The 72,089-nt window shown below is 37.1% G+C and overlaps 5 protein-coding genes across 6 annotated transcripts in view; 1 reads left to right on the top strand and 4 right to left on the bottom strand.

Annotated features, from left to right (window-relative positions):
• LOC131684401 (protein kinase C-like) overlaps positions 1-4,620 on the bottom strand; it is a 63,905-nt gene extending 59,285 nt beyond the window's left edge. Inside the window, exon 1 of one of the 2 annotated variants that reach the window (XM_058967246.1) lies at positions 3,604-4,620. In XM_058967246.1, coding sequence (XP_058823229.1) covers positions 3,604-3,754 — 151 coding nt within the window. In that variant the 5' untranslated portion in view covers positions 3,755-4,620. The remainder of the gene's footprint in view (positions 1-3,603) is intronic. The other variant, XM_058967245.1, reaches the window with a different exon arrangement.
• A 16,465-nt stretch (positions 4,621-21,085) lies between these two features.
• LOC131684398 (protein HBS1-like) lies at positions 21,086-38,740 on the bottom strand. The gene is made up of 6 exons (XM_058967242.1): positions 38,501-38,740; positions 38,219-38,445; positions 37,909-38,146; positions 22,328-22,878; positions 21,864-22,269; positions 21,086-21,801 (listed from the first exon to the last, which is right to left on the bottom strand). Exons 1-6 carry the CDS (start codon positions 38,538-38,540, stop codon positions 21,170-21,172), a joined length of 2,094 nt encoding a protein of 697 aa, XP_058823225.1. The 5' UTR covers positions 38,541-38,740; the 3' UTR covers positions 21,086-21,169.
• A 131-nt stretch (positions 38,741-38,871) lies between these two features.
• Positions 38,872-39,512, top strand: LOC131684400 (peptidyl-prolyl cis-trans isomerase NIMA-interacting 4-like). Its single transcript, XM_058967244.1, has 2 exons — positions 38,872-39,106; positions 39,168-39,512. The coding sequence occupies exons 1-2, from the start codon at positions 39,013-39,015 to the stop codon at positions 39,479-39,481; spliced, it is 408 nt and encodes a 135-aa protein (XP_058823227.1). The 5' UTR covers positions 38,872-39,012; the 3' UTR covers positions 39,482-39,512.
• Positions 39,513-39,532: 20 nt separating this feature from the next.
• On the bottom strand, positions 39,533-41,719 carry LOC131684399 (protein-cysteine N-palmitoyltransferase Rasp-like). Its single transcript, XM_058967243.1, has 4 exons — positions 41,209-41,719; positions 40,411-41,153; positions 40,007-40,224; positions 39,533-39,950 (listed from the first exon to the last, which is right to left on the bottom strand). Exons 1-4 carry the CDS (start codon positions 41,306-41,308, stop codon positions 39,536-39,538), a joined length of 1,476 nt encoding a protein of 491 aa, XP_058823226.1. The 5' UTR covers positions 41,309-41,719; the 3' UTR covers positions 39,533-39,535.
• A 10,789-nt stretch (positions 41,720-52,508) lies between these two features.
• On the bottom strand, positions 52,509-54,348 carry LOC131681519 (zinc finger protein 860-like). The gene has a single exon (XM_058962334.1). It carries the CDS (start codon positions 54,169-54,171, stop codon positions 52,846-52,848), a length of 1,326 nt encoding a protein of 441 aa, XP_058818317.1. The 5' UTR covers positions 54,172-54,348; the 3' UTR covers positions 52,509-52,845.
• Between the last annotated feature and the right edge of the window lie 17,741 nt (positions 54,349-72,089).

Genomic DNA, 72,089 nt, shown 5'->3' with positions numbered 1-72,089 from the left:
TTCTTATGTGTAAACCTATCTTAGAAATACAATGGCATAATCATTTTCAAAATAAAAATACACGAATTGTGAGAAAAATGCAGTTTAAGTTTTAAACGGGAAATAAACCATATTTGGCAACACTGTAACTAAAAATAACTATTTTTCTAGATTCCCTAACTCGTTTCCTTCAAAATGCATCTCACCGATTGTTTATAGACAAAATGTAGTCAAAGATATGAATAAAAGTTAATAATTCATGATTTTTTTCTATGGAAAATTTTCCATGCACGTTTATGACACCATACAAATTTTGTCATAAATACACACCTATGACACGTGTGAGTGCGACTTTTGTTCACATTTTAGTAAAAACTCGCAACATAGTCAATCGATCTTCGTAACATTTGAGAAATTAATACAGAATAAATAGAAGAATCAGCAGTCTTCTTTGAATTGTTTATACCATTTATAAGTTTCAAGATAGTCCTATCTCAAACTTTAAAAATCGTTTTTCTCGAAATAAACTAAATAGCGTTTGGCATAAGATAGCACAACAGCGATGATATGATCCGGTAACAATAAATAACAAACTTCTGAGACAATTATAGGAACTTTCATACCTATATTATTATTAACATAGATATTAACATTTATAGATAATGCCATAGTACTGGAACACCACTCCGGAAAATCCGGATTACCAAGAACCAGATACATTCATCCGTTTCAATATCACAGAATCAAAAAGTGGACAAGTTCCTGAATCCAAAACATCTAGTGTCCAAATTAGTGAAAAAATCCATAGATACCCATAGGTACCTGTGTACACTTGTCGACCAGTTAAAGATGTTTTTTGATGGACACACAACAGTTAAAAAACATTCTTTCATCACTCTTGGATATCTACAGCATATTATAGGGAATGCGTCAATAGTTGTCCTATTAAGGGATTTTTTTCCAAGAGTTGTCCTATTGGAGCTGTAGAGTTAGGTTCTCAGAAGGGTTCCCCGTCAGAACTACTCACTACAATTGCTGGCGAGACGGAAAATGTTACTCACTAAAACACTGCTTAAGGTTGCACAGAGAATGGGCAAAAATCGAAAACGACAAAAGCAGTTTATTTCCACGCCGTTTGTTAGAATTTCATGGAAATCAATCATTTTATGTAGAATGTTGTTACAGTATTGCTGATTAATTTTTATGAAGATCTAACACACGGTGTGGAAAAAAAAACTGCTTTTTTCGTTTTCGATTTTTGCCCCTTCTCTATTAAACAAGACCAGTTACAGCGGACCGCTATTCTGAATGTGATTGCACGGTTCAGATATGTAAGTTCGATCGCGTGTGCGTTTGTATGTCGCATCTGCTAACGTGTATGTAACTTCGCGTGTATACATTCTATTTTATAACCGTGTGTCCTTTCGCATATTCACGTGTGTTCTTGGATCATCGCGCGCGAACCGTGAATCTGAAACTTAATTTTCGATGTACTGTTCCGCTGCTAGAAGAAAGTTAGTTCTTCCATATCACTAGAGTACCCGGTTCTCATGTGTTGTCTAGTGGATATGTGCGTTGTTTTTTTATTGGTCCAACTAAATGCATGGACCTAAGATGCTAGGACGGAGGGAAAAGACCTCCGGACGTGACCGCGTTTGTAACATCGTAAGTGCTAAAACGTTCTACTTATTACCGGGGTCTTACTAGGTTTGTGCGATCGCGGACGTAGGTGTGCGTGGATGATCGCAAAGGGATTTAGCGTTCGTATGTTAACGTATTTGTTGCGTGTGCTCGCGTGTATTTGATTCGATGTTGCAACTCTGTGGGCTATTCACATGTATGCGTGCGTTCTTGGATGGTTGCGCGGACGGTCATTCTGCTCATTTTTTTTAATGCGATTTTTTGCGCGGTATTTCTTAAGCGGATTTTTGAATTTACGCGGTACCCATTTAGGAGGTTTCCATTAACGCGAATTCTTAAATTTTCGCGGATTTTGAAATTTACGCGGTTTTCATTTACGCGGATTTTGAAATTTAAGCGGAATTTAAATAAGTGTATTTAGTTTTCAGTTTTGTAGTTTTTTCGCCATGTAATGTGTTGTCCAGTGGATATGAGAGCCTTCTTTTTCTTTTTAATTGGTCCATTTGAAGGCATGGGCCTAGACTAACGGTACCGAGGATAGACTTCCGGAAGTGGCTGTTTCACGATAGCGCGAGCGCACGAATTTGTAGGTTCACGCTTGAGACCCCGTTTGAGAATTTAAAAGCGCTAAAACGTTGAAAGAGGTTGGCTCAAGAAACCCGAAAAACCTTTTTTCATAAAGATGGGTGCTTCCCTCGCAGTGTTAAAAGCTGCTCAATCCTTAACTTCCAATGCTCAATAAAATTCTCCTAGAATATTTACAATAGTCCAATTGCATGGAAAATGTAGCCGAATACAGTCTAAATTGATGGGTTTTATCAGTTTTCAATAATATTGAGAAATAACAACGATATCCCAAAATTTCGTTTTTCGTCGTCAACGTAAATTGTCCCTGGCAGCACTGCTCCGTCGGAATCCAATCGGATAAATTGCAATAACTTCTGTTCTTTAACTAATGCTTGTTATACAATTGGTGCTCAAAAACGGTAATAATCACATTTATTTACCTTACTCGTTTTTGCGCAATTCAAAAGTTATAGCTGTTTGAAAACGTTTGTGTCCCTAAACAATATGAGCAAGAAGGGTTTACATCGGTGTAAACCCAAGCCAGAAACGAAAATGCCATTAGTATTCATGAATAAGAAATTCACTATTGCACTATTAGGTTGATTTTAACAGGTGTTTTCCTACTATTCGAGTAACAAGAGTAGAACATGCGGTCGAACAAAATCAACATGTGATGAAATGATAAAATTATTGGCATAGAAGTTAAAACAGTTATACTCTAGAACCAAGCATGAACTGTCCATCAACCACTGGCAACCATGCCCATACACGACCACCGAGAGTAACAGACTCATAGCAACATATACACTGTCCCCATTTTACTCGCTCTCGCTCTCGTTCCAACATCAACAAACGCTACCATACCATAAGCACTGACTTTTCCAAAAGGGAGAATTTTCTTTCAGCCCCTCGCATTACGAATACTTGGCGCTCTGCTGGGAAAATCCAGGACCATGCGATCCCTTCACAGCTCACAACTGGACGCATTTTTCTTTGCAGATCATTTAGAGCACATTTATAATTCTTATCGATATGAGGTCAGAACTCGTCCTCATACAAGCAGCACTTGATATGTCCGCTTCCGAGGGTGTTCAAACGGAATTCGCGGAATGGAGCGAGTGGCGAGAAAATTCCTCCCCCAATGCATCACAATACATTTTTCCATTTTCCTTCTTGCTGGCAGCCATTTTCATTTTACACTATTGCCGTGATTTTGAAATGTCAATATGAGAGGAAGACATTTTTCCAACCTGCATTTTTCTTTATAGTAGTTGTAGATGATTTTCCAGCGGAAAATTTTATAAATCTCAAGGTCCATCATAAATCGAGAACGGCAAAGGGGATAGTAATTACAAAGGGCTCAATTATGCAATTATGGATCTCCAGTGGTTACTCATAATGTTAAAGATGGTTTACCTATGAATTTTTCGTCAACATCTATCGAGACATACGGATCGATGAGTTGATCGCCCAGTCTGCCAAAAGTCATCGCATGTCGCGTTTGAAAATCCGTCGGTCGCAGACCACAGGCTTCGCAGACTTTCAAACGGAGTGTACCCGTAAACATTTTCCAGTCCTTGCAGTCTTAGTTTCCAGGGCGGAAAGATGCAAATGTTGTTCCTGTATCCTAATGCTCAGCGGAGGTTCTTGTGACGATATACGAAATCGATATTCCACACACGTTTCGTTACTTGCTATCTTCCTTTCTTTTTTACACTCAACACTTTTTTATCACTGTGCAGGCTCACAACTTCCTCACGAGATCTGTATCCCACGTAAATTTCTTCTTGCTGCAAATTTTTATTGCACCGTGCCTACTACAAAATTGATTCACTTTTGCACTAAAGGAAAACCCAAAATATCTAATACCTATCACATGAAATGGATATTTTATCTTCTTTTGTGTGTATATCCTTCTACTTTTTCCCTTTTGATCCCGAGGAGAAAAAGTCGATTTTTTCACTTTTCATACATATTTCTGCACCATCAAACCTTTTTACATCGACTGACTGATGGGCTTTGAAGAAAACGAACTGATGGCTATCTGAGAGCGAGAATAAGAACACTATCTGCTCGGAGAAACGGGATTGGGTTGCTCACTTTTTGCTAAACAGCACACCAGAGATCGTAACATCTGCGTATAAGTTCTACCTGCTACCTACTAATATGACAATGAATGAAACTCGTAAATGTCATGCCACTACGGTGTTAGTCTCTATTGGCATGTGCAATTATGTGTGGATGCGATGATGACAAGAATGTTCACTGCGAGGGCACAAAGTAGTGAGGAATTTCTCTCAGCGAATCATCGCACTTTCTTCTCTTGTTGTGTGTCCAAGTGCTGTGATACTTTCGCGTATATACAATCATGGAATAGCTAACGGCATGATTCTCATCTCCGCGAATACACGCTTGCTCTTTGCAACCTTGGGTTGTTTTACTTACCCACTGACAGTTGCCGTGCCGTAGATGTCTTCGCGTGACAGATTCATTGGGTTACTTGTTAGACAGCACTGTCAAACATGTACTTATATCTTCTTCTTTACCGGCAGTAAATAAATGTAATTTGAAGCGACAGTTATCGGTGGTTGTCTCGTATATGGCACCCCTATCCCATTTGTAGTTCAAATTGTTCTGCTCGTTTTGCTCGAAGCTCGATCTTCACTATAGTCAGGCATGGTACGGAATGATTCAATCTTTAGTTGTTTGTTAAAAAGCGAAAATATAGGACCGCTAATTGATGAAAAATGTTGTTTTGGACATGTCGATGAATAACAAAAACTGTACACCAAATTAAACGAACTCGACTTTCACAAAGTTGTGTCGAACGTAATCGATTCTGTTCATTGTGGATCGACCTTAACGTGACGTTTTAGATGTTGGCTTTCACGCGGAAAAATTAAGCATATTTAACCCAAAAATATGTGTTATTATATCCTATCATTTATTGTTTACTACTTCAAACAACAAACTTATTGGTCTAAAAATATTTTTTATGGCAACAAGAATAAATTTTTGCTTTCAATAAAAACATTTTAATTTCAGTAATTTTGTTTTAATTTCAATAAAATATTTATTAAAAGTTGAACAATTTTTTTTTATTGAAGCGATAAATAAATTTTATTGAATTCAATAAATAAATTTATTGTCTCACGACTATTAATTTCATTTATTGAATTTAATTCATATTTTTATTGAACCTACCAATCTTTTTTCTGCGTGTTGAAATCATGGCGGCGTAGCAGATACCTGGTGATTGTACATTGTACATGTGGCTCGACATATGACATTTTTCAGCACAGCACTTTTTAAGTTCCTTTTGTGGTTCCCAAAGCCTGTGCAAAATTTGGTAGCGGTTGGTTGCTTCCCGGGTTTGCGCATTACGTTTAAAGTTATGGGATTTTATATGGGGAAATCAATTATTTTGCATTTATAATAATAAAGATCGCTATTTCACTCAATATGAAAAACCAGCTTTATAAAACGATAATTCAAGCCTTTGTTAACAACTTTGTCGAAGGCGATAACTAGCTACGAGTTTCCAAAAAATAGTTATAACGATTTTAACACTTATGGTTGAATCCAAATTTTATTATTTCTTCCAACACTGTCAGGATACCACGGACACAGATACTTTAAACTTAAATAAATGAGAATATAGTCATCGCAGAGACTTGGTACCTTTGAATGAAATGTTCAGAATGAATTGCTGAATAACATAGACGCAGCCAAAATTTAAGGGAGGGGTCTTGTGTACCCCCCGTTCCCCTTTTTAGAGAGGTTAATATAACATAAGGAGAACATCTTCAACGCGGGTTTATAGCGCCGAATCAAAAATTAATCTTGCGTGTTTGAATGCTACTATATAAGGGCTCTGTTGTTATCTCATTTAAAATAGTACAACGATTTATAAGTTTCACATATTTGTAACTCCATTTCTTAACCGTTCAGAATCAGCATTTAAAAGAATGCATATCCATAGTGAATTCTTGAAATTGTTTCTATTGACGTTTTCGTTTGAGAATCTAAGAACGAAACAAGTTTTTGATGAAATTGAGTTTGGTTCACGCAAAATAGTGATATTAGAAAACTGAATTATACTTCAGGTTAGAACCCAAGACGATTTCCAAAACTGAGTTAGTTTTAGCCTCAAGCAAAAGCAACACATAAGTTTTTTGGTGTAAATCCTAAATGTTACTTTCTACAGCAACAATTCACGCAGAAAAAAGATTTTTAGTTTCAATAAAAATATGGATTAAATTCAATAAATAAAATTATTGGTCGGGAGACAATAAATTTTTTTACTGAATTCAATAAAATTTATTTATTGTTTCAATAAAAAAAATTATTGTTTCATTTTTCAATAAAATTTTTATTGAAATTAAGACAAAATTATTGAAATTAAAACTGTTTTGATTGAAACCAAAAAAATTATTGTTACTCCAATAAAAAAAAGGGTTTGAGACCAATAAGTTTGTTGTTTGAAGTAATAAACAATTAATGAATGGATTCAATAACATATATTTTTGGTTTAAATATGCTTAATTTTTCTGCGTGTTGTAGTATGATACATATTTGGGTCCATCAAAATATTAAGAAAGTTCAGTCGTTCACATTTACAAGGACGTAATTCTTTGTCTTATATCAAAAGACTCTAAAAAGGGGACTGGGTAGTGCACAAGTCCCACCCCCCTCTTTTTAATTTTCTGACTACGTCTACGTTATTCAACAATTCATTCTGAACATTTCATTCAAAGATACCAAGCCTCTGCGATGAATATATTCTTATTTATTTAAGTTTTAAATGTCGATGTCGGTGGTTCACTGGTTGTGTAGGAAAAAAATAATAAATTTCTGCATTTGAATTGAAATCTAAGTTTTAAAATCGTTATAACTATTTTTTGAAAACTCGTAGATAGTTACCGTCTTTGAGAAAGTTGTTAACAAAGGTTTAAACGTAATGCAAAATAATTGATTTCCCCATATGAAATCCCATACAAACTTTGAATGCAATGCACAAACCCGGGAAGCAACCAACCGCTACCAAATTTTGCACAGGCATTTGGGACCACAAAATGAATTTAAAAAGTACTGTGCCCGCTAGTTTACATCATTTTGAAGTTTTTCCATACAACCGCGAGCTACTCTATTGTACAATCATACCACAGGCTGTTCGTGTAAAAGGGAAGCCGTTGTGACGATCATTTTGGCAGATTACACACTTACTTCATCATATTTCAATGTTAATTATCTAACAAGTGTTGCTTGGGGCATTACAGGTAAGAGTTAAATTAATCCGGCCCATTCGAAAACAAAGTCAACAGCATTTTTTTCTGCGTGTACACGCAGAAAAAACATTTGTAGATTCAATCAAATTATGCATTAAATTCAATAAATTAAATTATTTATTGAATTCAATAAAATTTATTTATTGCTTCAATAAAAATTATCGTTCCGTTTTTCAATAATTATTTTATTGAAATCAAAAGAAAATTATTGATACTAAAAATGTATTTATTGAAAGCAAAAATTTGTTGTTGTTCTAATAAAAAAATATTTTCAAACCAATAAGTTTGTTTGTTAAAGTGATAAACAATAAATGATTGGATTCAATAACACATATTTTTGGTTTAAATATGCTAAATTTTTCTGCGTGTAGTCTTCGTATGTCGCTATGTGGTAGCTCGAAAAGGAAGTGTTTGCGTTTTTTAAATCTTTGCCACTGGTTACCGAAAGTAATCTATGATTTGAAAAAATAGCAATTTGAGCTCCAAACAGCTCGCCCTAATAGTATTACCAAAACAAGTTAACCATATCTGCGTAGTAGGTTCATTGTGTATGTATGTATGCATGTATGTATATATGTATGTTTATTTGCTGCTTCAACCTAGTTGGTCATTCGCCCTTCACTGTTTATTGGTATAGCATTTTGAATTGCTATTTCAACTCTTCGATATTTTTGCGTCTTTTTGAAATGTATTGTCTAATTCGACTGAAAACTTAAATTATGGGAAGAATGAGGGTAAAGCGGGTTAACACGTTCCATGCTGTCATTAGGGTGCATCATTATAAACCACGTAGACCGAAACGTTTGGACTCCTCCCCTACCCACAGTACACTTAAGGTTGGACAGAGAATGCGCAAAATTCGCAAACGAAAAAAGCAGTTTTTTTCCACACCGTATCACAGTGGCTCAAAACAGTTTTTAGAGGTACTTAATTCATTGGAGTCAAAACAGTTCATATTAGCGATTTCACATATTCTACAATGTTTGTGTGTGCAAAAAGCGCCATCTTTTGGCAGCATTGTTGTTTTAAAAAATTGATCATAGTAGGCTTTAAAAAATTTAACTTTTGAACCAAAAGAGATAGCGCTTGGCTGTCTTCGACAAAATTGAAGAGGAGAGTATTTTCATAAATTTTGCAGAAGACATGTTGTCTCTGTCACTCACCGTTATTGAGTTATAAGACATTTTCTATGATGAAGTTCTACAATTCTTATTTTTACTTATAACTTTTTTGTTTCTGATTTTTCGCGTTAACAATGTTCGAAGGTATTTTTTATCATTACAAAACACACAACTTTTTCGAAGAAACAAAATAGCTGTGGATGCTGTGTAAAGACTTATGGCTGATTTTGATTTTATTTTAACCTGTTTTTGAGCCCGTGTAACTTGCCTATCGGCAAAAACTGTAATTATACTATCAATTATTCTAATAGGACTGGGTTTCACCTACAAAACGAAGACAAAACCGTTTGTCCATAATCACTCGTTCAGAAGCTATACCCTGTTGAAAGCTGTATGTCTGGACCTCTTGAAGTCGCGCGTATGGCTCACTGAACGAGTAGGCGCTGGTGTTCAAAGACGCTTTCGCTTGTTTTTCTGAATGGCGCGCACTCTGTGTACTAGCGCGTCTGCTGGAAGGTAAACATCGATATTGCTTGATATTCGTTCGTTTTGTAGGTGAAACCCAGTCCTATTAGAATAATTGATAGTATATTTACAGTTTTTGCCGATAGGAAAGTTACACGAGTTCAAAAACAGGTTAAAATAAAATCAAAATCACCCATAAGTCTTTACACAGCATCCACAGGTATTTTGTTTCTTCGAAAAAGTTGTGTTTTGTAATGATAAAAATACCTTCGAACATTGTTAACGCGAAAAATCAGAAACAAAAAAGTTATAAGTAAAAATAAGAATTGTAGGACTTCATCATAGAAAATGTCTTATAACTCAATAACGGTGAGTGACAGAGACAACATGTCTTCTGCAAAATTTATGAAAATACTCTCCTCTACAACTTTGTTGAATACAGCCAAGCGCTATCTCTTTTGGTTCAAAAGTTAAATTTTTTAAAGCCTACTATGATCAATTTTTTAAAACAACAATGCTGCCAAAAGATGGCGCTTTTTACACACACAAACATTGTAGAATATGTGAAATCGCTAATATGAACAGTTTTGACTCCAATGAATTAAGTACCTCAAAACGCTGTTTTGAGCCACTGTGCGTATGTCAGATCTTCATAAAAACCAATCATCGTATGTAGAATGTTGTTACAGTCCTGCTGATTGATTTTTATGAAGATCTGACATACGGTGTGGAAAAAACTGCTTTTTTCGTTTACGAATTTTACCCTTTCTCTGTCCAACCTTAAGTAGACTTTTACCAACCTACAACCCACTCCCTCCCAAAATCTACGAAGAATTTTCGATTTTTTTCATACGTGGAAAATGTGAAATTAGAAGGAATGAAATGTTTAAATAAAAAATAAACGTGTCAAGTCTCAGATTTATTTCAAGTTTATTTAAATAATAAGGACAAAAACAAACATCGATCAAATATGCTTTTAACATTGACGACTGTTAAAATTAATTATTACTAAATCAAGAGAATTTAAAATCAAAATACGAAACTCGTATTTCAAAAATTATAAATTATGTAATGTTTGTAATGTAATGTTCATTTTTTGTGTGATCAGTTGAACTTAAACGAAATCCGTGTAATACGTAATAACTTACAGGTATAAATTTAATAAATATAATATAAACATCTTTGTATAGCAAAATTGATGCGGAATACTGTTTTTCAAAGTATATTCAAATAGATATATTGCTAAACCCTGGGACGGGACCTGTCGATAGAAGTTTTCTTTTTCTTTTTTTCTGTTCATTCTATCGTTCGTCTCACATAGTTTAAATGGACTGGCGGCATTTGACAGTACACTTTGGCTGCATTTGACGTCCGATTTTTTGCTATTTGCATGCCACGTCTCAGGCTATACCTAGTTCAAGTTTGGCCAAAATGCAACCTACACCAGCAATGCAGAATTGCTAAAATAGCAATCACTTTTGAGTCTCACTGGAGCCTTCAAAATTGATAAATCAGTAGAAACAATTTGAAATAATGCTGTCGATGTTTAGTATTATCTAGACTGCAATATTAAACCAACCATGCACACAAATTTCACTTCTCGTGAACAAATTTCAATATTCCTAAGTTAATTACCTTATTCGATTGAGAGGATGACACTATCCACTAACTATCGTCGTGCGGGGCTACTTTTCACACTTTAGTTATTCAATATTTTTAACCGACACACTTATATAAGTTTTGTTATACGTATGGCATTTTAGAGCCATGTTGCATATATCTTTTGTCAATTATCGTTAACACCGTTTACCAAAGAAACTTCACGCATCGATAATAGTGATTCGAGGCTCATAAAATAAGACAGCTCGACAAAACAAAACATCTTCGGTGTAGTGAAACTACATATTGTTTCTCGGAAAGCAAAAGAAAAATGATGAAAAATTGTGTCTTCCGTTTTTTAAGTACGTCAGCGTCGAAAATTTTCGTGTCTACAAATATCCCTTTTCTAATATCATTCTCAACAACGTCACCAAAGATAGCAAGCCTCTAAATAATGGTTTGAGTTGGTTCATCATAACTATTTCCAGAAGAATTTATCGCCAAAATAATTATGATTATCGGGGAATAGTCCGTAAAAACTGATTTCGAACATTTATTTTAGTAAAAGATAAACGGAAAAGCCATTTTTTATTACTATTTCTTTCCGAAAAATATTATGTGATATCAACGTACTTAAGTTGTTTTTTGTTATGAAGAATGATGTTATGAATTTTTGATTAACATGAATCCTTCTATTTAGAAAATACGATAAATGGATGATGTTTATTGTTGATAATCCTCTGATATGAGTATGAATTAATGATATTTCAATAGAAGTTAGTAAAACTGATGAATTTTTCTATGGAATTCTATAAAATTCAAAAATTCCTGTCTCTAAGATAGTGTCGGATTCCGATGAAACGAAATCGAAGCGCAAATTCCATAACTAATATAGTTATGGGTTTTATGCTCTTCACGCGCAAAGATAATTTTTAACAATTTACTCCTTAATGGAGAAAATATAGTTTTTACCAGAATTGTTCCCCACTGAGGAGAAATATAGGATAGTTAATAAAGCGCCATGGATTCTGGAACAATCATGTATTTACTTTACGAAAACTGGACCATGAACAAAAATCATGCGTTTTATAAATATGTTCAATTTCTCTTCAGTAACGCCCATATAAAGCTTTTATTGGTGCAAATATTTGGTTTTGTTTTGTGAACTTCAGTCACGGTTTCCGCCAACGATTTTCTGTACGTAAACAAGATTATAACTTTATGAACATTATTCAAAATCAAAGGTTTACTCATGATGTAATTCATAGGATCATAAGTTAACAAAATCAAAGCGTTCTGGATATTTTCTCGTGAACCCTTTCCCGAAACTTGGAATTTTATTCAATCCTAGTGAACTAATTCATTATTCCTAATATATTAGTCACGATCCAATATCAGTGCTCGTGGAATAGTTCAGGACCTCAAACATCGTCATTTGATAAGGCTCAGTGTAATGTCTCAACAGAAAACGAAAATTGCGCTGAGCACCACAAATCGCGTTCGTGATATAATATCACAAAGAAAGATACCGCGAATTAGTCACACTTTAATGATCCAGTTGATATTGTCACGTTACACCGAGTAAAAAAACGATGATAATGAAAAAATAACAGATCGCGATAAGGCGAAGAGAAATTACGATTATCATAACAAAACCATTGATATAATGAACATGAGTACTCCACGAGTCAAATTCGAAAGTAAGCCCTAGAATACAATATCATGATAACGTGATCAGAAATTACGAAATTCGCGAGGAGCTTAACCTGTAATTATGAAAATATATCACATCACTCGTGACAAAAATATAAAACATCGTGACGAAGATCCTGATATCATGAATATAAATCCCGATGGTCTATCAGAAAGATCCAATAATAATCAGATGAATAAAATAGCGATGATCATCATTACATTACAGTTATTACAATTACTAAAATTGCGAATAAACTCATGAAACCATAAGCATCGTTTGACTGTTGTCTGTGTATTCCCAAATTAAGGACAAGAATCATAACAAAAACTAAACATGTCCATGGAACAAGGAACAACAAAAGTAACTCAACCAAACATTCTAATGTAAGACCATGTGTATATTCGGGACGAACTAGTATTTTGGAAACACAAATAGTTTCATGAATACGAGGTTGATTATTCATATTTTCAGAAACTTGGTCAAGGTTTTTGTAAATCGTGATCTTTTTTTCATGAATTTATGAACGGTTTTTTCCGTGCACACGTTGACGATATACACGGAAAAATAAAAGAACCGAAAGAATAAGTTCTTTTAACTTAAATTTAGGTACTTTTGAGTTTTGCGTCTCTTTCGCACTTTTTAGTGTTGTCAAAAACAAAACGAGAGATTCGACTCAGTCGAGGTCTTCCGTGGAATAAGGTACTTTTAAGTTGTTTAGGGTATACTCAAAATTAAGTAAATTCAACATAAATTTAAGTATATTAAACTCAAAGTTGAGTATAAAAAAGCCTACCATGAGTTGTGATTTTGCCGTGGTTAAAGGGAAACAACCTTCAACACGGTACTTTGGGTAGTTTTTCGTATCCGTGTACGCTCTGATGGATATAAATATAACACCGGTATCATTTTTGAGGCTACTATTTCCATGAGTATTAGTGTCAGTGCCATAGGTTTATTTCAAGAAACGCACTAGTATATGTATCCAAATAAAGCGAACATATTGATCTATACTTGTGTGTGTGTATGTGTGTGTGTGTGTGTGTGTGAACAAAAGCGCTTGTCTTGTGTATTAAGAGTTGGAAATAATTTTCAGTTTATAAGTTGAGCTGGTTCGCTTGCGCTTTTCGTTGGTATTATTGCAAATAATGGTGAATCAAGTCAATTTAAGGTTATACAAATATTGTACAGAGCTTCTGTACGCTTTAAATCGCGTTATTTTCTGAATTTTCAAGGACCATGCCGAAGGGAACGACGGCATTGACGGAGGAGCATGGAAAAATCGATATTTTTAAGGAGAAAGAAGTTTCTCTCTGCGAGATAGCTTGTAGAATAAGTCGGAGTAGTGAGAAATTTTATTCGGTTGGGTGCTCAATACGATACAAAACGGCGCCCAGGGCATCCATCATCCTTAACAGACAGAAACAAACGGTATATTTAGCATCTCTCTGTTGAATCAAAGCTTTCGTTTGCAAAAATTAAAGCAGAAATGAACATTCCGGTTACTAGTCGGCGTATCTGACGGTTGATTGTTGACGGGGGCTTTAATTCTTTTCACAGAAGACGTGATGGACGATAACGTTGTTTTCAGCAAGATGTTTCATGTCATGCACTTCCCGTGATCGCATGTTTATCCCGTTTTCTATAGGATTTCCTAACGTTATGGGATTGACTTGCGATCATAGGCAGTGCAGCCACTAACAACAAGAACGTTCTGATGGACCATAACATTCCTGTTATAGACTGGCCAGCACGTACTCCAAATTTGAATCCCATCGCAAAGGCGTGGGAATTCTGTCAACGAATGTGTTTGCTCAGGTTAGGATATTTGACATCGCTAAGCAGTTGAAAAAAGCTATCATCAACGAGCGGGCTAAAATTAATCCGAACGCGATAAAATCTCATTCAATCTATGTCAAGGTGGCTGCAAGAAGTTATACTGGAGAAAACTGCCCATAACAGCATAAGAGTCCCATGTTGAAAAACAGCAAGCCGAGAAAAACGCTGTTCAAGATTGTCCCATCCATTGAGCCAAATGGATGGGACAACCATGTTTTGGTATTTTTTTGATATTTTCTGAACACACCCGGTAATCTTATTTGTGCAGTTGATTCAGTAGTGATACAGAATACAATCCATCGGATAACTCATTTCCGACAAAAATCCACATGGGACTCTTATGCGTTTATGGGCAGAAAAGTGATGCTACACACTACCAATATTTGCTACTGCACTGGGTATTTTTTTTTCAAATGTGGCGTTTTACTTATTTCCACCTAAAAATCGGACCAACATGCTATAAAAATATTTTTTCTTCAATTTACCTCAATAAATATTCGATAATCTTACTAAGATTCCAAAGACATTGTCGCAAAATATTTCTATTTAGGAATTACTATAACGGTTCTGTCGTTACGTATAAATATATCTAGCTGAATCGACTAGTATGTTGAATAGAACACTTTTTAAATCTCATTTATAATCAGTAACACGTGAGCTTGTGCGACCACTCCTGGTTGCGCTACTCCGTTATCGATTTGGACTAGCTGAAGTTGCACAGGGAATAAGTAGATAATTATGCTTGGGAGTAGCGGCGAAACATCTTTCAATGTGCAACTCCTGGTAATCCTAAATTGTTTATTGATCAATACCGACGCCGACCAGGCCCGAATGTAGATCGCGGAAGGAAATGGTTAGTCCGATACTTGCTTTTGCTAGAGGCCTAGGGATGTCCGATTAGTTCTCGATTAATCGAACTAATCGATTATTATGGAAACTAATCGATTAATTTTTAATCGATTAACGAATTTGACGATTATCGGATAATCGATTAGTTAACGTCGATTGTTGGTCGATTAATTTTTTTTAATACGCGTAAAATTTTAATTTTAATTTATTTAATTTATTTATTTCACCTTGGCGACAAGCGCCTTCAAACTACAACTTAAACAAAAATACTAATTAGCATTGAAATTCATAGGTCAAAGAGCAACAATATACTGTGCTGTCAATTGTAACTTTGAAATTCACTTCTAGGGTGTTGAAACACCAATAACTTACGTTTTTGGAAGTCTTACATTCACGATCATATCTTTGAATAATTTGAACAGATCAGTTGGAAAGATTAGATCAATCGCGGGTTTACGAATTGAACGTTGTCATTCGTGCCGGATTCGCTCTATAAATACTCTTAGGTTGTCTTGAGTTCAAGCAAGAAAATGCTTAAAACAGTATCGGCCGCAAACGGTCTGAAGAGAAGGAGAGGTTTAGGTACACTATATGCGTCTCTCCAACAGACACTAGATCCTGAGATCCATGAGAAGTTCATTGAATTCTGATAAAGCATGGGCAGACTGGGTCAAGGCCAGGGGCCCCGAGATTTTGGGGGCCCACACTTAGCATGAATATAAAATAATTCCAAAGACTATATTTTAAAAAATTGCTTCACTCAGATCAGTAGCAGCTCGAAATCACGCATTGCACCGTATCCCGTGCGATCAAAATGTTTAAAGAGCATAAGAGCAGCAGGAAACGAAGCATTGCATCACTATTGAACCAATTCAAGTTTTAATTTATTTTTAATAACAGTGCAACGTTTGGTACACCACGTATATAAAGTTTGAAAGTGTGGGTGGGCATAGCGTATTGGTAAATCGATTGCCTTGTACGCAGCGCACCTGGGTTCGAGTCACAACCCCGCACATAGGGTTAGAAATTTTTCATAAGAGATTTTTCTAACCCGAAGAGGCGAATGACCTTAAGGTTAAAACCTCTATAATCTAAATTAAAAAAAAAAGTTTGAGTCTCCGAACCTTAGCCAACCAACCAAAAACCTTGCTTGGCAAGCGAACTGCGGATGTAGCAAAATATTCATTTCTCAATTGCATCTTGCTCTTTCAACGGACAAATCCACCTGGAAGCCTCCAAACGTACGAAGACTCGACAGTTTTTGGCCGGATTTGGCATGTTTCACTCTGCCCGGTCAGTGTTAGACTGGTACAGAACCAATAATGTTATTTTTGTCTACACTCTGCCGTACTAAAAAAAAGTCGTCATGAACGTAAACGTTCGTGAAATCCCAAAAAAGAAGTTAAATAGAGCTATTGTGAAAGTGTCTCCACGTATCTACCCTAGCTTTACCCTAGATTTGACTAAAGAGGTCATGACAAATGTGCGTGCATTTTGAGGATATTTGAAGAACCTCGGCTATTTGGTAGCGTAAATAATTTTATGAATATTCAAAGTATGCTTCACACAAGCAGAATATTCTTGCAGTGCTGAAATAAAATATATTTAATTTTAAAATTCAGTTCTTCCTTTCTTAATTCAAAACTTCCGTTTATGAACACTCGGCATCTCTTATATTCCGACTGTTTTACATTACTGGCATTGAAGGGAATGATACCGATCATACTGATGGATTCGAGTATTGTTGATGTTTCGCTTTAAAAGTAATTTTAAACAAACTTTACGCGACAAATAATTGACAAATAATTGACCTCTTCTAATATCGAATAGCGATCGTGTTATGGCTGTCTTCGACACAACAGTTTGTTCAATAGGGATTCTGTTATTATTATATAAAATTCGGCCATCTGTAAGCAAAGTGGAATACTGGTTGGGTGGTCAGATTACACCATCTGGGAAGACTATAGCGTAGTTGGTAGGTCAGCTACACTGTACGCAGCTCACCTGAGTTCGAACTCCCACTCATCTCGGTCTCAGCATGGCATGAGGTAGAAGTGATTCCTTGATGCTGGGAATCAGTTTTGGATCATACTCATTCTCGACAGCTGTTTATACCTATTCAATTAAAGGAGCCCTTAGCTCAATAGTGCCCAGGTGCCCGAGTAGTCTAAAGACGGCCATGGGTAGAAGATTGTGAAGCCAGCATTAGCCATTCGCCGAAATTCTACTGTATACCGAAGTGAACGATCATCATAATCAGATTGACATGGACGTTTTGTATTTTCTGTTACTGCTCTCAGAAAAACTTTTAAACTAATCGATTACTTCGATTAATCGATTATTTCTTGGTTTTAATCGATTACGATTAATAGCAATGTAAAAAATAATCGATCAGCTACTAATCGATTAATTGGAAAAATCGGACATCCCTATAGAGGCCGTAGATACACTACTACGCACTCCACAGGTATCACAAGAGGAGGATATTTGTTAGTAAGTACATATAGGAAGTTGAATTCTACTTCTTCTTTACCGACGCCAGAGAGGTGAACACTACTACCCAGTAAAGTTCAGCCGGAAACGAACTAGAATTCTGGCTGGTTCCAGCTCGTAGTCCGGCTCCAGTGACACAACCGATTCTAACTAGAATCGGTTGATTCACTGAAGCCGGAATACGAACTGGAACCAGCCAGAATTACGATTCATTCCGGCTAAACTTTACTGGGTATCTGGACTAGATATCGATCCATCAACTACTACTCATGGACCGGGGGGACCAACGGCTTTAACTTCCCTCTTCCGAAGAAAGACGTGATCACGAATTCTTTTCACCTCAGAAAAATTTCAACGACCAAATTGAACCCAGGCCAACTGGAATGAGTAGCGGTCACGCTTACCTCTCAACCACCCATGCTAGACCCCTCTCCACCCATGCGTCTACCTCGTTTATGAACGACCTCTAAATACACTAAAATTATAATTACAACGCGCTCACCTGTATGCTTGTCCAGTCCTATTTAAGCGTTTACGTCTGAAAAACCTATTTTAATCCACCTAGCGGTGCAATTGTGCCTTTCTCAATCATGAATCACGAGAATGTGTGCGTTGTTTATATTCATTAAAAACTTTTAAATGCATATATTACATTTTATTATTATACATCACATGACAACTATATACAGGAAAATATCATTATTCGAGTTCTAAAATTTTGAAAAAGAAAAAACAGCCACGGTAATATTGAACTGAAAAAAGGTGCGAAATCGGCAAAGTCCCAAAAAGTCGATTTTTATAAAAAAAATTTTCGAGATAACATAAAATCTCGACGTTTCATGCATTTTAAAGATGTTTGGCATCAAAAATACGAATTCGATTTCTGAAATTTCATGAGGTCCCCCCCTTTGAAAAAAAATTTGAGTTCCGGCTTATATGGGAATTTCATATGTGACCGGACGATTTAGTCTATATTTCCGAGCCCATATAAGCGATCAGTACGAAATTTTATAGACATCTATGGGGATATTATAGCTATCATTTGGGACTAAGTTTGTAAAAATCGGCCCAACCATTTCCGAGAAACTGATATGAGTTTGCTAGTTATGAAAGATGGCCGCTTTTCCCGGGCACTTCCGGAACCGTCTATGGCGGTCAATGTAGTCAACGAAAGTTTGTTTGGCCGTCGGTGACCTAGAACTGCAAAGTTAAGTTATTTGAGAGACATTTTAGCGAAATTTTTACCTTTTTTACTTCCATCGGGGTATCGGTTTGAATCACAATTTGCTATGTGATCGCACGCCACAACCCGTAACTCCGGAACCGGAAGTCGGTTGGGGATAAAATTTAATAGCCATTTACGGGGACGCAACATCTTTCATTTGAGACTAAGTTTGGTTGATTCGGTCTAGCCACCTCCGAGAAACCGATGTGACTGTTAGTCTGAATTTGGATACTTCCGCCGGGGCTTCCGGAACCGATGATGGTGGCCAATGTGACCAAAGAGACTTTGAATGGCTGTTAATGACCTAGTACTACAAATCGAAGCAGTTGTGGTCACATTTTAGAAAAATTTTCACCATTATACATTCATTGCAGAATTTCTTAAAATCGACGTTTTCTGCGTGATCGTACTCATCACCCTGTAATTCCGGAACCGGAAGTCGGATCCATTAGAAATTCCATAGCAGCCTATGGGAACGTTGCACCTTTCATTTGGGACTAGGTTTGTAAAAATCGGTTCATCCATCTCTGAGAAAAGTGAGTGAGATTGTGTTCGCGTACACACACACAGACGCACATACACACACATACATACACACACATACATACACACACAGACATTTGCCGAACTCGACGAACTGAATCGAATGGTATATGTCACTCGGCCCTCCGGGCCTCCGTTAAAAAGTCGGTTTTCAGAGCAATTGCAATACCTTTCTATTGAGAAAGACAAAAAGGTGCAAAAGGTGCAAAATCGGCAAAGTCCCAAAAAGTCGATTTCCAAAAAAAAAAAAAAAATTCGTGATAACATAAAATCTCGACGTTTCATGCATTTTAAAGATGTTTGGCATCAAAAATACGAATTCGATTTTTGAAATTTCATGGGGTCCCCCCTTTGAAAAAAATTTTGAGTTCCGGCTTATATGGGAATTTCATGTGTGACCGGACCGTTCAGTTTATATTTCCGGAACCATACAAGCGATCCGTGCGAAATTTTACAGACATCTGTGGGGATAATATAGCTATCATTTGGGACTAAGTTTGTGAAAATCTGCCGAACCATTTTCGAGAAACTGATATGAGTTTGCTAGTTATGAAAGATGGCCGCTTTTCCCGGGCACTTCTGGAACCGTCTATGGTGGTCAATGTAGTCAACGAAAGTTTGTTTGGCCGTTGGTGACCTAGAACTGCAAAGTTAAGTTATTTGAGAGACATTTTAGCGAAATTTTTACCTTTTTTGCTTCCATCGGGGTATCGGTTTGAATCACAATTTGCTATGTGATCGCACGCCACAACCCGTAACTCCGGAACCGGAAGTCGGTTGGGGATAAAATTTAATAGCCACTTACGGGGACGCAATACCTTTCATTTGAGGTCAAGTTTAGTCGAATCGGTCTAGCCATCTCCGAGAAACCGATGTGACTGTTACTCTGAATTTGGATACTTCCGCCGGGGCTTCCGGAACCGATGATGGTGGCCAATGTGACCAAAGAGACTTTGAATGGCTGTTAATGACCTAGTACTACAAATCGAAGCAGTTGTGGTCACATTTTGGAAAAATTTTCACCATTATACATTCATTGCAGAATTTCTTAAAATCGACGTTTTCTGCGTGATCGTACTCATCACCCTGTAATTCCGGAACCGGAAGTCGGATCCATTAGAAATTCAATAGCAGCCTATGGGAACGTTGCACCTTTCATTTGGGACTAAGTTTGTAAAAATCGGTTCATCCATCTCTGAGAAAAGTGAGTGAGATTGTGTTCGCGTACACACACACAGACGCACATACACACACACATACATACACACACACATACATACACACACAGACATTTGCCGAACTCGACGAACTGAATCGAATGGTATATGTCACTCGACCCTCCGGGGCTCCGTTAAAAAGTCGGTTTTCAGAGCAATTGCAATACCTTTCTATTGAGAAAGGCAAAAAACAGTGATGAACAAGCTTGATGCTTTCCTCAACAATCCCTTGACAGCTCTTCCCTCTGCTTTGGACTCGTGACGTCAGTACGCAGCTACACTGATTCGCAGAAATATTGAAGGATGTGCCATCCGGCTTTGCAATAACGATGACTCAACCGTGACGACCGGGAAATTCTTGACGCAAATCGATATTTAAACTTATGATTTCTACGTAGCGCGCTGTGGTAGATATGACAACGGCTCTCGAAAAAACTGATTAGGTACCTACATACCTTTTAAAATTTTAAATATTCAGAAGAATGCTGCCAATCCAAAACAAGGAATATTCTTTCAGTTCCTCTATCACTGTCATATCACTGTAACATTAGATACCTGAATGCAAGTTACAGTTGGACTTAACGGTTGTATTTGTCATTTTCATTTTATTGCAAATCTTTGACTGTAAAAACCACCCTTATGAACCTACCTCATTTCACAATGTCAGTAACAAGCCCAGCAGCGATCGTTACTCCACTCACCCTTAGCATAATTCTGCCTAACTCCTTGCAGTCTGCGTATCGTTCCATACCAATAGGTCGTTGGAATTCAATGTCAACAAGAGCACACGAATTATTTCCCAAGCAGCGAGGATTTTTCTTCACTATCTCGCCCGTACCCTTGTGCAGCTGTGCCTTCAGTTTATAAATTATCGCCGGTTCGATGAGCGACTGGTGATGCAGAAGCACTGGATAGCCCATTGTAATCGGAACTTTGATATTAAACACCACAATACGAGCACGGATTCGGGTTGCCAGCGGAATCGGATTGTAAATGTCACCGAGTAAAAACCCAACGGCGATGTTAGCCATGTCAACGTTTGCCAGTGTGATCGAAACCTGATCGCCAGCGAAACAGGTTGTGTATTGCACCTCATCGATTGCGATATTTTTCACAACCGCTTGCTCCTTGCTGGGACAAACCAACACTTTATCATTGACACAAATCACACCGGATACGATACGACCAGAGATACAAAATCCGGAACCAGTACCTTTGAAGATATCCGAAATTGACATACGGAAGGGTTTGTCAATCAAGCGTTCAGGAGTTTTGAATGTATCTAAAAATAAGAGCACCAGAAAATAAGCCTTAACGTAAACAGAATGATCCGATGAAAATTACCAATTACTTTAAGCAGAGTCGATCCTTTATACCATTTCAGTAACTCTGGATCAGTTGGGTCTTTCACTAAATTTTGTCCAGTCAGACCAGAACAAGGGACGTACATCACATCGGTGTCTTTGAATCCGGCTTGCTTGAGGAAAATTTTCAGTTTGCCAACGATCTCATCGAAACGATCCTTCGACCAATTCACGGTGTCCAGTTTGTTGATTACGACTCCTAATTGGTTAACTCCTAATGAACGCACTAGCAAAGCATGCTCACGAGTTTGGCCGCCTTGCTCAAAGCCAGTTTCAAATTCTCCTCTGGTGGCATCTACAACAAGTAGAGCGACGTCTGCTTGATTCGCTCCTGAGATCATGTTCGGTATGAAGTCCTTGTGACCAGGTGCATCCAAAAGAGTTATCTGATGAGCAAAAAGAAAATTGTTTGGTGCAAGTTAAAATAATCTTCATTAAACAAACCTGTTTACTGGCAGTTTCGAACTTTGAGCTTCCCACATCCATAGTTATACCTCGTTCTCGTTCTTCACCTGTTTCATCTAGCACCCATGCATACATAAAACTCTGCTTGCCCATCTTTTTACTTTCTTGTTCATTTTTGTGCATTATCCGCTGGGAAATATAGCCAGTGTCGCACAGTAAGTGTCCCATTAATGTACTTTTACCGGCATCGACATGGCCAATGACAACCATATGTATGTGCTGTTTATCCGCCCCTCGTTCCTTATTGAATAGTTCCTGAGCATTCCGTTGTAATTCCCTGGGAATAGGTTTCTGTGTCTGCTGTTGTTTGCCCTCTTCGCTGATCTCCGGTGTGTTGCGTCCGGATACAGACGGAGACTGTACCCGTGGGCTGTTTATTTCGAACCCCAGAGTAACGCCCACTTTTTTCGCGGATGGTGTTACGAGAATGGTTGGTTTACTTGCTTCAACGACTGGAACTGTGGTTGTTAGTAGTGCAGGATTTTGGGCTAGCAGCTTGTCTGATTTCTCGAATAACCGATCACCAACCCCTAAAAAATAGGTGTTACTTAGGAGGCAGTGAAAGGTAAGCATTATTCGCTATCATCTCAACAGGGTCATTATTTTAAAGTACAATCGATGTTATCAATCCCAATTTTTGAAGTTCAAATATATGCAAAGGGGAATGTTTTCGTTGCGATATTTCCGCGATGTACTTGCTGCGTCGAGGGGTAAATACACCTGATCGAACTAACAATCCGCATAAAATTTCACCAAAAGAGGTCGTAGAACCAGAATAATTTTTATGTTATTTATAGAATGTTATTATCATTTCGTTTTTTTGTAACCGAAAATAATTAAAACTAGCGATAGTCCCTACATTGGGGTAAACCGACTAATTGAATGAATCACAGATTTGCTTGCAAGGGGCCGCCGCTTCGGTGAAAAATATGCCAAATGACTATTATGCCAAAGGACCATTATCCCAAATGACCATTATAATAAAATGATTATTGTGCCGAGAAACCTTATGCCAAACGAACATATAACTTACCACTAAAATGAAACTCGCGATGTCTTAATTTTGGGTGCTGAAGTTGAGGCAAAGTGCCTGAACGCTCATACAGGGGATCCAGCATTCCTATTGTCGAAACACTGACCGACAAAGCAAATTGGTCATCATTAAAGTTTGGAAGCAACGGATTTGTGGACGACATCGACATCTTTGACGTTGATCGCAGATCAGAGGAAGAGGCATTTGTGTTTTTTAAAAGGGAAGCTGCGAGAATTGAACTGACTATAAACTCTGACAAGTAAAAGGACACATGGTAGCTGATGGAGAGCGAAGCAGACTGACCATGGTGATTTACGTAGTGAGCTAAAATTCCGTAGCACACAACACTTTCTCTATACAAATCATTGATACTCGATATGTTTGAGAGAAAATTTCTGTGTACAATACTTGACAGAATAATTGAAAAGGGGAGCTGGGTAATATCAATAATAACTTGCTCTGGACAAGCTCAGTCTAGAGGCCGTGTGGCATCCGGAGAGAGGCCAATAATTTATGCACTAGTTTCGTGCTCCAATATCGTTAATAAAAAGCGACAAAAACAGGACTCTTCTTCATTTTCTGCATCTTTTGGACTTTCTAATTTCGTGTGCTAAACTAGTAAATTAATTCTTGTATTTTTTTCTTAACCATTTGTGACAAACCTGTTTGCTACTAGAACAATAATAAGGAACGCGCGTGTGAAATTGTTAGTCTGTTTGTCATACAAAGTAAAGGGTTAAGTACAGTTAATACTTATTTTGGGCCGCTCAAAATTATTTCATACTCTCGTCGCGAAAGCAATCAGTCGGTGATGTTTTAGCAGCCTGTTCAACCAATACAATGGATATTAATTTGTTGAAAAACTAGATAGCAAACCAGCTAAACAAAATTGAATCAAATGATACCTTAGAATAATATTGACCCCAAAATGGCAATGGAATAAACGAATGTTTTCTGAGGTGTAACTAGTGGGTATGTACAATAGCTTTCGTGCTCACATTTATGAAATGTTTAGTATGATTAATGCGCTGAAAACGTTTCCCTTCAACCAATTTGTAGATGTTTGTCCGTCCAACTGGTGCACCTTTTCGAATAAACCAGTACAATCTAGAAAATTACAAACCACTCTCCTATCTCTCCGGCGCTATAATCTGTACTGCTCTTGCATAGCGCCAGTGAGTTTCGATTACCATGCACTGTAAATAAGTGCATTGGTTTTACAATTTCGGGAAGCTGTAGCAATTGGCGATTCTACGTTGAAACCGCTCGCAGATAGCGCTGGAAGGAGTGTTGCTGATTTTATTGTGTTCTGTCATAGTGCATATATTTTATGTAAACATTGGTAAAAAATGACTTTTAAACACCAAATTACCGATCAATTTGTTGATAATTGTTTATGAAAATGAAGGAAAACCATCATTTTATAAGATGATGAGTAAACATCTTGCGAAAAGAGTGTAAAACATAGTGGTTTCTAACATTATTCGCAGAGCTATATGCGCGCTGTTTTGAAATGTAATTTGTTGAGCACCGTAGCCGCCGCAACAGCATTTCCCGTTCGTCATAAGTTAAGCTAAACCTTCATGAGATGGTGTAAATTCATGAAACTCTCCAGATCAGGCGAGGAAAGAATATATCCGGCTAATAGGAAAGTGTCAGCTTTGTATCATGCACAGCCGATCCTTCTCTCCGATAGTCTTCACTGAATCTCCTACGTAGTTCAAAATATGAAGGAGTTTGACATTGGTATTGATTGGGTCTCGGTTTCGAGTTGGAACTTTATTTATGGAACGATTTTTTATAACCACAATAATACCTCGATTACATTTCGAAGAAATATATGAGTGAAATAGTTGCAAATGGCTGTAATTTCAGAATAATTGCAAATAAAACTAAATTTCTTGCTCGTTTCATTCATATTTTGGCAGTGGTAAGCTTTTTCCGAGAAGATAATGAAGATTTTGTTGTAAGCTACGACTCACTTACGGGTGAAAAAAAGCAAACTGTATCACTTTGCCAGTTCATGAGCTGAATCATAGGTGTCGCATGACTAATTTTGGCTTTGCCGCAAATCGCCAATACATCACTCAGTTTTTTCGTTACTGATATGAAGTGTAAAATGAGTACTCTAATACACCATTCATAAATTCCCATAAACTAGGAAAATTTTCCATTTTGGCAGATCGGCCCATGTGTACATTAAAATGTCCAAACCTATTGATTTTCAACTGAAAATGCTCTTTAATATTACTTATTCCCATAAAGTTGAAAAACTTTCCATTTCGACCTGCGGAGGCCCCTATGCATTAAAATTAGCCAAAACTATTGAATTTCCACTGCCAACAACTTTCCCTTCGATATAAACAACAGATTTGTTTTATTTGGAGGCATTGGCGCCCCCCTGTGCATTGAGAATGTCCAAAACTGTTAATTTTGAACTGCCAACAACTTTCCCTAAACTCTTACCAGAAAAGTTGGAAAATTTGTCAATGTGTCAAATATTGACAGTCCCCTTGTGCACTGAAAATGTCCAAAACTATTGATTTTTCAGGGGCAACCACTTGCCTTTAATAAAAGACAATTTCCCGAAATGTTGAAAAATTTCCCGAAAAGTTGGAAATTTTCCATGTTTGCATATCGGCGACAAAGCCCCCCTGTGCATTGAAAATACCCAAAACCATCGAAGTTCAACTTGCCCTTCATTATAAAACTTTCCAAAAGTTGAAAAATTTTCCATTTAAACACATTGGCGGATGTTCATCCTTCAACATAAAACTTATTCCCTTAAAGTTAAAAAACCGGAGGGTGGGCGCAGCGTAGTTGGTGAATCGATTGCCTTGTGCGCAGCGCACCTGGGTTCGAGTCCCGACCCCGCACATAGGGTTAAAAAAATTTCATAAGAGATTTTTCTAACCCGAAGAGGCGAATGGCCTGAAGGATATAAAAACCTCTATAATCGAAAAAAATCCATTTTGACACATCGGTGGACCCTCATGTGCATTGAAAATGTCCAAAACCATTTAAACTGTTAATAACTTTTTACCCTTGAACGTAAAACTTTTTCTCAAAAAATTGAAAACAATTATTTCAGAGTGCACCTCTTCGATGTAAGATGTCGTTAATAAACATCAACAACAACAACAATTTCCGAGTGCATGAGATAGTACTGGCAAGATCAGTGCGTCGTTGGCATACCGTTTTTAAGCAAAGTGATTCCATATTATTCTATAACACCGCAACTGTTTTTACTCGTATGCGCGAGCGCTGACGGTTTCGATGATTCTATCTTCGGATGGTCAAATGGAGGTCAAATCAGGTTCGTCGATATCTACTCCCCCTCGTCCCCTCTCCGCACCAATCAATATCCCGAACTATCAGCTGGTCCCTTTGTGATCTTCTTTCGGCCCAAGACTAAATGACTGAATCTTCTGCAGATTTCTAAAGATTTGACAGAACAACTCTCGACTGCGAGCGAAATATCAAAGGTCCGACAATGTTAGGGTCGTTTTATTTAACTCAAAGCAGGCATGCGACATTGGTTTCTGAACTCTCGATCGAAGGGAATCGTTTTCCTGTGCCGTGCTAATAAGATACGCATTATAGTGAATGACTTCGACCAGGCAAACCAAATTGCTTGTTGCGAGCTTTATACGAAGCAATTTAGGGTATATGTACCTTGTAGGGCAGTGGAGATCGATGGGGTCGCCGCCGAACCGGGTATGAAGTGCGAAGTCCTGTTGAAGTACGGGATTGGTTGCTTTAAGAATCCCTAACTTCAACATGTGAAGATTCTAGAATGCAAAAACTGCGGGTAATAAAACAACTTATTCTTTACCGGATTCGCTTCGGATGACTTTCTCCGTGTCTTCTCTTCCCAACTATCTCCTCCTGCATAATGTTCGTCTACCTGTTCGCCTGTTTGTACCGCGGGTAATGAACTGCACCAATTGCAAGCTGGGCCACAATAAGCAATAAGAAACGGTTCGGCAAATGCGAGGGAGAACATGAGGATGACGCTTGCGGTAGAGAAACTGAAAAGAGTATTTACTGTGGGGTCCTCCGCATGGTATTAAATCTTGCCCTGCGTACAAGCAGCGCGGGGATAAAATCAAGCGCTCCTTTAAGGATCGCTCGAAGCACTCTTATGTATAAATGCTAAAGAATGCTTCGCCATCTGTCCCTTCCGAAAATTCCTTTGCTCATTTGTCTAGTGCCGAGCAAGAATCTGACGATCCACAAAAAGGACTATCTTTTGTTAATACGGGAGAATCCAGGAAGAGAAGAAATCTAGCCTACCCTATACTGCCTCGTAAGAGTGCCAAGGTGTCCTCCCCTAAAAAGTGCCAACTACATTTAATAAATCAAACGGAAGTGATGCCCTAAAGCCGTAAAATTTCCAAGTTCTTGAGCAAGTTGCTCAAGAACTTGGAAATTTTACTTCTAATAAGTAGTATCCATTACTTCCACGGACACCAAAAAAACCCAAGTGGCCCTTTTTTACAAACAGATACTCAGTTCAGTACTGGAGTAATGAAATTTTTGTGACATTTTTCACAGCTTTTTAAGTCACCGATCCTTAAAAGCAGTGAGTAAAGCCATGTCAAGTGATCCTCGAATTTTTCGCAAAATCACCGATTTTCATGAGATATATTTTATTGTATAGGGATTATGGTAAATAGCTTTTGGTATAAATATTTCGTTAAAACTCCTTTTTTCCTTTGAGATATTAATCCTTAAACTTTATTGCATGATGAAATTGTAAAATTTATATCTCAAAACCTACTGAAGATAATTGAATGAATTTTTGTACACTTATGGAATGATATTTACACTATCTCATAAAAATAATTTTACAATATAATTATGTGAATAACGGTACTTTGCATCTACTTAAAAATTTCAATTGTATTTTTTCTTGTGTTCTTCACGCTAAAAAATTTCAAAAGGTATGTCAAATTACGCGTCAATCTCTCACCTTCAATAATCTGTATTGATAATTTTTCATTTTTGTTTCTATCGAGAGTTATGAATGATTTTGTAATGGTGCGTACCTTCAACGCACGACCCACTTTGATGCAACCCGGTGGAACTTACACATTGGCAACGCTGCATGTCCCAACGTCCTACTGCGCATCGCGTAGGAAACGAGCATCGCATGACTAAATGAAACCACATCTCTAGATTGGTCCAAAAGAACAAACTTTTATATACGGATTATCAAAGGTTAATGTTTTCTGGATATTTTGAGATACTTTTAGATTTTTTTTGACCGAAGTGCACAGCAAATACAATGTTGTTTAATGAATACTTTTTTATTATAATTTAACGTTACTAGGAATTAAACTGTATCGCAAAGAACCGAAACATAACTTATATAATACGCTTATGTTATTGCCATCTTCGAAGACACTTTTGTTATGGCATTTTCGTTTTTGACAGTGTACACCAGTATTGTCGGGGCTATACTCATTCAAACTTCAGTCTATCTCTTTTTTTCACTATACCGGTGTATACCAGGTTAAAAACGAAAAAGTTATTAGTCGATGTTTCGTCCAAATTCATTACTAGTCTACAACATTATACAGGAAAATGGAATGCGATACAGTTTAATTCCTAGTAACGTTAAATTATAATAAAAAAGTATTCATTAAACAAAATTGTTTTTGCTATGCACTTCGGTCAAAAAAAATCTAAAAGTATCTCAAAATATCCAGAAAACATTAACCTTTGATAATCCGTATATAAAAGTTTGTTCTTTTGCACCAATCTAGAGATGTGATTTCATTTAGTCATGCGATGCACGTTTCCTACGCGATGCGCAGTAGGACGTTGGGACATGCGGCGTTGCCAATATGTAAGTTCTCGCGGGCTGCATCAAAGTGAGCCGTGCGTTGAAGGTACGCATCGTTACAAAATCATCCATAACTCTCGATAGAAACAAAAATGAAAAATTATCAATACAGATTATTGAAGGTGAGAGATTGACGCGTAATTTGACATACCTTTTGAAATTTTTTAGCGTGAAGAACACAAGAACAAATACAATTGAAATTTTTAAGTAGATGCAAAGTACCGTTATTCACATAATTATATTGTAAAATTATTTTTATGAGATAGTGTAAATATCATTCCATAAGTGTACAAAAATTCATTCAATTATCTTCAGTAGGTTTTGAGATATAAATTTTACAATTTCATCATGCAATAAAGTTTAAGGGTTAATATCTCAAAGGAAAAAAGGAGTTTTAACGAAATATTTACACCAAAAGCTATTTACCATAATCCCTATACAATAAAATATATCTCATGAAAATCGGTGATTTTGCGAAAAATTCAGTCTGATACGTTTTCTCGCAATAGCGCAAACATTTTTGAAGCAGCTGACTGTTGGATTGCCCTTGCAGCGATCGTATCCTTCGATTCGATATTCAAACGAGGTCACTGATTCGATCACTGTCCTACAAATCGAATCTTTAAAATTTTGACTTAACAGTTAAACATGTGATGCTTTCGCATTATGTGAAACTTGGTTAATTTCCGATATTCATATCTACTTTAATATATTTCGTCTTGATCGAGAAAACCCATATGGAGGAGTACTTTTGGGGATTAAAAAGTGCTATTCTTTCAACTGAACGAACCTCCCTCCGACACAAGGCATTGAAATTGTCGCTTGTCAAGTTCTAATCGAAGGCAAAGAACTTTGCATTGCTTCCATCTACATTCCTGCACTGCGGCTAGTTCTAGGGACTTTAACTCGCGCGGCACGGCATGGGGCCGTCTTTATGATGATAATAAATCAACATTAATCCAAGTTTTTTGCAACGATTTCAACATGACCATCAATGTCTCGTATGACCTCGCATGGAACATTTATTGGAAGAGTTACTCGACCGCGATATCCGATTAAACCGAATCCACTCAAGGACTTTCTCCGGAGGAAGAGTACAAGTTTTTGGCTGGCTTGATTCTAGACAACGCGAATCAAACTCAAAACTAAACCACCGGACGGTTTCCCACCCCGTTGTGCGCGGAAAAGTACACTGCGTATAAGGCCTTCTGGTCGACGGGTTACCTGCTAGCTATCGACAGTACGCGCGTTAGAAACGCGTCATTGGCGCCGGTTCGTCGATGGGTTATCGAGATAAACAGTAGGGCATTGCAAAAAAAAATTTTTTTTGAGTTCTCGAAGGCCCCCCTGTCATATTGTGACAAATGTCAAAATAAGCTCAGATGCCAAATTTCACATCATTTGGACAATTTTAGACCCCCGCCCACCTCGCTTGAAATTTTTTGAAATTGGTACTATGGGAAAATATGGAGGAAAAATACATTAAATGCAATAACTTTTGAAGTAGCATTCAGAAAATTAAAATTTATGCCTCTTTTGGAAGGAAATAATCTTAGTATTTGAATGGAGATATATTTGTTTCTAGAAAAATACGGGAAAGTGGGGTACTGGGTCATTTTGGCCCCAAAATCCCCTATTTTTAATGATTTTTCTGCTCCGTGATGCATGTCATACATATTTTGTAGTTTTTCTAATGTGAAAAAATCTCAGAAATCGAACGGAACCCTTTTGACCTTAGTCCGAATACGAGAAGTTGGGGTTAAATGGCCTTTTGTCATTCATATTAAACTTCATCATTTTCTCGTGAATATATCTCTATTATTCTTCACTCAATTTTCATAAACTATACCTTGTTGAACGTGGAAAATCCTTAGGATTATAACAAAAATAGATTCATTACCGGTAAAATTCAGGAACATCAAATTATCTGACATATAGTGTCGATTTCACATTTTTATCATAAAATCGCACATATTAACTCCATTTAACAACAAAATTCTTATTTAATTTACTACTTTTAGTGTAAAATATGCTTAGGGATCACACGAGAAAAGTTTCACTCCTGGAAAAATAGGGGAAGTTGAGGTATTAGGACAAATAATGAAAAAAATGAGATTTGTAGAGTAAATATCAAAAAGTTTGATGTTTCTGAATTTTACCGGTAATGAATCTATTTTTGTTTTATTCCTCAGAATTTTACACGTTTAATAAGATACATTTTATGAAAATTGATTGAAGAATAATAGAGATATATGCATGAGAAAATGATAAAATTTAATATGACTGACAAAAAGCCCTATCACCCCAACTTCTCGTATTCGGACTAAGGTCAAAAGGATTCCGTTCGATTTCTGAGATTTTTTCACATTAGAAAAACTACAAAATATGTATGATTTGCATCACGGAGCAGAAAAATCATTAAAAATAGGGGATTTTGGGGCCGAAATGACCCAGTACCCCACTTTTCCGTATTTTTCTGGAAACAAATATATCTCCATTCAAATACTAAGATTATTTCCTTCCAAAAGAGGTATAAATTTTAATTTTCTGATTGCTACTTCAAAAGTTATTGCATTTAATGTATTGTTCCTCCATATTTTCCCATAGCACCAATTTCAAAAAAATTCAAGCGAGGTGGGCGGGGGTCTAAAATTGTCCAAATGATGTGAAATTTGGCATCTGAGCTTACTTTGACATTTGTCACAATATGAGAGGGGGGGCCTTTGAGAATTCAAAAAAAAATTTTTTTTGCAATGCCCTAATAAACAGCGATGAGCACTCTTTGGAGTACGGCTCGACGTATGCGTAATAGAGTGGGACATGGTTATATGAAAAAAATAAAATTTGGCTCCGAGTAACTTTTTGAGTCCCATTTAGCTCCCAGAAGAACTCTATAAATTTTCAGCTCGATCGGTGAAACTATATTTTTGCGCCCGCAGTTTAAAGTTTACATGGGATTTCGTATGGGGAAATTGTCTTCTGCAAATTAATTCTTCCAAGAGTTGCCCCTTACCTCTTAAAAATAAATAGATGTCTGATTTTTATAGGAAATTTATCCAGGAAACAAAGTCTAGAAGACTGTAAAACGATTTGATGCTTGTGGAAAAAGTTATTAAACAAAAACCGATTGATGTTTTGAAGATTGATGAAAATTTCACTTTTCATAGCATCACTGCTTCTGACAGTCTAATTATATACAAAAAGTTTAAACTTTCTCTTCTTATGTACAAAAGAAGCCTCAATTTATCCCTCAAAACCTTGCGAAGTGGCTAAATAGTGTAGATAAACGATTTAGACACACTAAGGGTGGATTAAAAGAAAATTGCGTATAATTGGACAACCAACAGCAGTGGTGCTAGAAAAAATGAATATTTTATCAATCGTCAGAGCATCAATCAGTTTCTGCTTAATAACTTTTTTCTCAAGCGTCAGATCGTTTTGTGGTTTTCGAGACTTTGTTTCTTTGTTAAATTTCCTTTAAAAGTCATTTAACGATTTATTTTTAGGAAGTAATAGGCGACTCCTGGAGGAATTATTTTGTAAAAGTTAATTTTCCCATACAAAATCCCATAAAAACTTTAAACAGTGGGCGCGAAAATATAGTTTCACCGATCGAGCTAAGAATTTGCACAGTTGTTCTAGGACCCAAATGGTACCTAAAAAGTTGCTCGGAGCTGGAATCTAATTTTTGTCCCACCCTAATGCGTAACCCGAACAGTACCAACTAGAACAATGGATATTCAAATCGGTGGATATTCGCCGACCTCTGTCTGGACTCTGTTCCGGTAGAGAAAACGTACCGCCATGCATCTCCACACGATACCGCGAACGAAACACCGTTTTCGATGGTGGAATTCTCAATTGCTCTCTTATCATGCAACAATAACGCCCCAGGGTTAGATAGAATCAAATTCAACTTGCTGATGAATCTGCCTGACACTGCAAAGAGGCGCTTGTTGAATTTATTTAACAAGTTTTCTTGAGGGTAACATTGTCCCTCATGACTCGAGGCAAGTGAAGGTCATCACCATCCAAAAACCAGGAAAACGACCACAACTCGTATCGACCGATTGCAATGCTGTCCTGTATTAGGAAGTTGTTCGAGAAAATGGTCTTGCTTCGCCTCGACAATGGAGTCGAAGCAAATGGCTTACTGTCGGATACATAATCTGGTGTCCGCAACGGCAAAGGGATCAACGATTACCATGCGTTACTTTCTACAGAAATCTAAATGGACTATGCTAGCAAATTACAGCTTGCATCAGTCTTCTTGGATATTAAGGAAGCTTTTGATTCAGTTTCTATCAACATTCTGTCAATGAAGCTGCACCAGCACAAATTTTAAATAATTTTTGCTAAACCTGTTATCTGAAAAGCACATGCACTTTTCGCATGGAGATTTCACAACATTGCGATTTAGCTACATGGGTCTTGCCCAGGGCTCAAATCTAAGTCTTCTATTCTAAATTTTTTTTGTGAATGACATTGAAGACTGTCTTGTCAATTCATGCAGACAACGGGGTTGTCTCAGTTACAGGGCCCAATGCTGGCGATTTGCAAGGACCATTGCAAAATACTTTGGACAATTAGTCTGATTGGCCTCTTCAGCTGGGTACCGAGTTCTTCACGGAGAAAATTGTGTGTGAGCCGGCGCAACTTTAGCTTCTATTAATGGTTGTAACGTTTTATCAGGTTTTCAAATTTAAATATCTAGAGGTCTGGTTCGACTTTAAAGGTACATGGGGCTGCCACATTAGGTATCTGAAACAAAAATGCCAAAAAAGGATCAGTTTCCTCCGAACAATAACCGGAACATGGTGGGGTGCCCAGTGGGAGACCTGATCAGGCTGTACCAAACAACGATATAGTAGGTGATGGAGTACGAGTGCTTCTGTTTGAAGCGAATCCGGTAACGTTGCTTACGCATTGCTTTGGGTTGCATGTACTCGACTCATACGATGAACCTAGAAGTGCTGGCGGGCGTTATCCCACTGAAAAATCGTTTTTGGCAACTCTCATATCGAATGCTTATCCGATGCGACATCTTGAACCCGTTGGTGATTGAAAACTTCGAGATGCTCGTCGAGCTTAGTTCCCAAACCCGATTTATGTCCTTGTACTTCGACTACTGGCACAGAGCATCAATCCTTTCTCGTACAATCTCGATCGTGTCCGTTGCTTAGATACTTCTGATTCAAATGTATTTTTGACACATCCATGAAGGAAGATTCGTGGAATCCCGGACCATATACGCCGGCAAGCGATCCCCAATATATTTTATAATAAATTCCGAGAAGTCGACTCTGATGTGTCGATGTGTCCACTGGTATCTTCAATGATCATATCACTGCTACATATAAGCTGAATGATCCTTGCTTCAGTTTACATCGCAGAATTAGCTGCTATTCAGTATACCCTTCGGATCATCGACACTTTCCCAACAGATCATTTCGTGCCATGAAACTCAAAAAGAAATTTCGGTATTTTCTGGGTAAGAAACGGGAGTCTTTGTGCACGTTATATGAAAACTATTATTATTATTATTCTCTTCCGGCCCCATCGTTTGAGATCTTGGAGTATGCTTTCTCGTCACACTGTGTTGTAGGGTTTAGTTACTTCGAGGATTGCGATGCCGGCGTGGAGGTTTTCGGATATGACCAATTGGCGTGGGTCGAGGAGTTTGTGGACTTCCAGCCACGTAGTCAGTCGCCGGTTGACCATCCTTTCTAGACGTTTAGCGGTGCGGGACAGCAAGCTGATTAACCGGAAGTCTAAAAGAGCCCTTTTGCCGGGAGGTGTCGAAGCATTGGGTAGCTCACCCTGTCGACGTGAAGGTTGTCGGTGGTACTTGTAGTCGACTTTTGAGTTGGACAAAGGCAGTGGGCAGGGCTTCGTCGGCGGATAAGGATTGCAAGTGGTGTCTTGTCCTGTTTGCAATTTCCTCGGGACGGTGATTTCCTTCCCAGGGTTGACCGATACGAAGTACCCGTTTTGTCTGAGTTTTCTCCTTTACTCTTCTCCACGGTTCGGCAGTTGTGAGCGGAGGTGTTGCCGCGTGAAGGTGGTACTGCCGTCGTTAAGTATGACTGCGCCAACTTATTCCTTGGGTCGGATGATTTCGTTGCCTCGGTGGTCGTCGTCAAACACGGCGTATTCTTTTAAAAGTTCATATCACAGACCATCGTTTGTTTCGGTAAATTCACAGAAGTTTCGTGAATACAACTCATTAACTGTTCGGAGGGTTTCAAAGCCGCATGTGATACAATCAATCGAGATCAGCTATAACATATAATGCACGAACCTAGCAGACGATCGGACCTGCTTTGGGCTCCGAAAAAAATCTAAAAAAGTGCGCTACCCTACAAAGCTTACCATCTACAAAACGTCCATTAGGCCAATTGTTTTTTACAGCCACGAAACCTGAATTAGGCTGGCGGAGAAACAACATGCCATTGGTGCTTTCGAACGAAAGGTATAGCGAACGATCTATGATGAGGTGAAAGTTGGTTGTAGAACCACCAACCGTTCGCATAGCAAAAATCGAGTGATTACGGGGTCTGGGTATATCGTGATAATAACGAATGGCAACCCGGTAAAATGGTTTCTCTGAACTAATCCGCAGCGCATCGAGCAATGTGGCCTTGCTTGAATGGGTCCTGAGGAGTTTTAGCACCCTGTGAGGCTGGCGACTAGTAGCCATGGACCGAATATCATGAAGACGCCTTGATACAATATCGTTTTAATATCGCGTGGATATTTTATTTCCGATGCAAAATATTTGCTCATTGTTTGTAGATGATAATGAGATAATGCACAGCTTGTAATTGGCATAATAATCTGTTTACATCTGTTTAAAATCGTATGAGCTTAGAGGCGTAGAGATATCCTTTGTATATAACTCACGAAATATTGCAACGATAGAAACACGTTGGACCTGGAACCCTCAATTCTAATATGTCATATCTTTTATAATCATGCAATAAATAATATAGTATTTAAAACACGTACGTTGTGCTCGATTGTTCAATGTAAGATTTATTAGCCATATTTGTTAATATTTGTAAACCAAGAATACCAAAAATATAATAAACTAATATCGTTTGAACTTGATTAATAAACAGAATGTTCCAAAATAAAATGCGTGCAAAACCTACTCGAAAGACTTAAAAACAGTTGTAAACTAAAAATTATTCAGAAAATGGACAGTGCCAACAATAGAGCTTCAAACCACTAGTACTACAAACCGATTCAGTTATCTTTTAAACTTTTTCAAATGTTCCAAGACTACGTCATCCGGGGACGGAATGTTAAAACGGAAAGGCACCACGCCATGTTTGCTAATAAACCCGTGTCGGATTTGCATTGTGCTCCGTTTATGATAGCGTACGCACAAAACTCGGGCAAACTCGGAAGAGATCAAAGTTGTGTTTGGCAGTTCGCAACCCAAAAGCGCACTGGAATCGATCGTACAGTACTCGTCAATCACCGGTTTGGTTTCCAGAATGTCACAATCGATGAAACCATAGTTAAAGGTCTCGATGCCTTCGTCATCATGCGTTTTATTGGACGATTTTCGATTAGGAGTAATTTCCGATTTATCTTTTATCAACGCTGATTTGAGGTCGATGACCCAATCTTTTTTACTTAATATTGTATGTGATTTTTCCTTGAAACCTATATTTAAACCAGGCGGCGGTCCAGTGGCAGGTGAATTGAATAAATTGGGAATTTTAAAACCACCAGTTTGTGTTTGGAGGGGACTTCCTACAGGTGTACTACCACTTTGAGTTTGTAGATGGAAACGCGCTAAATCAGTAAGATTTAGAAACGTGCTTTCCGCTGGGGATGAAGAAGCCACACCACTATCACTGTTGAGTGACAGATCGGACAGTTTGGGCAGAAGCGAACGCCCGGAGGAACCATCATCACTTTTGTCGGAATCACTCTCACTATTCAAATCGGTTTCTTTCTTCATGCGCGATTTCAACAAATCATTCAGATTTTTCCCTGTCTTTAAACCTGCTGAAGTCGGGTCTATACTGACACCAAACCGAACCGAGGGTACTTTAAAACGGGAATTATTTTGCGTATAAGAACTTGATCCCTGATCGATGTATAATTTCGACATTTGAGTAAAATGATAATCTTACCTTCCGTAAGTAATCCAAGCAAGGCGCCCATCAAATGCAGCAAGGTAGGTTGAACAATGAAAAGAAATAAAACACAACTCGTTAGATGCTAACAGCACTCACCGAACTACTAGCGACTGAACTAAAGAAGCGCGGTATTTATATACTATATATGGTGATAGTAACTGCTGTTTTAAATACAATGTTGCCGGATAGTGATGTGTTAAAATTTACAGGTCCAAACTTTCCACTGAAAAAATTGTTTCAAAATCGTCCAACACGGATCCAACGATGGACGTCTGTTAAACGGTTTGTTGGACGTTGGTTCTTCATAGAACGATTTGAAAACAACCGTTTTCCTGGGGGTTGATTCACAAAATAAGGCAAAACTAAAATATTTATCTGATAGATAATAACCAATCTATCTGGCAACACTGCTACAGATTTACTGGATGTTGTGAAATATGAATAATATATCACAACGCGAAATACGCAAAGCGACTCAATGGACTCAAATGTAGCATGAATACACTTTATCAATAGTCACCTTTTTCGACGGATTCCATAGTGCTTTTTCCTGCCTCACAGTTAGGAATAAAAGTTGGTGGAGTTTTACTACTGTTAAGAATATCATCTAGGGCCTTGTTAAAATCGTAATTGTGTTTCATGATAGCTTCAACAAGTTGTCGGTCGGTGATGCTCTCGCCAATAATGTTTCTTATTTCCTCCATGCAGGATACTAATCGTACTCGATCTTCGTCGTCTAGTTGAGGTATTTGATAACACTACAAAAAAGGTAAGTAAACGACTTGGAACAATTTGTATATAGGTAATTGTAATTTATGTTCACTCCAAACCTCTGAATCTCTCCGCTGCAATTTTTGCATTTCTTTTTCTGATTGTTCGCATTCTGCCTTCAATTGTTCGTCGTCCTCTTCCGCAATATCCCTGTGGTTTGCTAAAAACTCTGACATGTTTCGTTGTCCCTTTTCGCGATCATAAATCCACACCTTAGCATCCGACGGAGATATGCAATCATCTTCCACTGAGTGGCTATACTGGTAGTCGTCATCGTCATCGTATTCTAAAATAAAATTACAATTTAAATTTGTTTCAAAAACTGACTGCGAATGATTTACCATCGTAATTCATAGTACGGACATTTCGATGACGAGACATCTTGAGCCTATTTTCAGCTAGGTCTTTTCAAACAAAAGTTAGCCTTAGTATGTGTAAATCATTTGATCACGATCGGAATGCACCTCTTTCACTTTTTATTGGCACAATTTGTAAAAAATATTCAAAAGAATTAAATAAAATACGGAATACAGAACTTTTGCCTTGCAGCAATATCACGTCAAAATTCTGTCAAACAATGTCATGCTCGCGAGAGCGCAAAAGAACCGAAAGAATGCATCGGCAGCTGATGCATTTTGTTTGTCAAATTTGTCGCCCTTCAGAAATTAAATGAATCTACTACGTCGAAATAATCTGAAGGACTTCAGTGAACTCCGACAGAATTTACAAATACGAGACCGTAGGAAAAATCGCAGGTGGTATTTTTGTTGTTAGAATTATATTATCATAGTTCGCAATAGTCGTTTGTTATTGCAATTGAAGCTATCATTGTTTAGCCAACAATTTGGTGGAAATGCCCCCAAAGAAAGATGCCAAAGGTGGCGCCAAGGCTGCGCCTGCCAAAGGTGGTGGTGGAAAGAAAGGTGGAACCGGTGCCGGCGATGAAGGTTAATATCGTTAATATAGAACATGTTTTATGTCTCCGTAATTTCTATACAATACTTACAGGTGGGAAAGAAAAAAAGGGAGGCAGTGCTGTTAAGGTGCGACACATTCTGTGTGAGAAACAAGGCAAAATATTGGAAGCATTGGAAAAACTGAAGGAAGGACAGAGCTTCAATGTAGTGGCGACAAATTACAGTGAAGATAAAGCTCGGCAAGGAGGTGATCTTGGATGGCAAATTCGGGGGGCCATGGTTGGTCCTTTCCAAGATGCTGCGTTTGCGCTACCAATATCAACGATAAATGCACCAAAATACACCGATCCACCAATTAAAACCAAATTTGGCTACCACATAATTATGGTCGAGGGCAAGAAATAAAACAATTTACATGTTTTAGTTTTTATTGTAACTTGAATGAGTAAGCTTCGTAATTCAAAAACTTTTCTTCAAGGAGCTCCTTCGATTCCCTTCGATCGATTTAATCCACTCTCCAGTTCGGTAAAAGCAATAGGCTACTGCATAAAGCACCAAATAGTTGTTAATATTTTCATAGTAAGTCCTTCTGATGTAAATGTACCCTACTTCCTCTCGAGCGAAGAAGAAAAAGTTCGACAACACTGATAAAATGAACACGTGTGTTCCTACGAGTGCTCCTATCCGAGTATTGTTGCCGAATATGCTCTTAACGAAGCCTTCCAAAACAATACAAATCCAATTCAGCGCTGACCATATCAGGACGAACGTGTACAAACCATGCCAAATGTAGATAAATACAAAGGTAATGGAACTTGCCAAAATTTTTCTTGTTCCACACGACGTTGTTGTGCAGAGTTGCGTGTAGATGTATCTATTGGAATAAAACTTTGATTATGGATAGCTCTATTAATTGGAGCAGGAAGTTACCTGAACAAAAACTCATATAGACCGCGGTCGAAGAATTTCCACATATCCGAATATAGATGAACCCTTCCTATGCAAATAGGTTTTTGTGGCATCTCCAGACCGTCAAAATTGCCGAATGCAATGCCGATGCCATAGAATATTACGTACTTGACGTAGAAGAATTGCCCCATGAGATAACCCAGTCCATATAAAACCCAGAGATTTGTGTGTTGCAGCAACTGTAAATAGTTTTTACTGTATGTTCTGCTTTACAAAAGATGGCTTTTTCGAACAAATGTGGTTTACATTCGCAATAGAAACAGTAAAATTAAACGAGAATTAAACTAGATCGAACCACATTCGTTCGCAAAAAGAACCGATCGAATTGCTGAAAAAATGTATTCAATGCATTTCATGATCGTTACCTTTAAATCTAATTGGATGATGTTAATGTAGAAAAAATGTTGACCAGTTTCCATGACAAGCGCCCAAAAGTAGCACACACAAAGTCGCCAAGCTAAAGTTTTAATTCGTTTGAGCGTATTTATGCTCTCAAACGGCCAACTCAATTTGCGACACTCTTTAAACCGATCATATATTATTACCGGACCGAACAGAAGCAAAGGATAGTAAAACGAATACCCCAGTAGATCAACTAGACGGTAGTGTTCGTTGCTGCCTTTCGACTTAGTTTTATCCAAACAAAAGCACGTGCATTTTATCACATTCCATGATATAATAATACTGAACTCCAGCAGCTTATCGTTATCAATGTCCAGCAAAATATTCAATTGATCGTAAAAATATAAGATTTTCACCGTATTGATGGCCGCTATCCACACAAATGCCTTGATCCACAGGAGGTAAATACTTTCGCTCCAAGAGCTGATTGTGTAGAAAGTTATGTTTTGTAGTAGAAGAATTAACAGAACTTTGAATCCGTAAATATAGAGTATCGCTCCGCAACCAAACACAGTTAAAGCCGAGGAAATGTGCTTGAACCGTTTAATGCGAATGATTTCAAAGAAAACTGCATGAAAGACGAAAATTAATGAGTTATCGACAGCGAATTTTTTGTAGATTTCCCACTCCCAGTCGTAATCATCGCGACGGCGGCCTTTGAAAATTGACCAGCCTTCCTCGAGGTAGTAGAAGTTTTGGAGACCATCTAGAAGCAAAGAAATGTTTTAGAATGTTTCTAGTCAATATGTGCATGGGATTACCATTGCTAATCTCATAATTCTTGTAAAATGAGTAAAACAAACATGCTACGTAGAAAACTGTACAAAGTGCTGCATCAACTGATATTTTGATAGAACCCATTGTACCTCACACTCCTCTATACTGCAACGGTATAATGGCTTTGTCGGACTAAATCTTTTGAATGACTTTAGTCTTCATGAATGAACGTGAGCAACACCAACAACTGTTGCTCTTTTCTCTTTCACATAGTGGTACGCACACACGTTACCGTTAGTTCTGCTACACTACTACACCTTTCCATTCCCGGAGGAAGGTCAGATAAAACGTAAACAAAATAGTGATTCGGTGATTCTCTTTGCTTCAAGTAATTTTTAGACTAACTTGTGCCTGATTTTATAACACAGCATCAGCTTTCAATAAAGCAACTTATAATTCGGACGTCTTCATGCAAATGGTATGTTTTTATGATAAATTATCACCTAAAAACACCTAATTAAAAATGTATGTCTGAACACTACACAAACTCACATGCGTTCCACTACAGTAAGGCTTCGTTATTTTGACACCGGATTACTTGGTATTCCATATCTATCATTTTAGCATTTTTCTATCAAGTTGAACTTGAGTGAATTTCGCAAAATCACCGACTTTCATGAAGCATGTATTTTGTATAGGGGATATGATGTGTAACTTTTGACATAAATATTTCGTTAAAATTCGTTTTTACGGAGGTACCATTTTAACCTCCTAAAGTTTATTACTCGATAAAATAGTAAATTTTGTATCATGAAAACTGCTTTGGATAATTTAATGTAATTTTGCACACTTATTGAATGATTCTCACACTATTTTCGTATTTGTTCTCGTGTTTTTCGCGTTAAAACAATTCAAAAAGAAGGTTTAATTACGCGTAAAAGTTACACCTTCAATAACACGGTGCTGCAATTTCGGCTGAAAACCGTTGTGCATGAGGACCGCACTCCCTTCCAGTCTTATTCTTTCCTCAGAAAATGTGCACATAGGTAAAAGTACACCGATAGCCAATTGAACAGAATTAACGCATCAGTCGAAAACTAATTTTACAAAAATCTCAAAAGCAACGTGGAAAGCTAAAATTTACCAGCCTATTTTGAGTTAAACTAACAGAACACTAAAGTTTTGTGAAATTAGAAAGAGTTCACTGCAGATTTGTCCGTAATTCATTCGAAGTCGGGTGTTAGTAGGTAAGCGACGGGGTTTTTATTAGGAGACTTTGTGAAATCAGTTGTTCCGGGAGACTTGAATGTTGATCAGTTTACTGAGCAGACTATTTATTGGGGAATTCAACCATACAACAATCCGAATTAGTTTGAATATTTGTCTCTTGATCAATCGTTATATTTATTTCCGTAGGTTAAAAAATTGTAAAAATACATACATACGCGAATCCCAAAAGTTTTTACCGAAGTTTGTTCGCTGATTTTATGCCGCAAATCTTGAACTGTATATCCGTGAAATCGGTTTACGCTGAGTGTTTGAAGGCGACGAAGGGAGAATCTATTCAGGAATATCATGATCAATAATATAAGGAGACAAGTTTTAGAAGTTGCGACCTGGCTGGTGGGCTGTTGAATAAAGCGATTAGATATTTTAAAAGGTCGTTCAGATAAGCTCAGATTTCTGCAAGCAAATGACTTTGCTGGTGATAAGACTTGTGAAAGACTACCGCGTCTACATTCCCGTTCGCTAAGTTGAAATCAACGGTGTGGTCATCGATTCGCGTTTGTTGTGGTTCTACACGGGGTTGGCTGGTTCAACGACCACAATTCTCGCGCGTTGTTGGAAACGACCAATAAGCATATTGTCAAAATTCCCTTTGAGGGTAAATTCCGGACAAATCACTATTTGCCAACTATAGACCACAGCAGTAGACGAAAGAGAATACTTTTCTCTTTCATAAAATGTTAACATCCCCTCTCGACGGGTTACGGTTTGTCCAGAATTTTCTCTCAAAGTGAATTTTGGTAGTATGCCTATTGGCTCTTTTAAAAAACGCGAGAATTCAAACAGATTCGCTATTTATTATTTTATCCCCTTAACCAATGACAACAACAATCTCAGTTTGGTACCCCTTTGGTGTTTACGTTGGCTTTCGTTTTCGGTTCGACTTTCGAACAATAATTTGGTATAGCAGATGAAGATTTCGGCGCCCCCGTAAGATTGGCGCCCTTGGCAGGAACCAAACCGGGCAACCGCAAGCTACGGGCCTGATGTTAATCGCTTTGCTTTAGACAATTTTAGAAAAGATAGAACTGTTCGTACAGTTATCTAAGCGGTCAGACTCTTAATATATGATTCTTTGTAGCCTGTTGTTTCAAGCTCGCCAGTTATGTACAGGAAGCCAGGCTATCGCACAGCATTGCTGTTTCACCCCTGGTCACGACGATGCTCTCGAATTCGCATTTTTTGAGATTTATGCGATTTCTGACATGTCAATTTAACAATAACTCTAAAGTCATGCGCTGTTGCTTCTTGTTAAGACAATTGGTGCCCTTATCACAGAGAACAGACATATAAGCGAGAGTAAAATTTCTTGAAAACCTGTGTAAACATTTCAATGCAAATACGTTGAACCATCACATACAGGTTCGCATGCATGAATCAACACTGTATCCAAGTTTGAACGCAACGCCTGTACAGTAATTGTTGACCGATTGTAGCGCCGCACAGTGGCGGATCTTTAAACAAAAGTCGGACAAAACCTCAAATGTTACCTAATTTGGCTGAAAATCACAAGTCAGTGGCGGATCCAGGGGGAGGGTCTTGGGGGTCAAGACACCCTCCGAAATTTTTGAACTTATTAGGAAATTTTAAATTAGTTTCTATTTTAAATTCGTTCTATACTCAAAATTATTCAAAACCAAATTTGAACACCAAAACATATAATTTACATATAATTAAGCTGACCAACTCTGACGAAAAAATCCGTACACCATACCGCAACGAAGCGAAATCGTTCATCACGCTCAGGCAAAAGGTTTTCATAGTGTACGGATTTTTTCGTCAGAGTTGGTCAGCTTACATATAACGTATTATACAATTAGTGCATTTTAATATAAAAATTTCAGACCCCTTCCGAAATTTTTTTCTGGATCCGCCCCTACACAAGTTAAGCTAATTTTGTGGTACTGAGCTCATTTTTGAAGGCAAAAGTCTATCTGAAATGAGTAAAAAATAACCCCAATGATGAAAACCTCAAAGCTCTTCTGCAACACATAACTAAATAAGTTAATGTAATGAAAAAGCGGTGCAAAAAGGTTTACTTTGAAAACCTTCTATCCAACACAACTCATTCAAAACTTTGGAAAAATATTAATACCATTTTTGGTCGTTCAAAGTCGGATGTTCCCATCAGCCTAATTTGCAATGATATCAGAGTCACTGAGACTAAAGAAGTATGTAATGTTTTCAACGAATATTTCTCTAGTATTGGCAAAAATTTGGCTGACAATATTCCCACGAGTCCCAACTCAAATCCTATTACAAATATACAACACGTCCAAGAAACAATCTTCTTGCGTCCTGCAACCATAAACGAAGTGATCCTTTTGATTAAAGACCTCGAAAAAAATAACAGTTGTGGTCCTGATAAGATCCCCGCTAGTGTTCTTAAGAGTAACTGTACCACTTTTGCAAACATCCTAACCAAAGCTTTTAATTTAATAATTCAAACCGGCAGGTACCCAGACTGTTTAAAAATAGCCCGAGTAATTCCAATTTTCAAAGCTGGTGATCCAAACCAACCGTGCAACTATAGACCAATTTCAACATTGTGCGTTTTCAATAAAATTCTTGAGAAATTGCTCATCACTCGACTACTCGAGTTTTTGAACAAACACAACATAATTTACAACTACCAGTATGGGTTCAGACAGGGCTGCAGCACTTTAATTGCAATGACCGAACTAATTGACTCCATCATTAGTCAAATTGATAGCAAAAGAATTGTTGGTGCCCTTTTTCTGGACCTAAAAAAAGCATTCGATACTCTGGATCACTCAATCCTGCTTAAGAAGTTAGAATGCTATGGTATCAGGGGATTAGCAAATCATATTATTCGTAGCTATCTGTCGTATAGGAACCAATTCGTATCTATTGGAGACTCGTGTAGCTCTGATAGACCAATAGAAATAGGAGTGCTCCAAGGCAGTAATATTGGGCCACTGTTATTTTTATTGTATATCAATGACCTAGGTAGAATCGGGTTAAAAGGGACTCCTCGTCTTTTCGCGGATGACACAGCGTTGTTCTACCCGAACAACAACTGCCTGGATATTGTACGCGACATTGAATCGGATTTAAAAACACTAACGACGTATTTCAACGAAAACCTTCTTTCCTTGAACCTATCAAAAACTAAATATATGCTGTTTCGTTCATCTAGAAGAGCTATAGGCGTGCATCCAGACCCAAGAATGGGACAGTCTGTAATTCAGGAAACTAACTGCTTCAAATATTTAGGACTTCACTTAGACCCCACACTCTCCTGGATTGAGCATATAACATCTATAGAGAGAAAAGTTGCATCGTTATGTGGGGTTATGCGTAAAGTATGCTCTTTTGTTCCCCAGCATGTACTTCTAAAATTTTATTATGCGCACATCCACTCATTGCTGAACTACCTTGTATCTGTGTGGGGCCGTGCCAGTATCTCGAATCTGAAAAAGCTACAAACGCTTCAAAACAGATGTCTTAAAATTATTTATAAAAAACCATTTATGTACCCTACTATTTTGTTATACAATAATAATACCCATAACATTTTACCTTTGCTTGGGTTGACTAACTACCAAACATTAATATACATCCACAATGCTTTGCATAATACTATTGCTCATAATAATCTAGAATTTACAACAGGCATTCGAGCTCACAGCACTAGACAAGCCAATCATTTATTATACTCCAGAGTATCCACGAACCTTGGTCAAAGACGCATTTCTTTCATCGGACCTAAGTTATTCAACCAGCTTCCTACTGATTTAAAGCAAATAACATGTCGCACTCGTTTCCAAGCAAAATTGAAACTAATTTTAAAAAATAAAATAGGAGAATTTTTAATATAAACTTCGTTCACCACCAATCGAGCTTATTCCTTTAGCTATAATCGGTTAAATTTTTTTTAATAAAAACAATTGATAAATGCATTTTTTCTAGCAATAAGTAATAAATAAATTTAAATTATTTTGAGCTTCCTGCAAAGCTACGATGGGACCCTTAAAAGGATTCTTTTCCGCTGGGTACTCGCCGTAGCTTCTTGTCAAATTTTGTGTTTTGTCGGTCTCGTATTGTTTTTTTTGTTCTCAGCGTTTCCGCGATTCGTAACTTGGTTTTGTTGTGCTGACCTTTTTTTTGTACGCTGACAACTGATGTGTCCACTACCAGGGGGCTCCGTTTGTGAGCTTTTTGGTGTGGGGGTAAGAGGCGGGCTATTAAAAAAAAGGTCGTAAAATATTAAACGCATATTTCAACACAGTGTTATTGAACCTTTCTTACGACTATGATCCAGTTTTCAAGATAGATTTTCCGTTACTATTCACAAATATCAGCAACATCATAAAAAATGAAGAACACTACTTTGAATCCATTGTATAACGTGTTGGTTTACTGTAGATTGTCTAACTATTTTACACAAACACCATACGCCTCCATATTAGCAACAAAGCTTCAAAATCTCCTTAAATCTTTTTGCGCACCTAGGCGCAGAACGAGACCTTGATATTCGAAAAGTAGTGGTTATTTCCATAGAATGTATACTATGAGACCGTTCCGAAATGATTCGCATGTTTGTACAGAATACATTAGTCAAAAAAGTATTTTTAATCTGACCACCTCAAACATATTTAAACAAAAAAGTCATAGTTCCAAGCAAATTTACTGAATGTATTTTCATTGCTAACCAAGTTCTTTCGTTCCCCTACACAATGAAACTAGTTGTGCTAAAATCGGACAAAAATCAAAAGAGCAACATGCATTTGAAATAAACAGAGCAATTGTGGTTTCGGAAATGAAAATGTTTAAAAAGTCCGGACTTAGCTACGTTTAAACTGATGTTAAAAATCGTGTTTTTACCCAATGATCATAAAATGTTAATTATACATAATTCAATACATGAGAAATTTAGGAAAAATATAAAATATCAATATTGCAAAAATAAATGTGTGAGGTTTCGGTCAGCCTCCAGCCACTGTGCGCCGGCTAGTGGAAAGTTACTACTTGCTAGTGGCATTTCGAAACGATAGTTTTATTTCTCACACACGTTGGAAACTTTAAAAAAATTGCAATGCGAAATTTTATTAAATCATATTTTCTTCTATATATTTATTGCTAGTTACAGAGCCTACCATGGATAAAATAATGTATTTCATTGTTCTAAAAAATTTCCCATAAGGTCAAACAAATGTAAGTATTATAGGGTTTTCTCGGTCTCAGAATAATGTTTTTTGAAAAGCGAACTATGCATAATTACTTCTAATAAAAAAAATTTGGGATAAAACACCAAAATTATGTTTTGAGAAGTTGCGCCGTATTATTTTATAAAAATAAATCATACTAAATCCCCAAAGTTAACAGTTTCGAAATTATGTAATCTTGACTCTTTTTGAACATTTATTTCAGTATTCTTCACTTAAAAAACACACAACTTGAGAACGCGATCTTGTATACAAAGTTTAATTACACTATTCAAGTCAGTACTCAAATGTACACCATGAATAGCCACTCACTTCACAGTTTTTTTTTATTTCGCTTAATTTTCAATTGCACTGAGCCGCAATTTTTTTTATGGATAATACAAAACATTTTCAAATGCTCATAAAAATCGATGTTGGTGTATTAGATACTAACTAAAAACGCACTATTTCACTTCTTTCCGAAAAACAGTATGCGGTCTCAGCACACTTAAGTTAATTTTTAGTCGAACAGTGTTATGGGAAATCAATTAGTAACATATGCCGAGCATGACGATACTTTGTTTCTTTAATATTAAAATGAAAATTTATTGACAAACCACACGAACATAAACTTGACGTGTTTTCTATTCTGTGTATCATACACGATTGATTTTGAAGTAAGTTGTACTGCCTCTATTTATAGACTCGAATATTTTTGAAACAATTGGAAAGCATTAATTATTTTTTCTTTCAATAGGTAAAAATGTTAAATAGTTTAGTATTAAGATTGGTATAATTTTTTTTCACATTGCCTTATGAATTATTCTGAATTAACGAGTGCACAAAACGTCTCTCGAAACCTATTATAAAGAACCTACCAAACAACAATTTGTGCAAAAAGGTTTTTAATCTTCCGGCAGTCGCGCTAGTCAACTGAGTGCACGCTGTTCTGAAAATCTAGCGAAATCGTCTTAGAGCAGCTGCGGCTGCTCGTTCAGTGAGCCATTTGCGCGTCTTTCGGAGTGTTAACGAGCTATTTGGTTACTATAGTTTAGAGAGAATCTTCTCGAGTTCTATTCGTCTCGAATTCACTGTCTGCATTAGCGGATTCTCGTAGACCTGAATCTTCAAACCCACATTCGAGCCCTATACAATAACTAGCTCCTGTAATTTCCTCTCCGGAGAACCAACTATGCCCACCACAGCTCTTTACGCAACTTCAGCGTATCTTCAACAGTATTTCTACATAGGGTAAACAGGTCTAATACGCCCCCCTTAAGCAAAAATAGCTATATTTCACCATTCGACGCTATGATCTTCTCACCAACTACTCTAATTTATTGTTATATTAGTTAGAAATTAGTACCCGTTTCATTTTTAATTAAAAACATCCTAATACAAGTACAATGAACCATTTTTCAAAGATGCCTAAATTCTAGTTTTTTCTTTCACCCAGGGCAAAATGCCCCCGGTGAAAGTGTAATATGCCCCACAACAAGAGGACGGTATGCCCCACAGCAATCGGTGAGTATGCCCCACAACAATGGGTGGGGCGTTTTGGCCGGTGATGAGCTGTTGTGAATACATGAATAATTCTACACACACATAGTTTTAAGCCAAGCTATAAACTAAGATAGTAACTATAACATTCTAGTAAGCTACTTGAAATAGTTCTATCGAATCCGACTATTTCTAATTGGTTGTAATGCTTTTGGAAAAAGTGGAAGCTTACATAAAAGTAGCTCTTTTGAAACTTTTGTGTATATTGTTGTTCTGCAACATATTAAAAATACCAAACTAACTTAGTACGTTGATTTCTTGAAACGATACTGTTATCAGTCATTTTTACTTTTTAGATAATTCAGGAATCCTGGGAATCGAAGAGGGGCATTTAGCCCCGGTGGGGCGTATTATACCCTTTTACCCTATTCGACTTCCGATATATACGAAATCTATAGAAGAAACGATATACTTTTATAAACCAGTGTGGTTTGGTCGAATCCGCCTAAATTTGGTTCATTGAAGTAATCCATCGTAATATAAATTAAAAATATGAATCGCTGCTGATAATAATTTTTAATCGTTATTCTCAGAACAACTGAATATGCATTTGCAATGATTGTAAAGTGCAAAAAATGTGCCAACCTGTTGATCGAGACAGACATGCGAAACATACTTTCCGTCCATGAGGAACAACGCTCAGCTAGCATCGATCCCCTTTGTTCGACAGAGGCCGAAAACAACGAAGTCTTTATACATGAGGATCATCTCCCCGACTGGATGATCGCCGAGGTCGAACAGTCACAGTGGACGAAAGGCAAGTTAAAGTGCTTCAAATGTGGACTCAAAGTTGGATCCTTTGATTTCGTGTCCGGTACTAGATGCAAATGCGAAAGGAGTACGGTTCTTCCTCCGGTTCATTTGATCAGAAGCAAGGTAGATCTACGGAAGTGATTGCAATTGATTTGATTGTGTTTCTTTAATAAATAATTTATTTCAAACTCTTAGGCATAAAAGATACAAAATATTTTTTTTCGTTTTACCACTAATCTTAAAATTTACTAGAAATATGTACGCGTTTACTATTTTAAAGACAAGTATTTAAACATGTAAAAGTGTACGTGTGTAAAGATTCGGCTTTTGTAAAAACTTACTTATCTAATATCACATTTCATTTTATTAGATCTAAAACGTAATGTTTTTCACTTTTTTTAAATGATTTAGTGATCTATGTTTTTAAACTTAAGAGATAAGCGACAATGATTGTTCGTTTTCATTTCTGCGGCAAACGGCGTTCTACTTTGTTTTACTACTCATACATGGTATAAATTAAGTTACATATAATAGTTAAATTATTAAACACATTTAGAACTCATTTGTAGCAGTGGATTATGGGACAATGTACATAAAACCTAATTAATTATCTTCTAAATATGTTAAACTTACGATTGAATAGGTTGGACTAGAATTTTGTGCATTTAATGACCAGAATGGTTTCGATGACTAGAGAAACCTAAATATTTGAAATGAGATGTAATAAATATTAATTTTACAACTAATGGCAGAGAGATCAAACGAAAGCTGGTTATTCGAGACATAGCGTACTATGACTAGAATATATGAAATGTGAATATGACCAGAATATAAATGACTAGATTAAAATGATAGTTACCGTGCAAAGTATAGACACTTCATACACAGACTTGCGGGAATAAACTGAAACAGTGAAACTTACAATCGGTCGAACTAACAATGACTACATAGAGTAATGAGCTCATTTCCGCTCTGAAGTAGGACACTCATTGAGGCCCTCGAATCGAGTTTTTGTTGTGCTCAAACACGACCATTTCACCGTCTCCAGGTCATGTTTATTATTATAATGGTTTGTACGAAGAAATCAAAGATGCAGATGTTAAATTATACGCATTCCGTCGATTTAGGGCCAATAATCTTTTCCCTACAAACTTAAATTACGGTAGACCGTATAAACTTCATTTTCGCTTCTATGAACATGTGGCTATATTGGCGATTGACGATTTATGATTTTTGCAAGTCGATGGGTAAAATGTCTATAGTTTTGCTGTATATTATTGAGGGCATGACTAGTTTTTTTTTTTATTTTGGTAGCTTACTACTAACAAATAAATAAATTAAGGTTCTAAATAAAATTTTCAAATCAATGTACAGTATTTACCTAAATAGGCAGTAAAGAAAAATGACTAAAAGTTCGACTAGAGTTGGTGAAATAATGATGACTAGACCTTAGACAATACTAATAGACCTAACCCTTGTTTACAAACCTATACATGTTCAGGTTGATGATTTTTTCGGCTCGTTTTGTTATGGTAATAATATGGCACAATTTTCCACTCGATTGCAAAAGCAAATCCCGAACCTGCGACAGTGCTTTTGTCACGTCCAAAAAGCTGACCGTAGAACGAAAAATGCATACGTAAATAATCTCACTATTAATTTGTCTTTCATGACAGTATTGTCTGTACACGTTGTGCTTGTTGTTTAGCTAACTCTAGCAGGAAATATTTGTCTTGTTATGACATCGTGCAAATGAAAGACTTTACACTGGTAGTGGGATAGGTTTTATAATAAATAATGACAATATATTATTAAATAGCTCTTCAAATGAATATATCTTATAACTAATAGAATGACTAGATGGATACTCATTTTTGGTTAAATTTAAAATTTTCTGAAAATTTTAAATCGAATGTACAGAAGTGTGGAGAACGAAAGTTCCATTGTACAGCAGTTGCGAAAATAAGTTTTGCTTTTGGTAGGCAATCAGAAGATAATCAGCTGCTACAACAGTGTACATCCGATGCAGTAAACAGCGCTTAGTGTACTCGATGTAGTTCCTATAATATTTTTTGATGATGGCAAATTTGACGTCATTATGTTTTGTATGCATAAAATATTTTTTTCGCCGGGGGTTATCAAATTTTTGGTAAATTTTTATTAGCAGAGAGTTTCAGCAATCGAAGATACTGAAAGCTAAGAAAATTAAATGCAATTCATTTGAAAGATTCTTTTTGTTGTTAGGCAAATGAAATTGTCAAATTGACAGTGCATTACAGATTTTTCTGTAATCCAAACTAGATTACTGAAACATCGATAAATGCGTTGTCAATTTTATATTTCCGATTTCTGAAGTATCAATTAACAATATCTGTCAAATGTATTAAATTTAAATTGCTCATCTTGTATTGCTGAAATTTTGAAGTGATGAAAACTCGGCGAAATTTGGTTGAAAAAGATATTCATTCAATGACATTTACAAATGGGTTTTACGAGTATAAATTATATAACTTTAATTTGAAGGACAATAACATATATTTTTTAAAATGTTAAAAATATGTTTGAAGATTGTTTTATAGGTTTCCTTGACCGGATGTAAACTGTAGCAGCTAAAATGAAATATCTTAGCGAGTGACTTCAACCAAAACAACTGCAAATTAAGGAACATTTCGTCTAAGCTTTTCTTTTACTAATATTCGTGAGCTATGCTCCAGTCTTACCCTATAAAGCTATGTACAGTCTTCTCTTAGTAGCCGACTAAAGTCTTATTTGGTGTGATGCTGATTCAGTGATTAAAAATTTACAAAAAAACAAATCTAAAGTTATGCAAAGCAATCCATTGAGCAGAACGCCGTTAACCAACTTGATAGTACTTAAGCATCTAATGTTAAGCAACTTACGAGTTTATGTTCCCTAGACAACCAAAGCGGTGGTATGCCGTATTACCGATGGTCCATTGCGTAGATGAGCCAACGCAGCAGCTGCTATGTTTTCTTCCTCGGTGAAACGGTCACAGTAAGCTGACCGAATTTCCTCCATTTCGTCCTGGTAGTCTTCATTGATCACTAAGGCCCGCTCATCGTAATCATCATCTTCATCCATTTCGCTATATTCTGTTGTCGACGAATGCTGCGATGTTCTGGAGTTGGCGTGGTAGTTATGATGCATCAGATCATGTTGAAGTGGAGGCTCACTAGCTACTACCGTGAACATGGTTTGTGGTGCTTCGGACATATGATTAACATAAACAGTATTGCGGCTGTCAGCAGAATTGTTCGACTCTTCACCACTACTACGTTCACCAGAGACGTTGCTGTTTGTTGCGTTATGTTCGCTTTCGGCACTTGATTGAATATGTTTCGATTTGTTTTTAGCTTTTTCATGCGTTAACTGATGCTTCTTTAAATAGGCGGGGCGTTTGAACGTTTTGTTGCATTGTTCACATCGGTATTTACACTCAGGATCCTCACCAGTCTTACCAGTATCTCCTTTTTTAGCAACTTGATCACGTGGTTTGTGCCATCGACGATGTGACGCAAGATTTGCTGGACAGTTGAAACGTTTGCTACACTCGGGACAACGGTATTCTAGAAGAACAATACATGCACACCGATGCTGGGCGAGGCCAAAAGCATCCTCAAACTCAAGGCGACATAGTTTACAATTATAGGCACCAATTACGTTGGGAATAGTTGCTAGCTCAGCTCGAACTTCGTCCGATATTTCTACCAGATTAAATTGAGGATCAATATCACCAGATTCGCGGGGAATTTCACTGTTGATAACCTCCTCCAGCGATATAATTATTGTACCCGAAACGGGTGATGTAGTCTCTTCGTCAAATTTAAGCTTTCTTGCTGCTTTGGTGCGTCTCTCTTTCAACACTGGGGCGACCGGTGGGGGATTCTTCGAATTTCTAGAAGCCACGGCCGATTTAACCGGTTTCACTGGTGTAGTTTCCCTTTTGTCCTGCTCTTCAATTTCGACCTTAATCTGCTTGACGCGATTGCCATCGTGGTTTTCGTCATTTTCCTCACGATAACGCTTCTTCAGCGGCGATGGCGTCAGTGGCGGTGTAATTGCTCCTCCAAAGCTTTGCTTTACGGTTAAATCGAGTGGCGACTCGGGGGTGAGTTTGATGGTAGCGCTTATGTATCTCGCCTTGTAGCTTGGTGGCAAATCTGCCACCGTTGTCAGGAGACCCATTGGCGGGCGGATTTGGAGCTGCGATGAAGCCATACTAGCATGTTACACAAGCACACTATAAGCACTTGCTTTCGATAACGCTCTTATACACTACAACTTAAGTCCAACTAATTATCAATTACACTTCTATAACTTGTCACTAACAAAATACAAAATTTTTTGTTGTAAAGTATATGTACAGGGCAAAAGCGCGTTCAATAAACACTTGTTTACCGGACCGAAGCCAGGCAGCGAATGGCACGATTGTGGTCGATATCCTTGCTCTTTATATAGTGAAAAATCTTCGTCAAGCCGAACCGTACCAACACCACCTTCGAAAGGATCACAACAAACGTAGCGGTAAAACCCGATCTTTCCTCGAACATGCGCAAGGGTCCTCCGTTCTGTTTGTGTTGGTGACGCTTACTTTCCCCTTCAAGCTTTGCTATATACTTGGAAAAGCAAAGGTGCTATATGAAATGCGGCACGCGACTCGATCCTGGAATACAATGACCACGTACAAGCACGTGCGGATGTGCGATTCCTCACCTTGCGTCCGTCCCGTCGGCTGCGTAGGATCAAAACATAGCGCCCTGTGTTTGTGCCTTTCCTTCGTGCGTCTATTCTTTCTGGGGTGATTCATGCCTGAACATATTTTTTATGATGCATTTCGCCCCCTTTTCCTGAAACTAGTCGATCGTGTCCGCGTACGATTTTTTTACGCAAGCTTATTTTAAATTGTTAATTATGATTAGTTTTACTCCTGCTGAATGCATGGGCTTTTCCGAACCAGCGTGAAAATAATGGAAATTTATGCGCTGTTTGAAGTATTTCGGTAAAGTTCCTTCACCATAAGAGTGTCGCCTGTGCTTGCTGTCTGCAATAAACGGAGCCTGCCACACTGGCGAATCAATGTTGCACCTGGACGTTTTTTCCGTCCCTTTCCTCAGCCGGGTACTAAGCGGATCGTTGGTTGCGGAATGTGGTGGTACCTATCTATGGTTGCTTTTCGACATCAATTCCATTATTTAATTGATCGTACCTAAACATCACCTACATAGGGTTTTGTTTCATTTCGTACATAGACGGTACGATGCTGCGGGAAGTGCTATTGAACCTGGTTAGATTTTGTTTCTAAATCGGTTTGCATTTGCACCTTTTCCTAAATGACCTACCCATCTAGGTACTCTGAAGGCATGGGACCGATGCATCTGTCGGTTTTGAATATTTCAACATCGAGAAAGGTCATCGAACTTCATGCACACGTGTGATTTTATCAGTTTCATCATACTGCTTAGATTGTCAGAGCCATATTTGTCTATATTCTATTCAATAGAATAAAAATTTGTCCCAAAATTATAGACAATAAATCCTTAATATGAGGACCGAACCTAGAATTAAGTGAGGCCCAAATAAATTCTCGCAGTAAAAAACCAGCAAAGTATTTTTTCCAGAATTTCTGTTACAAGATAAAGGCAGAATATTCCCGTAGGCTCGTTTTTTGATGCGGTACACGGCTCACAGTGGCCAGAGACCGGACAAAATCTATGTTTCAAATATTGATATTTTTTTCTAGGTCTCTTATTTATTGATTGACATATTCTCCAAATTTTGTGATAATCGAATAAGAATTATATTTTTAACAGCAATTTAAACATCGCTGTGTCTGACAATTCTAATGAAATACATTTTCGCAATCACAGTATCTATCTTCACTTCAAAAACATGTTACTCTTGAAATTTTAGTCTGATTTGAGCACAACTAGTTTCATTTTAAAGGGTTTTTAAAGAACTTTTTTGGTCATTTCAACATGTTCCCCAAATATGATTCGAACTATGTAATATTATTACAAATATGTCTTAAGTGGGTTGATAGCAATTTCTTTTTCCACAAATGTATTCAATACAATCAGGCGAAACAGTTCAGAATGGTCATTTATTATACTTTCTATGGAAAATCATCTTTACTTTTCGAATTTGAAGGTCTCATTTTGCCCCTTTTTGTACGTAGAGGTTTAAAATCGGTATATTTAAATGTTTGCTGACATGAAGGAGCATGGTGATTAGTACAAAATAACAACTGAATTAAACTGAAACAAGCACTTTTGTAGATTGAAGGTAGTTTTATCCAAATATTATGTTGTTCAATAAAAAAGTTATCATTACATTACATGACATTAAAAATGAGCCAGCACCCCAAAATTACCTTAACATGTAATTTTCAGCCAAATTGGGCAACATTTTTGGTTTTGTCCGAATTTTGTTCGTAGACCCGCCACTGTGCGTCAGCGAGAGCATCTGCATTTTTGAATCCCAAAATTCTAGTAAAAATTTGACTTCTTTTGCAAAATTTATGTCGATGGCGAAAAAATGACTAGTTGTGTTATTTATAATAAGGATGTAAGCTAAGAAATCGAAATATCGTCCAATATTCAAAAATAATATCACGGCTCTAACCATCATTTATCATTCCTCACACGTCCACTTCCCTCTCCCTCCGAGTTCGTGTTAACTGTTACGACTCAAATCTATCCTACTATTTCTCTATCCATTGCTAAGTTGTGTCATAAGATCTTCAACTAATCTGAAATATTTGTTAATGCCCAAGCTGATTTTATGTTTGCGATGTAGTGGTTTAGGAACGCAAATCTATTTTGTCAGCTGTTTGCCTATAAATAGTACTTCAATTTTAGTGTAGTGAAAAAGTAAATATTAGTAGTCCTGACACAATTTGAGAATATTTGTATTAAGAGAAAACTATAATTAATTTTTGGTGAAACCTTGATTTCCCATGAAGATGAAAGGCTATTCCTTCGAAACGTTGCACTACGGAGAGTCATGTGAATAAAATCGAAAACTACATCCACTCCAATTGAATTCAATTCTGTACTGAGCATTTATAATATAGGGGAGACTTACGAGACTTGATCCCCTTTCCTATTATTCAATCCAACCCCGTGAAATGGTTGAAAATTAAGTATTTGTTTATAGAAGACTAATAACACTAGTTTACAAGAAAAATGAAATTGCCTTTCTCATATTGAAAGGTTATGCAATTGCTGCAAGAACCGACTTTCTCATCGAGACCCGGAGGGCCGAATGTCATATACTATTCGACTCAGTTCGTCGTGATCGGAATATGTCTGTGTATATGTATGTAGCTATGTGCAGACATTGTAACAAAATGTCCACATCGGTATCTCGGAGATGTCTGAACCGATTTTCACAAACTTAGTCGCAAATGAAACGTACAACGTTCCCATCGGCTGCTATTGAATTTTGATTCGACATCTGGTTTCGGAGATACGAGTTGAAGAGTATGGTTACATAGAAAATCTTGTTAAAATTTGTCCACATCCGTTTCTCGGAATTTTCTGAACCGATTATCACAAACTTAGTCTTAAATGAAAGGTACAACGTTTCTACCAGCTGCTATTAAATTTTGTGTTGGTTTGACTTTTGTTCCTGAATTACAGGATGATGAGTACGATCACGCAGAAAATCCCGATTTCAACGGATACTGCGGTGAATGTGTAAAGGTGATTTTTTTCAAAAATGCTACCGCAACTGCTTAGATTTATAGTTATAGGTCACTAACAGTCATTCAAAGTCTCTTTGACCACAGTGGCCAGCATAACCGGATCCGGCCCCAGGCGGAAGTATCCAAACTTAGAATAACGATTACATCGCTTTCTCGGAGATGGCAGTCATACAACTTGTATTTCCAGTTCTAGGTCACTGACGGCCAACCGAAGTCTCGTCGACCACATTGACCGTCATAGACAGTTCCGGAAGTGTCCCTGAAAAGTCAAAATAAACAAACTCACATCAGTTTATCGTGGATGGTTGGGACGATTTTCACAAACTTAGTCCCAAATGAAAGGTATTTTATCGCCATAGATGTCCAAAATTTCGCATGGACTGACTATATGGTTCAAGAAATATGGACTCAACCGTTCGGTCACATATGAAATTCCCACATAAGCCGGAACAATTTTTGTGATCCCTTGACATGAAATTTCAGAATTCCAATTCGTACTTTCGATGTCAAATATCTTCAAAATGCATGAAACGACTAGATTTTATGCAATGTCGAAAATTTTTTTTTGACAAAGATCGGCTGTTAGGGATTTTGCATCTTTTTGCCTTTCTAATATAGAAAGGTTTTGTAATCACTCTGAAAATCGTCAAGCAAATCCTGGCCCGAAGGGCCGTGTGTCATATGCCATTCGTCAAATTCGGCAAATGTCTGTGTGTTTGTGTATGTGAGTGTGTGTGCATGTATGTGCCAACAAATGCACATCGGTTACTCGGTGAAGGCTGAACCGATTTCTCAAACTTAGTCTTAAATAAAAGATACAACGTTCCCATAGGCTGCTATTGAATTTCATTCAATTTTTACTTCCGGCTCCGGAGTTAGGGGTTGAAGAGTGCGGCCACACAGCAAATTCTCATTTTTGCCTTTATCCCATAGAAAAGTTGTGCAATCACTCTGAACATCGTCAACCTAATCCCTAATGCTAAAATTTTTGACTAATATAGGTTTTCTGTATTTTGACAGGAGCGTAGTTAGGGTTATGCGGTGAGAGGTAGCACACTCCCCACCCCGCCCACACCCACATCACACGCCACCCTTCCCCAAACCCCCCTTTCTCCATCAAGCCCTCTCCTGAATAGAATTTCCTAGTGCCTTCAGAATAAACTTTCTTCCGGAACCCCCAAACCCTCCTCCTAGATCTGTCACTGGTTTCAAGTGTTTCAGCGTCGATACATAGCATCTCAAGTTCGTTGCTGTCGATCCTTTGTATGAATGTACAAGTCGTACTGAATATGTAATAGACATTTTCTCCATTATATTAAGCATAACCAGCTATGGAATCGTAGTTTGGACAAATGAGAAAGGCACAATTGCACCACTAGGTGGATTAAAACAGGTTTTTAGACTAATTTTGCGTAACTTTTAAAAATAATCGAAAATACACCTTTTTTAAATTTTGGTCGCTCGCAGCACTAAAAATTTTACATACGTTATGTACATATATTTTATTTTTCAACCTGCATATTGACTAAATTAATTGAATGATTTTGACACGAAATATTGACTAAAAACTACAAAAAGTGCTCCAAAAAACGTTTTTCGAAAAACCACAAAAACGGTTCTTTGAAAAAGAAAATGGATATGATTTTCGTGTTCAGCGACCCAAAATTGACTTAGAAAACACCTTTTTTTCTTAACTTCATGGAATCACCCCAAAATTTGTAAACTAGTGTTAATCATTAAAAAATTACATGGAAATATTACACTAGACAAGAACTATGAGCATTTCTGGAAAACAACAAATAAATGGATAAAGCTTGGATTATTGAAGACCTGATGCCTAATTTGAGGACGTTTGATTCCTCTTTGAAAACATGTTTAAAAGAGCATGTAGATATGTTACTGTTTTTTAATTGCCGCAAGGTTTTACTGTATCGATTTTGTTGGCTATTTTCGGCAAATTTGAGACTAAGAGAAACGAAAGCAATGAAATTGAAAGACGGATAGGTATTCTAGAGCGAATCAGTTATAAACTTAGAACGGAAAACTAGAACTAGGCAGGCTCATATGGGCATGATCGAAAGGAAATGTAAAGAATTCTTTGCCTTCTGCATAGTAGGAGTTGGGCGTTGCACCCAAGTCTACCGCATAGTCTATGGTAGAACATAACTCATCATTATGTTTTAAGCCGGCGTCGGCGGTTCATCTTCGACAAATTATTTCTGTTATTTTTTGGCAACAAATACTTCAATTTTTATGGTGTGAAGTTTGATTTGTTCTGTGGTTTAGATGAATCATGGCGAATGGGATTAAATCTCATCGATAAGGGTTCACTTGCTATTTAATAAACTTTAGTAAAAATATAGCTGAACAAAAAATCAGCATCATAACATGTTTATATACTTGGTGTCAGGGATGCATTGGCTAAATTCCAGCTCATGCTAGGCGGCAAACTAGTTACCCATTCAATGTTCATGTCACCCGGGACGCTTTTGACAGTAAACTCATAAGGCTGCAACCGCAGTGCCTATGCTTTTGCCCTCGAAACAGCTCTTTTCCCAATCCGATAAATGCCACCGAAGATAAATCCGTTTGACTTCGCATCCGATCTTATCTTGAATATTGTACTCATCAGATAACTGGAAATCCTTTATACACCCCGTACCATGGCTAAGGCGGATACATTTGTTCTGCGATAGACATAGACAATACCCCTGGTTTAGAACTGCTGTCAATTTGTACTAGAACAGCTCAAAGAGCATGTGTTTGATTGTAGTACCCCAAGAATTTGATCTTTGTCCAAGCGTTCATTTCAAGTAATCGAACTCCTGGTCCTTGGACTCCTTGGACCAGTAGAATCGTTTCGCTTTCGCAAGTCCCCTCATTTGCCAAGTTTTGTCCGTCCTGTAGGGATTAAATATATCGACGTAGTTGATCAATGCTAAAAAGCTGTCAACAGAACTGTATTACAATATTTTAATAAGTATTTACTTACTATAGTTTATTCAATAATGCTGTACGGTAACATATCTTTAATTTTATTTGGCTTTCTCTTTTGTTATCTTTGGTCGCTACCAACAGAACCAACACACAATTACCCTAAAATTTGTAAAGCAGTGAAATTACTCTAAATCTACTCTAAATAAAACCATTTCATGAGAATTTGCTAGAATACTGAATTAGATTAGATTAGGCTTTATGGAAGAGTCAAAGCTATTTTTGATGCGGTTTCCGAAGTGTTTTGTGTGCCTTCACTTGATTTATGTGACACGGATATTCTATTCTATTCTAACTCTTACACAGCCAGTATTGAAAAGCATCCTGGAAAACACTGCAGTTATTCATTAGTATTTTTCTTGTTTTTTGTATTTCGTTTATTTGACACGGCTCATTGTGGTAACTTAACGGAGCTGTGGGTCTATTAAATTATTACAATATAAAAATGAATAAAAAAATATTATGAAGTATCCTTCTGGTCTCTTCCACGCAACTTTCTATTGCGCGGGGAGATCTTCTTTCGTGGTAAGGTACCATTTGTCTGCTCGCCTAGTGCATCTTGTGGGTCTTTTGTGTTTTTCTTGTCAACATTAATATTTGAAGCATATTATGTGTAATATGTCGCAAATATTAAAACGGCAAGGCCTCCTGTGCAGAGTTTGTGTTTAAAGATGTTTCAAAATTATACGGCAATTAAATTATTCGTTTAATGAATAATCTAATTAGCGAATCCTTTTGAATCTTGAAGAAGGAAGAAACGAGGACAACCGTACCGACCGTTTAAGTTTTAAGGAGATATGATCAATCGTTGGGAGTAACTTGGCTAAGAAGGTTAATGTCACTCCTTTGGTCCTTTGGGATGGGGCAGAGGTATTTACACCTAGCCCTGGCTAATGAGCCTAGGTTAAAACGCCTTTACTCTGTGACACGGATAGAAGGCATAAAAGTCACAAATTAAGATTATAACGTTATATTTTATATCTCCACTAAACGAAAAGGATAAACCATGCTACGTATTATAATTATAGATGAACGTTATGCAGCGAAATATGTATAAAACTAACAAAAAACTGCGAATAAACAATTATTTTTATAACCATATCACGTTATCTGATAATTCTGACAACACATTTAACCAATCCTTAAGTGCCGCTAGGTTTCAACCCAAGCACCTGTTGAGGCCAATTTTTTCCAATCATAAGATGGTTCGAGATTGATTCAACAACCAAGGACAGAACTTGCGAATCCTGTTTTACCGCCAAATGAAAATAACTTCCACTTCTTTCTTCAATTACTTTAAAAAAAAGCGGAATTGGCAAAACGCAAATGCTTAAAAATGTAGTGCAGAGCTCGAGTTTGTTCTCGAAAAGTGATTTGTTGACGGACCGTTGAAAAGTTTACAAAACTGTGGATTAACGGACCATTCTGTTTGACCCTTCACAGAGGAAAAATTTACCGGGTCATCTATACAGACACTTGTTGCACTCCTAATGCATGTTAATCTAGCGTAAAAACACCAAACGATGTGCAACACTCGCATCAACTTTTCTACGAGGCGCCAACGTTCACCCTTTTGCCACTTTTTTCGGAAGCTTTCTTAAAGTCGTATGGCGAAGGGGTTTGCCCTGAAGGTGTAATATGCCATGGCACCCATGCCTTCTAGGTATGTAGTTACCCAAGTTCACGGTCTTGCATTCGTTTTCCCATTCAATGCGGCAAAATCCTTTGGGTGCTCTTTTCTTTGGTTCAAATTCCTTGTGTGTTTTTGCTGGTGTAATGTCGTAACGAAACGACCCTTCCTTTTATTGCTACCGCATTAAGTTTTATTCGAAAAGGCTAGACGTTCATTCATGCCTTTAAAGACGTAGGGGAAAACTTCATTGTACAGGTGAATCATTCTGTGCATATGGCAGGGATGTATTTACTTTAAGTAGTTCTTTCGTTGTAAGCCACCTGAGAAGATGTTGTAGAAGACATGAGATGGATCATATAGTTCATTGTGAAGGTTGATCTTATGTTTTGGTGATTAAAAGCTGCCTATTATTCAATTCCTGTATTATTTATGCATTTGCCTTCGTCAGGCGGTATCAAAGAAAGCTGCTGCTTCCACAAGCTACACAGAAAAAAATATTTTGTAATTTTAAGTTTATTTTCATGCACATATTTGGAGCATGAATATAAATGTAAAATTAAGTTCCACCACAAATACACACGACTTGTCGTGCTTTCTTCAACGAATTTTATTATAATTTTATACGTGGATTGAAAATTACAGTTTCTTTAAACGGAAAACCAATGCACTTCAATGTATTTTTACTCGAATTCTGCTGTAAAATGAATGACATGTAATATTACACGAATGAAAGTGTAAAATTGTATGCTGTTTGATGCTCCAATTGATTTTAATGTAATTTTCAATGAAATGTTGGATTCAATCATTGTATGTTTACATTCGTATTGATTTACATGTCGTTTAAATTTCATTATTTTTGGTGTGTAGTTGTCATATGTTTGTATCACAACCAGGAAAAAAAATTCAATATCGGTGAGATTATCGCACTTGTCCTGTCCGCTGATAGTCGGGTGGGAAGTCTGCCGGAAAAGATGATGATCATTTCGCAACAGGGATTGTATAGGTTTTGCCTTTTGTTTATATATTTATGTGTCAGATTGTTATCATTTGGGCAGCGATAAATATCGAACAAAAATATTCTTGTGAACAGTAATAACGCCGGACAACTTTCACCATATGTAGTTTTAGGTTGGATCTGCATTATTTTAACGCTTACTGCATTAAGGGTGAATACCATATGTATGTATATAAACATATTGTTTTGTACATTATCTTGCATCTGCTTTAATCTGGGACGCGTGTTGTGTTAAGTTTGAAAATGTTACGCTGCGCGACCCAAAGGGCACTAATGTACCATGCGCACAAGCTAAACGTGTTGATTTTTTTGCTTTCTATGCAAGATAGAGTAGAAATAAAATTTACATAAATTGTGTTCCCTTTAACGTCATTTTACTTTATACTCAGTCCTGGTGAAATTGAACTATTTCCCTTGGTAGCAAGACCGAATTACAAATTCAAATGCGCTATGCTTGGATTGATTAAAATGCAAGTAGGGAAAAATAATCAGTAATTGTCCTGCTTCCTACTATTCCGTCGAGCTAAATCATTGTGCTCGATTCTGGATCCTACATTGTGCTGACAGGATCAGTAGCTAATTCCCCCTATGAAAAGCAGTGCAGTGTGCAATGCATGCGTACAATGCATTGTAGGATTGTAACTACAACTACCAGCAAAAATATTCGAGTGTACAACAGTTAGGTTTTTTCCTTAACGTAGCCTATATTTGCCGGTGATATCCCCTTTGCTTGTTCGATGGATAATTGAACGAAAAGCATTGTGGTTGCGCACAGTGGGTAAAACAGTATTTTTATTACAATAAATTAACGTTAATTTGAATTTTTGTCATGGAGCATGAATAAACGTTCTTGCAGTTCACAATCCTGTAGTTTGGCTGCTGATGATTCTAAAAAATATACGTTCTAAATTTGTATGATATGCACCTAAATTGAGGAAAATTGAACTCAGCTACCAAACTAAGTCTACCAGTTGGTCGGTGTTAAGTCAGACCAAACTAAATCGCAATATCTTGAAAACTGAGATAATGAAAGCACTGGATAATGAATTTCATCAGCTACATTCGACATTCACCAGATTTGAAATAAATCTGTTATAATAAGCAAGAATTGTGGCAAAAATAAATTTCGAATTATAACGTAAAGGGTCTTGCTATTCAAATTTTAAACTCGTTTTTCTCGAAATCAATGCAATGTCACTTAGTCCGGTCTTACTTAACGCCGATCAGTTAGGAAGCTCAATCTTTCTTTTTTATCTCAGATAAGTCTTTTTGGCGGAGAAAACGTATACAATAATTTTTAAACAGGAAACTAAATCTTTAAGTTTTTTAAGAGTTTTTAATTCCTCCACTCGTACCGTACAAAAAACGCGAAAAAGTAACTTGTGCGAATTTATTTCTCTTAGGAATGTGGAAGCATTTAATTGTTTTCTCTGATCAAAGGCTCGTCAAAAAATTAGCTTAACCCTACGTCGCACAATTACTGACCCTGCCCTTCCCCTCGTAACATTTCGTCGCAGATACGGTATACCCCCAGCCTCCAAAAATTCAACGTCATTTTTAAAAGACCCCTTGGGAGAATTTATTAATTTGTAACTAAGAGATGTCAAAGTCAGTTCTGTGTGGGGTCTAACAGCGCATAGTGGTGTATAATAGGCTATTTTTTTATTTTTGTGGGAAAATGGCTTCAGTTAGTTCAGCTCAATACAAATGTGTTACAAAAAAATTTAATTTATAATATGACTATATGAGTGATGTTTTAGTTCGACATTTGACCGCATAGGCGCCACTACTAACTTTTTGCGCAACGAGATAGGAAGTAGGTCATTTTTATTTTCGTTTATTTGACACGACTCAACGCGTTAGCTTAACTGAGCCTTAACTTTTGATAATTACAATGTGTAAACAAAAATAAATAAATCGAATTTTATCATATTTCCATTGGATCATGTGTGCGCATTTTATCACTTCGCGCAAAGATCTTCTTTCTAGTTGGATATCCATTAGGTGCTTGACCTGCTGTCCTTTGGGAGTCATGTGGTCCGCTCTCTCTCTCTCTCTCTCTCTCTCTCTCTCTCTCTTTCTCTCTCTCTCTCTTTCTCTCTCTCTCCTCGATTTATCGTTTTCGTTCATGCTATCCTCGTTATTGATGTTGTATAGACTTTCACAATTAACTGGTTTGAATTGTTTATGGAACCCACGAATCACTATGGTGTATCCGTGTTTTGAAACATTTTCGCACTGCTATTATAATCCCGTTTGTATGTATTTGTTGGAAATTACGTCTTACTAGAATAAAAAATGACTAGCCTGCAGCACATGACACATAATTACTAGCTTTTCGAATGAGCTATATGAACTTCTCATAATTGCAGCAATGATCAGCATGGAGACGTTAGTATGTGTTATTCAAGTTATCTCTGCACTGTGTAGCCGAAAAGGCGTAGCTATGTGGTTCAACACTGTGTTGCACAAGTATGAATTTGGTTGAACTCAAACGAATCATTTTGGGAGCTTTTCGCTCGCAATTCGAGAGCAAAAAAAAAACAGATGCATTTACGCTGTATCGATTGTGTTGGCTATTTTCGGCAAACTTAAGGCATTTACGCTCCCGATGTTTCATTTTTGGGTGTAGTTTACAGTAAATTGAACATTGTTGTATCTTTTCCATAGTAAACTGGCTCGTTAAAATTGAAGATGCGGTCGATTTTTTTTGTTTGGAGCGGATTTTGCGATATTCCGAAAAAAAACATGTTTCGTATTTTTGAAAAATGCCTATTCACTGCATCGTAAATATCTTAAGTTCTACTTCGCCGGCTTTGACATATTTCATTTCAAATGGTCGGTAATTACATTACACATCGATTGTTCATATAACATTTTTTGGTCATATTTATGGTTTGATCACTATCATTATACATGTATATAATGTATATAATAAAACTGTCATTTCCAGCAAATTTTAGATTTTTTTCTGTTTGAATTACTCATAGAAAAACGACTTTTTTAATTCGTTTCATTCATGTTTAATCGATTACCAATGAAATGAGACGTTGTTGATTAAAATCGGGAAATTTTTTAGAACTTATTAGTGTTTCTACAAAATATACAATAAATTGTTTTTTCCTTAGTTTACCAATTTATCGTCCTTCGATTGCAAAAATAAATTTTTCAGGTATCATTATGGAAATTTACCCGTTGAAAGTGGTAGAAAAAAACTTCTCACATTTAGGTGTTTATTATAATCGAATTGAGATATATTAAATATATAATTTGAAAGTGTATACACATTACGCATTTTTTTCTAAGGAAGACATGGAATTCATTTGGTTCTGCTGCTTATAGGGGTGGGTAACTCAAGTGGTCCGAATAAAAATAAAATCATAAGGTTTGTAAGCGTCTTGTTAGTATACCTTCAATAAAATCTAAAGTTCATTTTTGTCATATTTTAATTTTCTTTGAGAACAGATGCGAAATGTATTCTCTGTGTTCACGTTTGATATTTTTCCAAAAAATCTTGGGAACTAAAGCGATGAGAATGGTAACCATAATTATTGAGACAGCACACTATAACAAGGTTTACATTAGCGAATACAATGCTTAACTTTAAAGCATGAATGTTTTATGTATGCATTTAGTGGTGTTATAGTACAAATATAAGCCTGGTGATTTCTTTGTTATATATCTTTTCTTTAGAATAATATTCGACATATTTCATTGCATTCAAACATATCCAATATAGCCTAAGCAGCGCACTTACCATTTATGCCAACGCAAAGTTCCTCGGTGTGCACTGTAATAGCACAATATTTCGTACTTACTAGCGTTATATCAGCATGAAATCGACAAATAGGGCTTGAGGCTTCGTTATAATGCTTATTGGTTATTTGCACTGCATCAACATGCTCATTAGCTATTTTCAAGATGGCAGTTCCATTCTGAGGCTATATATTGTGGCGCTGGTAAGACTACACACCGAATATTCAACGAACAATCCCGAATAATGAATATGAACATATTGTGGAACAACAGTTGACATTATCATAAAACACCGCAACAATAGGGATTTTGTGCATTCTTCAAAAATAAACTTTAACATCCAAGTGTGAATCTAAATTTAACAATTTCATGTCATTGAGCATAGGAATCGAAAAATGTTAGTAATTACCGACAATTTGATAACAAAATCGTCAAAATTGGCAAAGCATACCTGGAGATATTTGATGTTAATTTGTTCCTTTTATATAATTGTGGCAAAAAGTACCTAATGTTTAATAATTTTTTTTTGGAGCAGAGAAATGACTTAGACATGTGCGCTATTCTGCAAAATGTTTATTAAGGTTTCATCTATAAATTTTTTTTCGAGTGTAAGGTGTCAAAAATGGCGTCCAAAATAGCGGCTTTCTCGGAATAAGATTTTTTCGAATCTGCGAGCATTCTCGTTTTTGAGCCATTCAACCAATCAAATTCGGGTTTTGTCCGCCTAAAAGAAGACAACATTCTCACAAAATGTTACAAAATCGCAATATTTTGATCATTAACGATTTTGTACAGTCGACCAAAGTGGAAAAACCATGCGAAAAAACGATACGTTATTTTCAAGTGGCCGCCATTTTGTTTCTATATCGAATTTCATTTCATGTTTTTTAGGTTGGGCGGCTCTACGGAATGTAATCTTCAGGCTCGTTTTGGTTTGCTGCTTGTAGACGACGAATTGTGACCTGTATCGTGCCCGTAGATGAGGTCGGTTTGTAAAACACCTTTTGCTGAGGCCACCATTTTGGACGTCATTTTCGACACCTTACTCTCGAAAAATTTCATTTTATAGATAAAACCTTGATAAACATTTTACAGAATAGCGCACATGTCTAAGCCATTTTACTTCCTCAAAAAAAATCAAACATTAGGTATACTTTTTGCACAATTATATAAGAGGACCCCCTTAAGTGAAGATACATTTTTGAAACCGCGGAAAATGTTTTTTTTTCGTTGCATCGCAAAACCCGTCTTATCATAAATTTCGTTTTCAACGAGCAATTTTACTACGAAAATAAAAAAAAAATATTGAACTAGTTTAATTTATGAAAATAACCGTTTTTTTGCGATGGAAGAGGGTCTTCCACGTTCAAGAAAGCTACATTTGAGATTGATCAAATTTGTTATGAATGACAAAATACCATAAAACCCCAATTTCTCGTATTCTGACTAAGATTGCAAAGGTTTCACTCGATTGTTGAGATTTTTTCACTTTTGAAGAACTGCAAAAAATGTATGATTTGCAGTGTAACTTTTTTCCCGTTTGGGAACTTTGCTTGGTTCTTATACCAAAAGACGGTGTCGGTTCACATTCCTCGTTCTCGCAAACAGAACCTCTGTGCTTTCTAACGAGACATCACCAGTTGTTTATTGTTCACGCACGACGTGTGACGATTTACGATTTTAGTGTCTAACTAGTGCCAAATTGTAAATTGTATTGCTTTTGAACGCACTATTTTCGCTTTAATTACCTATAGCTTTAAAATTCCACTTAATATTTGAGTAAACAATTTTTGCATCAAAATGATCGGTGAATGGGAGTCGATCGGTGGATGGGCTCTGCACGGTAGTAGATTTGAGGAGTTGCACCACTGTAGAGCACGAAAAAATAGGCATATTTCGGAAATTTTTCTTGGAGCAATAAAGATATGAATCGAGATCTTGTTGAATGGGATTTATAACATATGTAGTGAATGAAACAAAATAATTTTTTCGAGTAATTTCATAACAAGATGGCGGCTGTGCAACATTTTCCCCCACGCGCGTGTTTTGGAAGGGGTCCACGACCGGAAATCTATCTCCCGTAATTTTTTACCTAGATCCACTAACTAAAGTTTTTTCTGATTCCTTATGTCCAAGGATGCAAAATGCCTACCTTTTCTGCGGCTGTAATTTTTCTGCCTACATTCTCATTTCTCTTTCGACGCTGCTGTCTCTCGCTATTGCAGGACGCCCAGCGCTGTGCGGCAGTCTGTAAGCAAAGCAGTAACATGACAAAAAATACTGCCCCCAGTACAGCCACCAGACGCGAGCGGTACAGCTTCTCTTTCCTTATTTTACACTTTTTAATATTCTTAATCTAATCAATATTTTCAATTACAAACGACGTCAATAAATGTTGTTCGTTTACGCCACGACCGGCATCAACGCTTTCGTGTGCGGGCCTCTACCTTTGACTATGGGACCATTCATAAATTACGTAACGCTTTCAGGGGGGAGGAGGTACAACAAGTTGTGACATGTTGTGACATAGGGGGGAGGGGGAGTTAGCTAGATTGTTACGTAACATGTTTTCACCGAAGAAAAAAAAATTTTTTCTAGGAATTTGTTACGTAACAGAAATTTGTGACAATTTGTTACATGGGGGGAGGGGGGAGTCAATTTTGGCCAATTTTTGCGTTACGTAATTTATGAATGGTCCCTATGCATAGAAAAGTATACAAAGCGAGAGAACAAACATTACTACGCCACACTGTTACTGAGCAGTCGGAGTACAGCAGCAAAACAAAAATGTATTCTACTGCTCTACGGGAAAAAGTACTCGGTTTGGCTACCGTTCTGGCAAGAGCTGTAGTGATGCGTTGCTGAGCGGGCTGTACGGCTTGGGCAAATGTAAATATACCGAAAAAAATGTAGTTTACCGGTACCTTTGGCATCCCTGCTTATGTCAATAGGAAGCGACGTACGTAGGATTTTTCGATATTTTGATATTTCGCTAAATAGCGCACTTCTGAGTGAAAAAATGCCGAAAATGTCATCAAAATCAACACAAAATTGTTAATTAAAAAAAGTTAAGCAATAAAAAACAAAATCCTGCATAGCGATCAAATATCATTAGTGCGACTTATATTTCCGGCCAGCTCAAAAAAAGTAGTTTCGAGAAAAACGCGGTTTATGTCTTCAATACACTCGGGATATACATAATAGACGTTTTCCATGTTTTGGGATATCATTTTTAACATCCTAAATCACATTTTGGACTAATAAATAAAAAAATCTATTTTCTTAAAATTCTATAGTGGTGTAACCCCTTAGTGAAAGTTGCAATAGTCACTGGTAAATGTAACTTTTTAATTCATTGCGGTGAGCGTGCCCCCTAAATAAACAATAGTAATGAAAAACCATCATAACCCAAAAAGCAATAAATTAACGAACTTTCAATGCGATATGCTGGAATCTAATTTGTGACAAATTAAAATAAATTTCGGAAAAAAATCTCCTAACCAAAAAACCACGAAGTGTATTCACCTTTTAATCATCTGTAAACGCAATCCGTGCAGAGTTGATAGAATCGGGTTAGGTTCAGCGTGGGTTCCCACTGTGCAACAAACACAGCTGTCCTCTATTACTGTGGCCATCACCCTGCTTTAAACTTACGAGGATTCGTACATATCGTTCCTCACTTCATGCAGCAACAGTAGATAACTTGCCAGAAAAAAGTTTCATTCCTGAATAAAAATAGGGTACCTACGCATTGGTATGTGCCATGCCGATGGGTGTAGTTGTATGTATAGCAATCAGTTCACTGCTACTATACCAAAAGAATAGCAACATGATCGTACCTATGCCGAAAGGGATGTCTCGAGCTTTGAGAAATAGGGGATTTTTCGTCAAATTATGTGGTAAATAGTTATAAACGAAGAAAGTTCTTCTTCGGGCGTTTAGCTTTTGTATGTAACTGAAAACCGTCTTCAAGCACCTGTAGATTTTCACTTGCGCTATGGAATATTGACACCCCGAGAATTTATTATGTGTGTGGGGTGGAAGAAAATGTTTCTTGTTTCAAGTTACTTGTAAACATTTAAAGTGTTTCTCAACATTAATTGTGTCATTTAGATGGGTGACACACGATGATGTGATACAAATTTTTTTTAAATTTTTTGTGGTATTTTAACTTTTCTGTGTAGTAATATTTTCATAATCTAAATAAATTTACCGAATCCAGAAGTATATTATGAGGAACAGTGATTGCTCAGCGTTTATGTTCAGTGATATGAAGTCCATTGGCGCAATTACTCGTACAATTCGGGTTTCAAAATGAAACTTCTAAGATTCAGCATCTAAGTGTATAAAAAGGAGCTTTAAATTAATGACATTGTTATACTCTGCGGCGATGTCGATGTATTTCCCAAATACCAGATATATCCCAACAAACAATTTAACTGGATAATTGCTTGATATTGATATTATTTAATACTTGCAATTCTATCCATGCTGACTTTCCTATAATGTAGTAGTTCCACGAAATTGAACCATGCCACCCTGTTAGTTTTGATCCTTACGCCGCCGTCGTATACACTTATCACCCCTTTACATCGGTTTGATTTTTCTCGTATTTTCGCTTGTATTATTTAGTTAACCAATTTGAATCGGTACGAAGCGTTCAGTCATGTACTAACATCTCGGACCATCCGTCATACGAATGCGCATAGCGGCATATCCCCGAATGTAAACAAATGATACGTACCGTATTTTTGAGGCATACGCCCAGGACACGTGACCGTGCGTCGTTTCGAATGCGCTATCAAATCTTTGAGTGCAATTCATTTTTCACCCATTTCATAGTGTGTACGTCCCTTTGCCATTCCCTAAATCCCTGAGCGCTTCAGAGCTCTGGTTCTGAAGAAGTTAGAATTTCACCTTCTTTTCATTAGGGAAGCGAAATTCGGTAGTCTGGCTTTTTGCTCAACTTCAACGAAATCCCTTTATGTACTTTCAAGGGATTAGGCCAAGATGTTGACACAAAATGAAAATTT

The sequence above is a fragment of the Topomyia yanbarensis genome, chromosome 2 (genome assembly GCF_030247195.1).
Source record: "Topomyia yanbarensis strain Yona2022 chromosome 2, ASM3024719v1, whole genome shotgun sequence".
NCBI classification, from domain to species: domain Eukaryota; kingdom Metazoa; phylum Arthropoda; class Insecta; order Diptera; family Culicidae; genus Topomyia; species Topomyia yanbarensis.
Note: the sequence above shows the minus strand (reverse complement) of the source record. Positions and strands in the feature narration are given on the sequence as shown.

Excerpts from the sequence above, each read along its gene's own strand:
- LOC131684398 (XM_058967242.1), bottom strand. The coding sequence starts at position 38,540 with ATGTCTCGTCATCGAAATGTCCGTACTATGAATTACGATG. Across the intron at positions 38,446-38,500 it reads CCGTACTATGAATTACGATG|AATACGATGACGATGACGAC; the intron begins GTAAATCATTCG and ends ATTTTATTTTAG. Across the intron at positions 38,147-38,218 it reads TGCAGCGGAGAGATTCAGAG|TGTTATCAAATACCTCAACT; the intron begins GTTTGGAGTGAA and ends CCTTTTTTGTAG.
- LOC131684400 (XM_058967244.1), top strand. The coding sequence starts at position 39,013 with ATGCCCCCAAAGAAAGATGCCAAAGGTGGCGCCAAGGCTGCGCCTGCC. Across the intron at positions 39,107-39,167 it reads AACCGGTGCCGGCGATGAAG|GTGGGAAAGAAAAAAAGGGA; the intron begins GTTAATATCGTT and ends CAATACTTACAG.
- LOC131684399 (XM_058967243.1), bottom strand. The coding sequence starts at position 41,308 with ATGGGTTCTATCAAAATATCAGTTGATGCAGCACTTTGTACAGTTTTC. Across the intron at positions 40,225-40,410 it reads TCATCCAATTAGATTTAAAG|TTGCTGCAACACACAAATCT; the intron begins GTAACGATCATG and ends AACTATTTACAG. Across the intron at positions 39,951-40,006 it reads CTATATGAGTTTTTGTTCAG|ATACATCTACACGCAACTCT; the intron begins GTAACTTCCTGC and ends TTATTCCAATAG.
- LOC131681519 (XM_058962334.1), bottom strand. The coding sequence starts at position 54,171 with ATGGCTTCATCGCAGCTCCAAATCCGCCCGCCAATGGGTCTCCTGACA.